The following is a 72089-nucleotide window of genomic DNA, read 5'->3' on the forward strand; positions in this document are numbered from 1 at the left end:
GGTCCTAAACATAGTCATGAAGAGGATTTGGCTATTTGTAACCGAGATGTTCATGGAATATATGCTCGTTTTTAAGCAATTAATCATGAAGACATGTGATTCCTTGCTCAGGTAAGGGAAATTGATCGAGAAAAATTTAACGGAGTAACTAAAGATGAGGTGATCCAAATAGATCTAGATATATGGCAGCAAACTAACGGCAAACCTTTTCTTTACGAATCTTGTTTCAACATCCTTAAAGATGGTTCATTTTAATCACATCTACACTACATCCAAATGGCTCTCCCTATCTTTACTATGGAAGAAGACGTTGTTCTTATTCGATGTTGGCTACACATTTTAATGAGAAATATGACCAGTCAGTATTATGGGGAAATGTGTGTCAAAGGTTTGTTGTGTTGCGTAATGAAATTTTAAGAACTAACAAGAGTTGTAAACTAAGATTTTCATTCATCGATAAGGATGTCAGACGTTATACATATGATTTGTGGGTGGATGGTTCACGATGACAGTCCTGGATTGTTCATCGAAAAACTAGTGAGTATCCTAATACCTTTGTCCTCATTTTGAACGGTTTCATCATAGTTTAATTAAAATCATATTAACTAACTTGTTGTTTATCTGTTTTACAGAAAACCATGGCTCAAGTGCAACTTGTCGAACAAAATGGAGGAGAGTTTAAGCATTTTTGAATACTACGAACTCTATAATATTTATATGCCTGGATTTGATATAATCTGATTTTGTCTTTATGAAATCAAGTTACTTCATATGGAAGTCTAATTTAAGGTCTAAATATTTTTTATTAATTAATGTCACTTCAACAATATTTACAATTATAAACTTAGACAATAATAAGAATTTCAATGATGACTTCAATAAAAATTTAGTACAATCTTTAGCCTCCTGGTTATCTTTATTTGACTTATCTTCCATTCAACGCGCTCGTGAACTGTTTTTCCTTTGGTTTTGTCCTTCGAGTGCCTTTATCATTTTTCTGGGTGCCTTACTACTTTTTTGAGCGAATTTTTCCAAAAATACTTACGCGCATAAAACACCATAATTAGTATAAAATCGAGCACTAACAATACAGGAAATAAAGAACAATTCAGACACACAAATATGTCTATCAGATACCGAAATACATTATTTGATTATACTTATAGGTGGGATAAAAACGAGACTGTCATATATCACCGACCACATAAAAAAAGTCGTCGAGAAAAATAGAGGCTTATTATAACATTATAGGCATATGTAGAGAATGAAGAAGATAGAGATAACTGAGTCGATAGACTCCACTATATTTTGGATTCTAATTAGACTAGGCTTGGCTTTATTGGAATTCATATATGTTAGGAGGTCGCATATGTGGGTTAAAAGTGAAATAAAATGTAATTTATTATATATAATCTCAGGAAAAACAATTTGTGCAATAATAAAAAACCAAGAAACTGTACATCGCGGTATAACAACATAGAACAACCGCAAGATCAGCAAAACAACTGGGTCAATGATAAAGACGTTGTCGTCCCGCTCATGATTGATCACTACACTGAGCAATGTACTGCACCAAATACATTGGTACATGAAGATTTGTTTGCATCAATCATTCTTGGGTTAATATCGTGACCGTGAACCATGCTTACAAAATAAGTAACTCCAACAGAAAACAAACAAGCTCTTTTTTCTATCGGTTTTGAATATGCATCAGGTCTGGAAGGTTATATTAGTAAGTTCTTCAAAGTTTTTTGGGAAACTACCCACATACATCTTATAGCTATGGCACGCCGTTTTTTTCAATTCACTTAACGTTCACCCCTCATGAACTGCATAATCTTACGTTAACACCAAAAGTGGATCATTCGTCAAAACCATTGCAATTTAGACGTATATGTATTTGCAAGGTCACTTATGAAATCATTGTCAAAATCCTGGTAAATCATATTCGGAAACCACTTTCTTTTCTGATAATCACATATCAAAGTGCATTGTACCTCGAATATGTATACATGATAACATAACAATTTATAGAGAGCTTTTCCATCATATAAAATTATTAACCCTCAGCAAGGACCTTAAAATAGCTCTTAAGTTAGATATTGAGAAGGCTTATAATAACGGCCTAGACTGGGACGGAAACGTCTAGTCCCATCCAGCGACTCTCATTCCACTCCCTATAAATTCAATCAATATCAACTCCGATATTACACCTTCTATACCCACAATTTCTTAGAATTTTATCTCAATCTTAATCTTTTATTATCAAACTTCTGTACAAAAACATCTCAAAAAAATGTTTGCCAAAGTTCGTGGTCCTAAACATAGTCATGAAGAGGATTTGGCTATTTGTAACCGATATGTTCATGGAATATATGCTCGTTTTTAAACAATTAATCATGCAGACATGTGATTCCTTGCTCAGGTAAGGGAAATTGATCGAGAAAAATTTAACGGAGTAACTGAAGATGAGGTGATCCAAATAGATATAGATATATGGCAGCAAACTAACGGCAAACCTTTTCTTTACGAATCTTGTTTCAACATCCTTAAAGATGGTTCATTTTAATCACATCTACACTACATCCAAATGGCTCTCCCTATCTTTACTATGGAAGAAGACGTTGTTCTTATTCGATGTTGGCTACACATTTTAATGAGAAATATGACCAGTCAGTATTATGGGGAAATGTGTGTCAAAGGTTTGTTGTGTTGCGTAATGAAATTTTAAGAACTAACAAGAGTTGTAAACTAAGATTTTCATTCATCGATAAGGATGTCAGACGTTATACATATGATTTGTGGGTGGATGGTTCACGATGACAGTCCTGGATTGTTCATCGAAAAACTAGTGAGTATCCTAATACCTTTGTCCTCATTTTGAACGGTTTCATCATAGTTTAATTAAAATCATATTAACTAACTTGTTGTTTATCTGTTTTACAGAAAACCATGGCTCAAGTGCAACTTGTCGAACAAAATGGAGGAGAGTTTAAGCATTTTTGAATGCTACGAACTCTATAATATTTATATGCCTGGATTTGATATAATCTGATTTTGTCTTTATGAAATCAAGTTACTTCATATGGAAGTCTAATTTAAGGTCTAAATATTTTTTATTAATTAATGTCACTTCAACAATATTTACAATTATAAACTTAGACAATAATAAGAATTTCAATGATGACTTCAATAAAAATTTAGTACAATCTTTAGCCTCCTGGTTATCTTTATTTGACTTATCTTCCATTCAACGCGCTCGTGAACTGTTTTTCCTTTGGTTTTGAAACTTCAATTGTTAACTTTTCAGAATTGGAGCTTTTTTTTGTCTTTTAACACAACATTTTCCTGGATTAACTTTTAAGACTTGCACCGCTCTTTTCTTTTTACCATTTTCATTTTTTTTTAATTACCACATATCTCATTACAGCAGTCTCAGCCTCATGAGACATTTCAAGAGAAGACTAAATTTTGGTGTGAGTCGAATGTTTGAAAGGATTGATTATTTATATGGGGAAAAAGTAACCATTGTAATTCAACCGTCCCATGTTGCTAATAGTCTGTCTCAAGAAAAAAAAATCCCACTACACAAAAATCAGTATGTTCATCCACCTACTGGCATGGCAAATGTGCAAATTTACAGTTGCCCACTGGAATTGCTCTAATGGGCTTATGCTTTGTGTATATGTCATACCGATTCCACCTCTCTCACGGGTACCAACTATGTTTGGTTTATCCTTTCAGAAACTGAAAAACTATGCTTGGTTTATGAGCAGTATTAAATAACCTGGCATTTTTAGGGGCGATCCAAAAGGAATTAGGGACGATTTTTTTATTCCCAACCTATACACTACGTTAAGGGATGTCCAAAAACACGGAGAATACGTTAATTCCCTTACATAATCGGAAGCTATACTGTACCCGATTGTAAATACCTAGTCGGAAGGTTATTAACTAGATTACACTACCGATTAAGTTCGTTTATGTGCCAAACTCGTATCTGGCTTCTATAACAATCGGGAGTAACAAGATCCTCAAGAGACTACCGATTGTTAAAGTATAGAAATTAGAAATCTTTAGATTTTTTCAATGGTGAAATTTGGGGCTCCTATATAATCGGACAAATTAAAACCTGTCTAAGCTAACGATTTGGGGCTTCCCATAATCGGAACGCTACGAGTAACAATACCTCCCGATTATGGTAGATTTCAAATTCATTTTGGGGCAACTTATAATCGGTAGGTTTTTTAATATATTTAACTCCCGATTAACGTTGCATCCAAAACACGAACCAAGTGGTTATGGCTGGCTGTGTACACTCAAAACCTATGGAATATGGCAAGGGTTAGATCAGTGGCTCCTTATAATCGGTAGGTTGTTAAGTTGTATTCCCTTCCGATTATAGCAGGTTTCAAAATTCAATAATGAAAGATTTTAGAAAAAACTCATTTTGGGGCAACTTATAATCGGTAGGTTTTTTAATATATTTAACTCCCGATTAACGCTGCATCCAAAACACGAGCCAAGTGGTTATGGCTGGCTTTGTACACTCAAAACCTATGGAATATGGCAAGGGTTCGATCAGTGGCTCCTTATAATCGGTAGGTTGTTAAGTTGTATTCCCTTTCGATTATAGCAGGTTTCAAAATTCAATACATGAAGGATTTTAGAAAAAACTCATTTTGGGGCAACTTATAATCGGTAGGTTTTGTAATATATTTAAATCCCGATTAACGTTGCATCCAAAACACGAACCAAGTGGTTATGGCTGGCTGTGTTCACTCAAAACCTATGGAATATGGTAAGGGTTCGATCAGTGGCTCCTTCTAATCGGTTGGTTGTTAAGTTGTATTCCCTTCCGATTATAGCAGGTTTCAAAATTCAATACATGAAGGATTTTAGAAAAAACTCATTTTGGGGCAACTTATAATCGGTAGGTTTTGTAATATATTTAAATCCCGATTAACGTTGCATCCAAAACACGAACCAAGTGATTATGGCTGGCTGTGTACACTCAAAACCTATGGAATATGGCAAGAGTTCGATCAGTGGCTCCTTATAATCTGTAGGTTGTTAAGTTGTATTCCCTTCCGATTATAGCAGGTTTCAAAATTCAATACATGAAGGATTTTAGAAAAAAACTCATTTTGGGGCAACTTATAATCGGTAGGTTTTGTAATATATTTAACTCCCGATTAACGCTGCATCCAAAACACGAACCAAGTGGTTATGGCTGGCTGTGTACACTCAAAACCTATGGAATATGGCAACGGTTCGATCTGGGACTCCTTATAATCGGTAGGTTGTTAAGTTGTATTCCCTTCCGATTATAGCAGGTTTTAAAATTCAATACACGAAGGATTTTAGAAAAAAACTCATTTTGGGGCAACTTATAATCGGTAGGTTTTGTAATATATTTAACTCCCGATTAACGGTGCATCCAAAACACGAACCAAGTGGTTATGGCTGGTTGTGTACACTCAAAACCTATGGAATATGGAAAGGGTTCGATCTGTGGCTCCTTATAATCGGTAGGTTGTTAAGTTGTATTCCCTTCCGATTATAGCAGGTTTAAAAATTCAATACATGAAGGATTTTAGAAAAAAACTCATTTTGGGGCAACTTATAATTGGTAGTCATATAAGTTGGATAACCTACCTATTATAAAAGGGATTATTAGCCGAAGTATCTACACTATAATCGGTAGGTACAGTTTCAATTTAACCTACCTATTCACCTCTAACCTACCGATTATGGTGTAGGCTCCCGATTATATAAGGGCATATTGGCCATTTCGAAAAATCAGAGATAAGGGGTAGCTTAGAATTACGTTTGGGTGACCTTTTTTGTTTTTTAGTGTCGTCCCTAATTCCTTTTGGGTCGCCCCTAAAAATGCCAGGTTAAATAAGGAACCCGCAATTGGGGATATTTAGATTAAATGGGGGATATGAACTGCTTTTCCCATCCTACCTATCATGCTAGGGGTGTCTTAGAAATTAAAAAAAAAACAAGTTACTCTTTTCAGATATTATTAAATTATTATATTGTTTTAATAATTGTATTGTTAGCTAGGATGTCACGCCTAAGGTAGTTTTGTTTTCATACATTAGGTGTATCTATTCAAAAAGGGGTCAATGCGCAGCTTATTACCAGGTTACCGGTCAATTTCAAAAAATTTATTGTGTAAAACCTACGTTTCAGAATATTTTTGGGACTATATAAAATTATTCTTATATAGAGGTAATTTTTACATAGATTAAGCCTAATTGGGACCAAGACTTTTTATTCATATATGGAGTTTATTCCCTTATAGAGTATTCTTATATAGAGGTTTTACGGGAAGGAGAAGAAAGGAAAAAAAAAAGATCCTCACAAACACGAGAAAGCCGCTCAGGATAACAAGTTTAGTTACTTGAGCTGTTAATAGGAGTTGCAAAAAATTATATGTTATTTTGTTTGGAATTATTATTTATTATTTTTATTCATCCAAATTTTCTTATTATTGGATAAAGAGTATTTTTACAAGAAACTAGTTTGGAATCTTTGGAAGCCTAACAAGCTGAGATCCAATAGCGTGCGACATTAATTGAACGGGCTATCGTGCTAGCCTACTAGCGAGCCTCATGGGGAACCAGTCAAGGGAGCCGAAGCGGATCGGGGTGCTGATTATGTCGCAATGGGGAAAACAAACTCTAACTTGTACTTTTATTTATTTTTTGTTAAAAAAATGTAAAATTAATTGTTTTTAAGTTTTTTTTTTAAAACACCATAAAAAGTAATTAAAATTATTTTAAATAAATACAAATTATTTAAAGTAAAAAGACAGTTTTTCCATTACAAAAAAATATGGATAAGGGGTTCTTCATTTTAATTTAAAATGACCCTATTTTGTTTTCTTCAATATCCTAATTATTTTCCAAATCCCTTAATATGGGTTCTAAATTTTTTTTTTTTTTTATAAATCTTATAAAATTTAATTCATGATAAAATAGATATTACATGGTGTTGATGGTGGATTTTAGTTCAGGGCTAAAATTGTAAAAAGCCAAATTTAATACGCTGACATCCTGCAGAGGATAAAGCTATCTGAGTGATGAATACTTATTCTCTTTATTAATTCACCCAGAATGGAGCATGTGGCAACAATCCCAAATATTATGTGAATTAAATACACAAAATTCAGGTTGGAGCATGTGGCAACAATCCCAAATACCCTGTGAATTTTTAGCATTATTAATTAATGCATGATTAGCCTTGTATTTCCTGTGATGTTCCCGCAGAACTCTCATTATTGGTGCGGCATGACGACTGAGTGTTGATCTTAGCAGAGCAACACGAATCTCCAAGTGTCGATAGTGAGGCATACACGAAATACCCGTACAGGCTACATCTCTCGGTGTGTTATACTAGCCTGATTGAGCATACATCTCTCGATGTGTTATACTATCCCGATTGAGCATATTTCCTAAGGGAAATCTGGACTTCCCATGTTAGTCTCAGAAAAAATCATGACCACGCAGGATGGCCGCATGATTTAACCAGCCTAGACGACCTCAGCATGAGCAGGCTATCACCGCAATGGCCACCAGCGGGCGTGTTTATGCCCTGACCGATCGAACACATGTAATGCCCCCAAATAGCCACCAAACGCCAACCTTGAAGAAGGATGGTCGAGCTGGTATGGAGTGGCTAGTATGCGCAAGACTGTCAACACAGTCTCAAAGAAGTCGCGACCGTCCAACTTCTTGCGAAGTTGGACGGATTGGATCGTCCCGCGATTGACTGGAGGATCGTTGACATGCACATTGGCGGGCCCACATTCCACCTACCTGATCAGTTCTCTCACGACCAAGCCACGGAGCAGTAAACGATTGCTCAAAACATGGCTGGCGTGATGCTTTAAAAACCGTGGAAGTCCACTAGTGTCTTAAATTGATCACGACCATCCAACTTCGCAAGCATGGTTGGATGGCTAAGATCACAATTAGGACCGTGGAACAAGTACACACATGCTCATTGTCGGCCCAACGTGGGCCCCACACGAACGACCTCCCCAAGGGAGGAGCATAGCTTGCAAAACCGATCGGCTAAAGTTGCATGCGCACGACTGATCCAAAACCCTAATTAGGGTTTGCGGCATGTTACATGTGTCGCTAATCGATCACGAGCGTCCATCTTCGCAATCTTGGATGGAGGGTGTAAATATAGACTTAAAAGGTCTCGAGCATGTCAACTTGATCATCGTGGGCCCATCTACATGCATGACCGATCAGCCAAGGCCAATCATGGCTTAATGCCTCGATTCGTGCGCCCAAACTAAGCATGTTGCGTGGTCTCCAATTCCTTTGCGGCAATGGATTTCTGCCGCAAACCGATCTCAACCACTCAACTTTGCCGGTCAAATTGAGTGGCTTAGATCACACTTCATGAGACAGTGAGGTACGAACGTGTACACCGGAAAGCCGTCTACACGCATTCCCGGTCGGTCCTGCCAAAAATGCCTCCCATGCTTGGTTTCGACCAAGCTGAAGAGTGACTCTTGCACACTTCTTCAAAACCCTAACATACTATCAACGGTCGCAGATGAGCGTCATAGATCATCTCGTCCGTCCAACTCTACCAGCTTGGTCGGACAACCCAAGATAGGAGTTAAGTGGACAATAAGGTGTCATGGTGATCATCATCCGTCACCCTACCACATGGAGTGATCGTCCAAGGGAGGGCTTGCCTGCGAAGCCTTCAAACGATCATTCGAAGATGGTCAGACATGATCCTATTCTAAGACGCTTAGTCCGCGACTTATCAAGACAGGCTTCGAAACGGTAATGCTTCATGCATGCTGATTATTTGCGATGCATTACATACATCAAATGTACATGATATTTCATAAATATCGATTTCCCAAATAACTTAGTTATTTAACCTATCACCGTATGCTACCTTATGTGGGTCCCACGATCCACACAATCGAGACATCAAGCATGTCACAAACTGGGGGATACTTACTGAGGTATGGTCTGGCGGTTTACAGTGTGCAACGCGCCAACACAAGAATGTGTCAGGAAGACATGGACGGTTAGTGATGATGGGAGAAGTGGGACAAGACTGATCGTGAGACACTAACACGACTCCACTACTCCATCACTTCACTTCTTCCACTTCCCACGAGAGACGAGGGTTAGGCTCAATGACTTGTATAAATAGGCTCTCCTCCCTATTTCCAGAAGGGACAGAAACCAAGTATTGATATAACGTATTCAAATACTCAGAGATGATTGCTTACATTTTTTGCAAGCCAGTTCATCTTTCTGATACAAGTCATAAACAACCAACACCTTCACAGTCTCAACACCTTCTTCGCTTCCCTCCCTAAGATCAACCCCATCTCCTTCACTTTGTGACCGAAGTAAGTCTGGAACGACCATTTCTTTGTTTGGGACAGAATTGTATAGATTGATCTCTCGAATCAGAAAGCACTCCCGTGCAGTGCATTTGTTTAGGGTTTAGATTCGTTTCTCATCCACGCACCCAAATTTACCAAAACCGCAGAAACAGCTTTCACCCATAAACAATTGGCGACCACAGTGGGAGATTAATATCTCGGTTGTAATCTCAAGATTCTCAAAAAGATGGTTGGCCTTAGGGATAATTCTACCGCGACGGATGTCAGCCATAATCCCTCAAATGGTAATGTTTCTTACACTCTTTCGAACAATTCTGTTTATAACGAATTTTCATATTTCAATACCCCCATCATCTCTGTCGCTTCAACCGATGGAGAAATCCCAACTCTGGCTGAACTAGCACGGAGGCAAGAAATTCTGGCAAGGAATGTGGACCGCATAAAAGGAGCGATTGACAACTTGTTCACCTGCTTGGTGCACATGAAGAGAATTTTAGGAGAAGAAATGGTGGAACGCACGGCGGACAATCCTCCTCAGGTCAATAGTTTCACTATGAACTGGCGACCAGTGGACCAGGAAGCAGCCTCTCTAGTGGAAAGTTTATACGAACTTTTACACCTCTCAAAGAATCAACGGGCAGAGACGTTTGCTGCAATCAACCAGATAGCCCTAGACGTACATTTAGCCCATTTGCGTCCAGAAATCTCGAAAACGCCAGAAATGTCTGTGAATAATGTCACATTTACAGAAGACGACATGATGGCGGAGGAAGGTCACAACCGGTCCCTACATGTTACTGCACGCATCAAGGATTCAGAGTTCAAGAAGGACCTCATGGACACGGGAGCGTCTTCGAATGTGATTACTCTCAAGACTCTCAGGACGGCCAACGTTCGCCCAGGAAAGATCGTACGACAGCCTACCACGATGACAGACTTTGAAGGAAATCACACCAACACGCCGGCTAGACAATCGCTGAGGTAGCTCAGACACGAGATCAGGTGCTGCGTGGATTTCAGAGACTTGAACATATGCTGCCCCAAATATGATTTTCTTATACCTAACATAGACATGTTAGTGGATGCCACCAGCAGACACGGCGTGTTCTCATTCGTGGATGGATATAGCAGCTACAATCAGATAAGGATGTACGAACATGACGCGAGTGACTGCTGAGGGGATCAAGGTGGACCCATCCAAGACCCAAGTTATCCTCACGACGCCGCCTCCACGAACGGTGAAGGATCTAGAAAGCTTCATGGGCAAGGTGAACCACATTCGACGTTTTATACCTGGTTTAGCCCAGCTCGTTGCTTCATTCACCTCGTTGCTGAAGAATGGAGCAAGCTTCGTATGGACCACACTACAATAGGAAGTGTTTCGGAAGATTGAATGAATATTGTCATATCCAAATCGTCATAAAGAGTTCGCATATTATGTCAGCCCGGACAAGAGCGAGCCCGGGACATCTTCAGATCTACTGGAGCCGACACCTCAAGGGAGCAGCCTCAAGAAGATAGTGATGCCTGCATCATCATGTCGAGAAAGAATCCGCATCTTGGGCGAATCACTCTATCAGGAAATGGTGCATGTCTATCGTGCTATGTTGGAGAATCTGCGCTTTTGGTCATCTTCTGGACTTCGTGAAGCTGTTGAACGCTCATCTACAACAGCATTTTCCCTGCTAGAAAGAACCAGGTTTTCCAGTAATTAAGAGCCTCATGATGTTCGTTACTCAACATACATCTCGCCAACATGCAATACAACCTTCAGCCTTCCGTAAGCAGTTTCTCTCAAGCAGTAAGAGGAAATCCACCGAGACACAACATCATGCGCGTCCAAAATTGCCAACTTCAACTCTAGTACCACATACACGACTGCCACAATGATGAAACAACGTCAAAGATATTCCATATCTGGATCGACGGTAACTACATCAATGAGAGACGCTTTCAGAATTTGTCTCCCGTGGAAGAAGTAGTTGTGTTACCAGAGGAGATTGCACCTGGGACTTAAAAGGAACTTCCCTACTCATCAAAGACACGATGATAATATCAAAGGAGTATGACTGGGGACTGTCTCCCTCTTCTCTATTCCATGAGGAAACATCAAGAAAGCCATCGGTTCCAGCTTCTCCCTCTAATAACGAGACGATATCTACCATTGTATGAAGGATGCCAAGTTCGTGCAAGTTGCCACCACGCCTATCCCTGCCAGTCTCTTCTGATCACAGCTGCTGCCAAGAACCCTCGTCGATTGATACCATCCAGAGCTTCACCATATCAACGACCACTACGTACAAAAGGTAATCTAAACTTCTGCATATTTTTACCCATGGAGAAGTAATATGATTACTAGTACGAAAGCTAGATGGCGACACATTTATTATGGTAGACCCATCGGGCATACAAGATGGAGCCACGTGGACCATGCTTAGGGACTGAGGCTCAACATGAAATTCCTTCGCCGTCAGTCAAGAACTTCTTCAACACAAGAGATATGGTCAATCAAGAAGGATGTAATTCGCAAGGGGAAACCAAAATGAAGAAGAGGCCGCTTCAACACCCTCTCCAGTAGAAGCTGCTTCAACGCTCTCCAGGACCTGCTCGCTCCAGAAGCTGCTTCAACGCTCTTCGGGACTTGCTCGCTCCAGAAGTTGCTTCAACGCTCTCCGGGACCTGATCGCTCCAGAAGCTGCTTCAACGCTCTTTGCAGGATCCACATTCACATTTGAGCACACAAGGTTCATTTTGAGCAAAGCAAGCACTCTGTGGGTCCCACGTTCGAGTGAAGCAGGCAGCAAGGCCGGTGTTTGGTCAAGGCAGCAAGGCCGGTGTTTGGTCAAGATAGCAGGGTCGGTGTTTGGTCGAAGTAGCAAGGATGACACTCGAGCAAGCACATCAACCGTACGGGCAAAGCAGGCACAGGACAGGGCCGACGTTTGAAACATGTACACGGTGGAGCCGTGTTTGTTCGAAGCATGCACAACTGCCCATGTTCGAAGCAAGCATGCTCACATCGGGTCCCACGTTCGACCGAAGCAGGAACGCAGTGGACCCACGTTTAACCGAAGCAGGCACAGAAAAGCCACGTTCGATCAAGCAGGCGCATGATGAGTCCCACGGTTGAGCGAAGTAGGCGGGCCCACATGCCTATCAAACAGGTGCGACAGGTGACGTTTGGTCGAAGCATATACATGGTGGGGTCCACATTCGTCCAGGGTTACGTGCACAGTTTTCTATGGGAATAGGAGCATACAAGTTCTATTCCCTTGTTTGCTCAAATACCCGAAGGAGGAAACCGGTCCCACCAAAGTCGTGGTCACACCTGGCGTACTCACACGGACGATTTCCAAACACGGCCGGCCAGAGTCCTTCAAAGTAAACTTCCTTTGTATTTTATTTTTACGTTGTATACGTCACCATCTCATGCCTACCCCACAATGATGCAACCATTATGAGCTAGGCATGGGACTTAATGTTGATGTGGATTTTAGTTCAGGGCTAAAATTGTAAAAATCCAATTTTAATATGCTGACATCCTGTAGAGGATAAAGCTATCTGAGTGATGAATACTTATTCGCTTTATTAATTCACCCAGAATGGAGCATGTGGCAACAATCCCAAATATTATGTGAATTAAATACACAAAATTCAGGTTGGAGCATGTGGCAACAATCCTAAATACCCTGTGAATTTTTAGCATTATTAATTAAAGCATGATTAGCCTTGTATTTCTTGTGTTGTTCCCGCGGAACTCTCATTATTGGTGCGGCATGACGACTGAGTATTGCTCTTAGTATAGCAACACGAATCTCCAAGTGTCGATAGTGAGGCATGCACGAAATACCCGTACATGCTACATCTCTCGGTGTGTTATACTAGCCCGATTGAGCATACATCTCTCGGTGTGTTATACCAGCCCGATTGAGCATATTTCCTAAGGGAAATCTGGACTGCCCATGTCAGTCTCAGAAACAATCACGACCATGCAGGATGGCCGCATGATTTAACCAGCCTAGACGATCCTCAGCAGGAGCAGGCTATCACCGCAATGACCACCAGCGGGCCTGTTTATGCCCTGGCAGGTCGAACACATGTTATGCCCCCAAATATCCACCAAACGCCAGCCCTGAAGATGGATGGACGAGCTGGTATGGAGTGGCTAGTATGCGCAAGACTGTCAAAACAGTCTCAAAGAAGTCGCTACCGTCCAACTTCGCAAGCCAAGTTGGACAGATTGGATCGTCCCGCGATTGATCAGAGAAGCGTTGACATGCACATTGGCGGGCCCACTTTCCACTTGCCTGATCGATTCTCTCACGACCAAGCCATGAAGCAATAAACGATTGCTCAAAACATGGCTGACGTGATGCTTTAAAAACCGTAGAAGTCCACTTGTGTCTTAAATTGATCACGACCATCTAACTTCGCAAGCATGGTTGGATGGTTTAGATCACACCTAGGACCGTGGAACAAGTACACACATTCTCACCGTCAGCCCAACGTGGGCCCCACACGATCGACCTCCACAAGGGAGGAGCATCAAAACCGATCGGATGAATTTGCATGCGCACGACCGATCCAAAACCCTAATTAGGGTTTGCGGCATGTTACATGTGTCGCTAATCGATCACGAGCGTCTATGTTCGCAAGCTTGGATGGAGGGTGTAGATATAGACTTAAAAGGTCCCCAAGCATGTCAACATGATCACCGTGGGCCCATATACACGCATGACCGATCGGCCAAGGCCAATCATGGCTGACTGCCTCGATTCGTGCGCCCAAACTAAGCATGTTGTGTGGTCTCCAATTCCTTTGCGGCAATGGATTTGTACCGCAAACCGATCTCAACCACTCAACTTTGCTTGTCAAATTGAGTGGCTTAGATCACACCTTCATGAGACAGTGAGGTACGGACGTGTACACCGGCAAGCCGTCTACACGCATGCACGGTCTGTCCTGCCAGAAACGCCTCCCATGCTTGGTTTCGACCAAGCTGAAGAGTGATGCTTGCGCACTTCTTCAAAACCCTAAAACACTATCAACGGTCGCAGATGAGCGTCATAGATCATCTCGTACGTCTAACTTTACCAGCTTGGTCGGACAGCCCAAGCTAGGAGTTAAGTGGCTAATAAGGTGTCATGGTGATCACCATCTGTCACCCTACCACATGGAGTGATCGGCCAAGGGAGGGCTTGCCTGCGCAGCCTTCAAACGATCACTCGAAGATGGTTGGACATGATCCTATTCTAAGACGCTTAGTCCGCGACTTATCCGGATAGGCTTCGAAACAGCAATGCTTCATGCATGCTGATTATTTGCGATGCATTACATACATCAAATGTACACGATATTTCATAAATATCGATTTCCCAAATAACTTAGTTATTTAACCTAGCATCGTATGTTACCTTCTGTGGGTCCCACGATCCACATAATCGAGACATCAAGCATGTCACAAACTGGGGGATACTTACTAGGGTACTGGTCTGGCGGTTTACAGCGTGCAGCGTGCAACGCGCCAACACAAGAACGTGTCAGGAAGACATGGACGGTTCGTGATGATGGGAGAAGTGGGCCAAGACTGATCGTGAGACACTAACACGACTCCACTACTCCATCATTCCACTTCCTCCACTTCCCACGAGAGACGAGGGTTAGGCTCAATGACTTGTATAAATAGGTTCTCCTCCCTATTTCCAGAAGGGACAGAAACCAAGTGTTGGTATAACGTATTCAAACACTAAGAGCTATTTTTTGCAAGCCAGTTCATCTTTCTGATACAAGTCATAAACAGCCAACACCTTCACACTTTCAACACATTCTTCGCTTCCTTCCCTAAGATCAACCCCATCTCCTTCACTTTGTGACCGAAGCAAGTCTGGAACGGCCATTTCTTGGTTTAGGCCAGAATAGTATAGATTGATCTCTCGAATCAGAAAGCACTCCCGTGCAGTGCATTTGTTTAGGGTTTAGATTCGTTTCTCATCCACACACCCAAATTCACCAAAAACTGCAGAAACAGTTTTCACCCATAAACACATGGACTTAAAGAACACCCGGATCAAAGATCGATATATAATTAAAAGGTACTAACAAAGAGTAATCCGTGAAGAGAAGTAACGAATTACCAACAAGAGTACCAAGCAATCAGAAAATTGAAAAAATGGTAATGAGATTATAATCCAACCATTTTGATAGAATTTTTTCTTCTTGGGAAACATATTTTCTCATTAAAAAAATGAGAGTGATATGCCCAAAATCTTGAATTTTAATGGATTCTAAATAAAACGAATGATAGTCAATTAAGTCGATGTTTTTACATATTATATTTGGAAACTGATGCAATACTCAAGCATCAAAAGTTGTTGCAACACACAATGACACGAACAAACTGGCACAACAGAGGTAAAGAGTAACTGCACATGAGGATTTTCTATTGGGTGCCGCTTTTTAGGAATTTCTTATTTGAATAGTACTCTACACGACTCCGTTCGAAATGTTCAACTACCAGATTGCCATGCATATTTGGCTAGCCTTGCCCGGCGTTCATTGGAGAGAACCTCGGCAAAACGAATTAGGGCGGCTCTGTTGGTGCCTGCCCCTTCAACCACCTCAGACATTCCAGTATCCAAGTTAACCCTGGACAAGCCTTTCTCCAGTTGAGCTTCGCCTATTTTAATCAAATTTCGCATATTCTCCTCAGTTGATATATCCACTGATGAGGTGTTTCCTTCCAAGTCATCTGTCTGATAATCATAATGTGAAAACATGAAATCATATTTTACACGACAAAACATTACCTAATCATAACAAGCTACTAAGAAGAATATATAATTAGGAAACTGTACAGTGAATCGGCACTCTTTACATTTTGGCGCTATTTTCGTGGCGCCTAAAGGCTAATTATTTTCATAGTATAGTGTGTTCTCTTTGTTGTGCACTACGCTCTCACCAAACATTAACACATTTGTCTGTGTAACTTACTGAGGGTTGAAAATTGAATTAAGAGACTATGAGATATGTTGAGATTATTAATCCTACATTTTGTGGGTTATATAAGATCCTGCAACTTATAAGTTTGGACAACCCTAATCTTGAAAGTCCTTTTTCGAGGTTAGTTAGGCTCATACTTCAATAGGCTAAATAGAATCCTAATTTTTTGAGAGTGTTATTGCGAAATGAAAAGATTTTTCCACGGGAAAAAATAGTGCTACAAGATAGTCTCGGTCTTAGCATGTTAAGGGATCCTACCCTGGTAGGTAAAATGTACCTCAATGCGTAGATAGTTTTTCTGGCTTTGGAATGCTTTGAAGAGAGTAGAAACATGAATATCGACCATATCTTCACTTGCTTGAGTAAAAACATCAATTAGAGGAACAATACCTCCATCATATAACCACCCTAAAACACCCCATTTTGAGACAACTGAGGCACTGTATTTCTGTTCATTCTTAGCATTTCCTGTCCCTAAAGATAAAATCAAGTATTTTTTGTAGTCCGCGGCTTTGACGGGTGCTAAATCTTCACGTTTCATTAATAAATCATTTGTGACCGTATTCATCGCCAGTAGCGTCTGCAGACATATTCAACCCAAACCCAAATCTTAATAAAACAAAAACCATTTTTAATTTATTTTTGGAAGAAATAAAAAACTTGTAATCCTTCATTCTAACTCGGATATGATTATGTATACTAACAGGGTTATTGGCTGCAACTCCACCATCTACGAGGTTAAAACTCCTGATGTTGCCTCGTGAATCTTGGGTTTCGAAGTAATGAGCCGGAAAATATGTGGGTGCAGCAGATGTACCAATGCACACATCTGCTAACAACGCATCCTTTGTAACGTCCCTTTTTGCCTGGGTGCCAATCGAAAAATGGAAGTTAATTAATTACTTCACTTCGTTTTCGTTTCTTGCTCAAAAAACCTCACAAAATTGAAATAAACAATATCTATAAGTGAACACGTACGTCAGTAGTGTGTTCACTGTGTTATCCTTGTATGTAGATTTATATGTATGTTTATGGACTTACCTCACCGGTTGAGAAAATAACAGGCTGAAGAAGCTTTATATCGAAGGCAGGTATAACAATGGAGGATAAGGTTTGCTGCATTTTGGTATCTCCAAGAAATTGTTTCAATAGGGAATGCAAGTATTTTCCGTCATACTTAGGTCCTGCCACTGTCCCGAAAAGGTTTACAACCGAACCAAGCAATCCCCCACTGCACATACAAATTATATAAAAATAAAAGTCATGCATCTTCCCCATAGATGTGCACGCATGTCTAATAATCTACGTGTACCATGGTGTCCTGCACAACCCATTATTCAGTTTGTAAAGAGGATATCCATAAGATTGTTTCAATACTAGTTTATAAATTTGGACCTTTTCTTTTTTTTCTCATAAGTCCATACGACCGCAAAAAGACAGGCAAGTGATGAGCTGTAGCTCGGGTTCTGTTTCGTTTTTCCTTGATCATCCATGATGAAGCAGGGTATTTAGTATTACCTGTTTTTATGAGGGAATATCTTGGGAGAATGCTTAAGGTAAAACGGAACGATGTCTTTGGCAGCATAGAGAGGACGGTTGTTGCCGTCAGGAGCAGTGATCATGGCGGTTATTAGGCCGCCAGTGCTCGTTCCTGCGATAACATCAAAGTAATCGGCCAATCTCACCTCCTTCCCATCCAGCTTCTATAAATACACAAAAATCATTTATACGCATATGAAAAAAAAAAGAAAAAAAAAATCATAACTCAAAAAAAGAATAAACCCTCATAACTCTATGCATAACAGCCCATTACATATATCGACTGGAACAATAATAAGTTAAAATGAATTAGTGAGGATCTCCATATTATTAACTGGTGCCTAAAATTTGCAAGTAATTTACTCGACCATAACATATGCGCATATACATATACCTGCAATTCAGCCTCAAGGAAAGCAAGCACGACTCCAGGGATTAAACCCTTAACTCCGCCACCATCAATACTCAAAACTGTTACCAACTCCCCTAAAGCACCTGAGGGACTCATCTCACTCTCCATCTCTGTCTTTCTCAAGAAATATTGGTCACATAAAAATGAAACTACAAAACTAATTGAATTGTTAAATACTCCAGCTATTAACCTAGTGGGTCTATAACAATGACATAAGAACTAGTGTTGATGGAAACCAACCAAAAAATAGAACACGCCATTGAAATTCTGATGGGGACGTCCCTTAGTGACATTTTATTTCGTTAAACCCTATTCAGCATTTAAGATCTAACATCACCCTATGCAATATTCTAATTCCAGTTCTAATTGTTGATATCATAAGAGTACGAATGGAGAAAGGAAATACGGTAAATTCGTAAATGGGTTTTAACCATTTCTTCCTACATTGAACATTATCTTATTGATCATTATTTAACTAAAATTGTCTTGTAAGGCAGTAAGGGCAATTCATATGCAGTTGCCAAATCGAACATTTGCCGAATTTAACTCCACTATAGAGCCGGCCGAATGGCCAAAACGGATTGGCTGGGTTCAGGCAGGGGCCTGGATCAGGCTTTCGCACATCAACGAAAAAAGTAAAATTGTTTATAGTGTTTGGGTCTATGAAAACATATTTTCAGGAACAAGAGAAAACGACTTCAACATAAATTCTGAAACAGAAAATGGGCTATATAACCAAAAATGTATGTTTCCTGGATCAAATGGACGGGTAAGCTTTCTGTCTGGGTCAAATGGCCAAAAGAATCTTTTAGTTGAAATGGACACAACTACCCTGCCACGTCTACCAAAACCTTAACACGTTCTCCTTCTCTCTTCAACAAAACCACCAACGCCTTCATCTTCATCTTCTCTCAAACCAGATGAGAACCAAATTCCTCCACCGTCTACCATCCCACCGGAACCATCATCAACAACATAATCTTCTTCCACCTCCGTTATCAACGCCATTAATCCCATCTCCACTACCAGAAACACCAATACCACCATCGATAGACATCAAGTTTCTCCACCACCAACATCGACACCACCACCATCTCTACTACCAGAAAACACCAACGTCGTCGAAAACATCGTGTTTATCCAACACTGTCCATAAAGAAATTTCTAATGCCCTAATTCAAATTTCTCAAATTCACAACTTGAGAATTGAAATATCCAAAAAAAGGGTTTTGTGTTAATTGAAATATATGCTCAAATTGGTAAGCTTCAGACCCTAATTGTCTTTGATTACATTGAAAATAATTTAATTCATCGTGTTTATATGTTTATCTTGATTGGTATTGGAAATGGGTTCATCATGTACTCAATTGGGGTGGATACGATTTCGTCTAGCTTTAAACTTGGATGAACTTGGTTTCACCCTATCTTAATTAATTGAATTTGGTTAGATGAAAGTGGTTAGATCTAGATTTAATCTCTGTAAAATCTAGTTTGAAGTTGATTGAATTTGGTTTGGATGAAATGGGTTTCATCTAGGTTTAAATTTTGTAAAATCTAGTGTGAAATTGATTGAATTTGGTTTGGATGAAACTGGTTTCATCCTGTTTTGGGTTGAACTGAAATTGTGTTGAAATTGTTTTGGTTTGGTGAAACTGTTTTCATCCTGTTTTGGGTTGAACTGAAATTGTTTTCATCCAAGTTTAAACAAGGATGAAACTGGTTTCATATACGTTTACCCTATGTAAAAACTAGTTTGAGATTAACTGAATTTTGTTTGGATGAAACTGGTTTCATCCTGTTTGGGTTGAACTGAAATTGTGTTGAAATTGTTTTGGTTTGGATGAAACTGGTTTCATCCTGTTTTGGGTTGAACTGAAATTGTTTTCATCCAAGTTTAAACAAAGATGAAACTGGTTTCATATACGTTTACCCTATGTAAAAACTAGTTTGAGTTTAACTGAATTTTGTTTGGATGAAACTGGTTTCATCTTGTTTTGAGTTGAGCTGAAATTGTTTTCATCTAAGTTTAAACAAGGATGAAACTAGTTTCATCATGTGTATTCATTGAAAGAAACCTTTTACATCCTATATTATTACACGTTGAAATCAGTTTCATCATGTATTATATAAACTTAGAGTTGTGGTTCTGTTATAAGTTCTAACAGTGGTCATTTCAGGTGCACAAAGACCACCAAACAAACCATTTTCGCTTATATTATAGATTGTTGCAAGAAGCAATAGCAAGCAGAGTGCTGAATTAAGAGCCAAGAATAGGCATGAAGTGAACGTGGATGGTGAATAAAGTAGAAGCATTATGCATGATGTGAACGTGGCTATCAAAAGTTGGAGAAAAAGGAAAATAAATGAAGTTTATAACGTATGCAATTGCTGGAAGTTGAATGATAACTAAAATCGTTGATGTCATTAGGTTGTTTAGCAAATAGGTCTCTACAAAAGCCTATCGATGTAGTTTAAACTTAAGTTTGTTGCTTGTAAAACTTTCTTTGCATTGATTTATAAATCAAGATTCATCTACGGATGCATGAATCTTAATTGCAAGTCAATTAAATATGTAATGTTGTTACTTAAACTAGCATATACTTCCAGTTGTAAATAATTTAAAATGATCTTTTCTCATAATATGCAGGTATTTTTTGCCAGAATATACATGATGAAATTGGTTGCATCTTGGCAAAAACAAAATTGTGAGTATGTGCAGGATGGGTATTTTTTTTTCTTCAGAATATACATGATGAAACTGGTTTCATCCTAGTCAAAAAATCTAGTTTTTTCAGAATATGCAGGATGAAACCAGTTTCATCCTAGTTTAATCTGTGTTGTTCCTGAACTCATTCAAGTTTTAGCATAAAAAAATGAAGAGTATCTGCAATTGAACATGAGTCGGTAGAATGCATAACCATAGAAAGAACTTGAAAATTCAAAGCATCTGCAAGAAGTATATGAATAGAGTTAATGTTATTATTCAGTTGAATACATAAAGAAAAACTGATACATATGCCGCTTACAACTTCAGTACAACTTTTTCAATAATAACAACACTCCAAGCATATTTTTATTTCACGTTCAATCATCACCTGCACCTCAACCTATCTGCTTCATCAAGCACAAACATCTACATTCCAACCAATTCAAAATGAACTCAGTTAATATAGAAAATCCCAGTTCCGTCTTAACCATTAAACCACTTCTCCCTTAACATCTTTGCATAACTACCAACTGCAATTTCTACTCTGACCATCTCATCACTGCTCCTCCCAGAACTGGCCACAAAACCAGTTACATTTCCTATTATCGGAAAACACCAACTCATCTGCAATGTCCTGAGTTACCTGCAACTTACAAGCACACACATAATCCATTCATTTAGTCTGCACTACCAGAACAACCAAAAGCCAACACAACTCAGGGTAAGATACAATAACTTTCATGCTTCAACCAATTCTTGCAATTCTGCATCTCCATACTCGGACCAAAACCAAATTTGAATGCAACCCATTCTCTTAATCTTTCTCAGCATCAGATCCCCTCGCTCCTCATCTCCATGATCGCTGCATCAGAGTACAGCTTCATTACAAGCTCATGGCATTTCAGCTGCATACCATCTTCTTTACTAGCCATTTGCTCAGCTTAACTGTAACTTCATCTCAGCTAGGCTACTTGAAGCACTACCAACACTAACATCATAGCTTCCTTTCCTTGGCACCAACATACCAACCACGCATTCTTCGTAACTCATCTCAGCTACAACAATATCAATCAGCAACAACACTTCTACCTTATCCATTTCCATACTAACCACCATATTCAGTTTTTATTCCAATGTAGTCGACTAATATTGCAGTAGGCATACTCTTCGCTAAGGTAATCCAAGAATTTCGAAACTAGTTTGCATCTGGTTAAATGTATAGTCACACAAAGAATTTGGAAATTGGGATCCATCTACAACATACATAAACAACAAAAATATGAAACTGGATATCATTCAGTGGAAATTGGGAGCCATCTACTACAACGTTTGATCAGTTAAATACAAAAACAGAACAAACACACAAAACATTGATGAGTAAATACAAGATAAACCTGAAATCAATTGAAACATGAAAAACTAACTCAATTCTTACCCAAAAATCAATCAAATGAAAATAACATTAAAAATAAATCTACAAATGATTCGAAATAAAAACAAGCTGAAAAGCATAAAAATCAAATTATTAATAACCCTAAAAAATCAAAATCAGATTATTAGTAACCCTAGAAAATCACCAACAAAACCCAAAATTACAAAAAATAAATTTAATATTACTGAATCAAAGAGTAAAACACGGATTTATGTGAATTCCTCTTATAATTAAACAAAAACAAAGCCAAAATCGGATTTATAAATCATAACCAGTTAAATAATTTGATTAAGTTGAGATTGAAAACTTACCGTTCGAAGATATGAAAATATTTTGATAGAATAAATAACTTAAACGTTGATTTCACAGCAGTTCATCACCATGATTGAGCTCTCAGATCTGGAAGAGAAGTTTTGTCTCTGTTGTATATCGTTTCTGCCGATATAAAGAGAAGGAAATACTTTTGTGCAATATCGTTTCTAAGTAATGGGTATTTTAGTCAAAAATATTTTCTTTATTCACTTGTTTCTGGGTGAAATATCTAAATTGGCTAATTGAACAGTATATTTTTGATTTTTGGCTATATAAATAGTATAAAAAGCTAGAAATCTATTTCACCCAGAAATTGTTTGTTTTGGTCTTTTTGACCAATTTTGTGATTCTGAAAGGAGATGAGTAAGAATATTTCACTTCGAGAAACTTATATTTCTCATTATTATTATCATGGTCATGGGTGCACGATTTTCCTCTTGGCTGTCTTGAATGGTCTTCTCAAGCAATACTCCGAATATATGTAGAAATTTCAAGATCAAGCGATATCTTTCATTGAACAGTATAGCAATGTTAGTCTATATGAAACGGTCTTACGAAGACCAAGTAATACTAAGCAATGAGGAACATGTGATGGCTGTGAATTTATTGATTAATTATCCTGTGAGGAGGTCCTCGTTTATGGAGAAAATGTCCTCCGGCTATTCAAGATAAGATTCATGTAGAACAACCGATGTAATTCTCTCTTCCTCTTCTATGAGGAATAAGGTTTATATATTAAACAAGAGGAAAAACAAACTTCTAGATTCTTTATAAAATATTCAATTACAAATAGAAGAGTTTCGATGAACAAAGCTTGACCGGTATGTGCATGCGTCTAAATATTTCATGATAGACTAGGAAGGTCTCACACTCGAGAAAAAATAGAAACATAAGAAAATTCTACATGAAAGGTTGAGAATAGTTTTTGAAACACCTCCTCTAGCTTAAGCTAATAAAGATACGGGACATTTTATGTCTTCGTAATTGCTTTTTAGTATTAATTCAAACTCGAGTAAAAGTCATACAAAGAGCTAGGAGTGACGTCATGTTCTTTTGTTAATCTGATTCGTCTAGATCGGACTGAAATCACCTGATTCATCTGGATCTAACCCAATATGTTTATTTTTGACTCAGATCTAACATAACTGATTCAAAAATATGAGTTAGTGGTTTGTTCCCATGAGTCAGGATTTTGACATCTGCTTCGTGCTGACTCTGGAATCGAATCAGATCTAAAGGAGTCAACAAAAACAAACACCATGTAAGTAATCCAATTGGGATTAGCCTAATAACGCGCGCGTTATAACACCATAGGGGTCCCTATCCATCTAAAATAGACCCAACAAAACAAAATCAACAAATAAACCCCATTTTACCTTAACTGTCTAAAACACCCTTCTGTTATTTCCCTATACCATCTATTTTCTTTCCTATTCGAGTAAACCGACACTCAGAAACTATCAAACCTTCTCTCCTCTTCCCTCAGAAACCAGATCTGAAACAATTTTCTTCTTGATTCAAACCATTTTCCAGTCTTCCAAATAGTTCATCGGACTCATAACAAAGAAATCTAACCTTCCTCGAAAGGAAATTAGGATTAATTTTCATTTTATTTTGACCTAATTTAATGTTCTTAAGAAATTAGGCGAAGAAGAAAATGGTGAAGAAGCAAGATAAAAAGAGGAAACCTATTAGGAAAGTGGTTGTAAAAAGATCTCCGAAAGGTAAATCATAACCGATTTTTGATTTTATTTAGTGGTTTCACCTAATTTTATTTTGTTCTTCAGATGTTCTTTACTGATTTCATTTTGATGTTGTTTCACCTAAATCGAGATTATGAATCTTAGGTTCTGTAGAAATTCGATTATGAATCTTAGGTTTCATCTGCTGATTTCATACTTAGGTTTCTGTAGTTTCATAGTAGATTTTTTTTCATTCAATGGTTTCTTTGATGAAACCAAATCTGGTTTCCATTATCTTCATCAACATATGGTTTTATAATCTTTTGATGGTTTTGTGCTACTGGTATTCCATATGAAGGCATTGATACATAATATAATCTGCTTTTTTTATGGAACCATTTTTGGTTTCATCATTTTCCAATTGTTAAATTGGTTCCACTATAATTGATAATGTTTGCTAAGGTATATTCTGGTCTTTCTGATGAAACCTTTTTTGGTTTCATCACTTTTCATTTTACAAACATCATCAAAAAATGAAAAGCGATGAAACCAAGAGTTTGTTTCATGTAACTATATTTGGTTACACCATTTGTACTTTAGTTTCATCAATAACCATATGTTTTTTTTTTTGTGTATTCTTTTCATAAAACATCAATAACCACAATACTTTTGTGAAACTGAAATTGGATTCGGAAGTATATGTATCATTGTTTCAGTGTTTTAGCTAAACATATATCACCATAGAATCCAAATGATTGGGAAGTGACCATTATCCATAATCCATGGTCTGTATGTAATAGAAATTGTAGTGTCTGGTTAGTTTGATGAAAAGCCGGCAGGTGCGAAACCCAGTTCTGGATTCAAGTAATAGAAATTTTCCTGATAAACCTACATATGCAGCATGCCTGTTTACTTTGAAAATCAAAATTTTCTGACATAACTAAGGTTCTAGGATTTGGTCATCTTTTGCTTTCTTACTGAGAATGATGCAGAATATAATCTGCTCTCTTTGATGAAACCATTTCTGGTTTCATCATTTTGCAATTGTTAAATTGGTTCCACCATAAATGATAATGGTTGCTAAGGTGTATTCTGGTCTTTTTGATGAAACCTTTTTTGGTTTCATCACTTTTCATTTTTTCAAATTGATTCCACCATAATTGTATTTGGTGATGTTTGTTGTATTCTGACATAATCATGAGTTTGTTTGATGTAACCATATTTGGATACACCATTTCTACTTTGGTTTCACCATAACCATGTGTTTGTTTTATGTATTCTTTACATAACTTCGGTGTGTTTCTTTCTAGTTTTTCTGATGAAACCAAATATGCTTACATCATTTTCAGCTAACGGTCAATCTAGATTTCATTTTTTGTTTGTTTGATGGTTTACTTTTGGTTTCACAATAGGTAAAAAAAAGAGAAACAAAGTCGTGCAGGTTCTCGTTGCATCATTTGTGCGTCGTAGCAGCTGAAATAAAGGCATTGATACAGAATGAAGAACTACATATGAAGGCTATTGTATCATGTCCATTATGGCGTTTCTTCGATCTCTTCTATGATAGTATATTGGAAGAAGACGAGCTCATCCATTATGATGGTTTTCAGTTCACTTGAACAAAGAAAAAATGGTATGCTCTCACATTGTTTCAGAGTAGCAATATCAAAGGAAATGACCAAAGTTTGCATGTAAGATACTCCTTGAAAACGGAGAATAATACTCACATGTGGTGCCCCATTTAGTGTACTGTAAACTAGCATGTAATATTGTTGTAAACTTGTAATACCCTGCTGCAAAATTATGTTTTCCTTCAAAAGATTTCAACAGATTCCAATGCTTATAATAGTTTAAAAATGTTTAAATGGTTTATGAATGGTTTCAATTATGATTGTCAACAATACTATGTTGTCAAAGATGCAGAAGAAAAGTGACATTAAAACAATGGTGAAACCGAAAAGGGTTCCATCAAAAATATGATGAAACCTATTTTGGTTTCACCAAATTATAAAACTAAAACTGAAAGTTACAAGATGCAATCCTGCATAAGATAATGCTTCCGATAGATCATTTGCTTTGAAGAAAGAAAAATCACGAAAAATTGCTTGCTTTGTGGGGATCCACTTGCCACTTCTAGCTTTAGTGTGTAAAACACGTACAACAAGATCACACACGGACATGTAGAGTTTCAGAACCATGGATCCCATGGCTCTACCATGCTTGCTACTGGAAAAAGTGAATAAATCACATAAACCTATCTCCGACCCTTCCTTTTCGAGCAACCGACCATAAGAAGGTATTCATTCCAGTATGAACGCACTTTTCCACCCCCTGGCATGTCATTTCAGAACCAAATATCCCTCATGTTCATTAACATATATTGGAAGACCGATATTAATTGGCAGAGGAAAAAAAAACAAAAGTCTCAACCATCGAAATTCCATGCCATGGGGTGGAAAAAAACAAAAGGCTCGACCTATCTCCGACCCTTCTTCATTTTCACCAACCAAAACTGTCAGAATTTGATGAAACCAATTTTAGTTTCAACATAAATCTGTCATTTTCCCAACACAACATTGATTTCGACGATGAAGATGTATCATCACAATTTTCTGAAGAAACCTGCTAATTTACAACCACCAAATTAAAAAACAAAAAATCCCAAAATTCCAGCCCAATTCAAAACAAATCAGAAACAAGAAATTCAACCTAATTTTCACTCAATGTCTCAACTAGAAACAAGAAATCCCCCAAAAATTTCATCGTAATTCAAAACAAATCAAATACGAGAAATCCCCAATTTCGACCTAATTCTTACTCAATCAAAAACCAAAACCAATTAAAAACAGAAAATCCCCCCAAATTTCAACCTAATCTCGAGAAACCACCTTATTCCATTTCGAAATCTCATAAATTCCCAAATTTTACCTAGACCGGCTTTCATATAACACGATCCCCTAACAAAATTACCTTTCCTCTCATAATTTTTCGTTGATCTACAACCAAGATCCAGATAATAAAAGGCATCAAAAAGACAAACTAAAAGAGACGAGAAAAAGAGAAGGAGATCCTGAGTGCGAAACTTCAAATCCTATATTTCCAGAAAGAGACGAGAGAAAGAGAAGGAGATGGAGGTGTTGTTGGCGGAGCTATTGTTGTTGTTGGTGGTGATGGTTGTAGGGAGAAGGAGGCGTAAGAAACAAGAAAAAATTAAGGAGAGAAGAAGAAGAAGAAATTAAGGTAAAAGGGTATGTTTGGCTTTTTTTAAAATAATAAAAACTAAATTTAAACATTTTAAATAGAAATTGGGTTTTTGTGCCATTTTTTAATCAAATGATTTTTATTTATTGAAAACAATATGGCTGGTGTTTGTGTAACTCAAAGAGTATCACCTTGGTTTTTATAGCTTAATATGTTAGCCTAATTGACAATGAGGCAATCTTTGTACTTTTTCTATTTATTTTTTGAAGTTTGAACTTGAATTCCCATAATTTGAAAGGAGATTGACACTTATGTTCAAAAATGGTATTCAAATGGGACCCACCACATCCCTAAGAATTCATCACGGCCCTTGGATGGGCATATAGTTTTGGTGTTGTTCAAAATCGCCGTTTGTGAAGAACTGCCCATAAATGTTTACCACCTCAGAGTACATGTGGATAGCTAAAAACTATTGAGAAATTAAATATCTTAGAACTCGTTCAAACAAGACATGGTAACCGGTGGGCTCAGTCATTCGAGCTCTTTGCTAGTTGACTAATCAGATTTATCAGAAGAAGAAAAATATGAGATTAATTTCCATGGTTTTGTTAAAAAAAATATTATCTATAAATATCAGTGACAGTATATAATATACAAACATGTCATGGTGGCCTTGATTGTTCGATATCATAATCAATCTGACTTATCAACAGAGTAGTTTGTTTGACAGAGTAGCTTGTTTGATGAGGAAGCAGAAGCATGCCATGGTCTCCCGAAATTTTAAAAGCTTTCACATTTGTACCATATAATACTTTCGAATTCCCTTGTGCATCACTACTGAAACAAAAAATAGATCGGAAGCGGGAAAAGGATGTATCAAAAAAAAAGGAAGTTTGTTTGATATTACCAATTAGAAAAGAGTTTGATCGAATATTTTATGCATTTACTGGAAGACGTGAAGACGTTAAACTGAAAGAGTAAAACTCAGAAATATCATTGAGACTAAGTAAAAAGAATTGGAAACTAAGTGTTTCACATGAAAATAAGAGAACTAGTTTGATTTATGATCACCGTAACAGTGTAAATAAATTCAACAAAATTCTCCAATGCTTCAAAAAAAAAAATAATCTCATTAAATTATATAAAATAATAAATGAATAATAGTAAATGCATAAGGGGAAGGAAGGAAGAAGACATGGTTTTCCCGTGGACTTTTGTTACCGGGAAAAGGTAAAACTTGTATGATACAAATTTTCCAAAGTTGAAAGCTTTCAAATTTTACAAATCTTGGTCATTTTCCCGCTTCCTATCTTATTTTTGTCTCAGTAGTGATGCAAAGGGGGAATGAAAGAATTATATGGTACAGATTTGAAGGCTTTAAAAAAAAAATTGACGGCTTCCTCTCTAAATTTGGTCTGGTCTCACAGTGATTTGACGATTCCTCACTGTCCGCCCCTCTCTTCTTTCTGATTTCTGCAGGAACCTTAAACCCATTTTACCCATGTCAGAAGTAAATAAATACCTTTGCATCAAACAAACAAACAAAAAGACATAGTGACTCGTATTTAAGAAGTAAGATCCACGATTCCTTTCTTTTTTTCTTCTTTTCTCAGCTCAATAGAGAGGCACAAGGACATCCCACTCAAAAAGCTTTTGACTAGAACGCAGATATAAGCAAACTAATAGTAATGCACCTTTTCTATCTTTCTTCACTTATGAATATGGAAAGCATGATAATGTCAAAAATGTGATTTTTAGTGATACTGATCCTGATCTCCTTACAATACAAAGATTGTGGTCATCCACGGGTCATAAATTCCAGAGGTTCATATAATGTCTGGAATAGAATAAGATGCAGAATAAAAAGAAGCTGGATTTCGAGCACAGGAATAATCTCCGAAGTTCAAATCAAGCACAGAAAAGGTAGAAGGTGTGTGGCTCACCTAGTAGTGTATATGATCTAATGACTCATTTCGAGCAGAGAATGTTCATGTTGTTGGTCGTGTCATTGTTGATCGACCACGGCTGCTGGGGAGAACTCCTGAATGTCCAATGTCTGATTCTTCCTCTTCTAACAGCTCTGAGCAGCAGTGAGAAGAGTAAATGAGAATTAAAAAAAAACATAGTTACTAAGAAAAGATGCGCAAAATGCATCTTCCAGGATTTAATCCAAACTCGGTGACATAAGTTCAGCAGAGTCCAGATTTTGAGAACCTCTATGTTTGCACTTGTTCCATAAAGAAATGCTTGGAAACTTTAATTTGTGAAATCAGTTCATTTATCTATTTTATTTTAGAAAGAAAACTTAATAAGCAACTAAGAATCCTCCATTATCCAGTTTGACCTTATATTAGAGAACTCTTACAGTAGTTCTAGGTAAATAACTTGATGCCAAAGCAAAACAGCTACACTCAGGTAAACGGTTGCACGAACACGGGTGACAGCAGCAGGGAAACTTTTTTAAGTACTCTCAAGTTGAGCATAGTTTTGGCTTTTAACTTAACCTTTTACTGCTATATTGAACCACACAAAATGCCTGATATGCTTAAGGCGTTTTTAGCTACAAGTGTCGTAAAGTCGCAAAAGTTCCTCCGTCATAAAAGCACTTGTTAACCCCACTAGTTTCACTTGCAACCTCCAATGTTTCCTAATGGCACTTTAAGTGACTTTGTGCTCCCTAGTTAAGCACATCTATTTTTCTTTAACAACTTATAATTTTATCATTTTATTAAGTACCTTTCGCAACATGTGTTTTCAGCAGCTAGAACTCCTGTCTAAATAGGAATTTGTTTACCTCGTGAAGTACTCGCCAGCATAGTTGTTGCTGAGGGTACCTTTAGTGACTATTTGCACCTGCATGCTACAGCTACCGCAGCCTATATGCCTAAAGAGCCTTTACACAAGTATTTGGGCCAATAATTGTTTCATAGCTATTTTACGTTCTTCAAGTAATTTAAACCCGATGGGATAAGTTATACAGGATACAGTATGCTTACAATTTCAACAGCAGCAAGGGCATGGAACACAAATAATCAACCATGCTAAGATGCTAACTTCTAGAAACCCTAAATGAATCAAACTAGAGCTACTCTAAATTGGTCAGTGGAGATGTATCTTACCATTGACATCTTTGCCCGCCTGCGACCCAGCAACTCCAATGCATGAAAATAATGAATCCTCGTCTATTCTCAGCTGATTATATGCCTCGTAAATATCCTCAATAGTAGCAGCTTCATACAGCAAAGTCAGGTCTTTAATGCATGAAATGTCCTGAAAATGATTGGAACACACGCTAATAAACATATCATCCACCACCACCATCACAAGATCATTTAAAATGCATTTGGATGAGATTTTAAAGTCAACAACATCTATGCCACTTGTAAGAAATCAGAATAACCCGTGATCATTTTCTATGGATCTTTCTTCTTTTTTTTTTTATCCGCATTTTCTATGGATCTTTCAAATGTTTCCTTTTAACAAGCCAGATTCCCAATAATGGTGCAAGGCGCAATAAAGAAGATTGCATACCGTCAAACAGCATAATGCAATTAGAAAAATGTTTAGGAGATGACCCAACAAACATCAAAGTTGAAAAACAGGGCAACTGCTACCTTTCTTGGAACAGAAGAGGCCTGCAAGTGCGCTAACAATCCCAGCCAATAAGCATTTTGTTTGGTCTCAGCTTCATGTCTCATCAAAAGTGTCCGTTTCGCCTGCCAGAGATTATCAATTAGTACCTCAAGGTGTTTAAAATTTATTTATAATATTATCGCATGTTATAGTCTTTGACTAAAAATGGATCAAATATGATACACAACATCGAAATCGAGAAAGTAACTAACCCTGTCTAGCTCCCTTAGGGCAATCTTGCTGCTGTGCAAACCTCTAAGAACATTCTTACATGCATCAACAGCTTTGTAAACCTTCAAGTATAATTAGACCATGAAGAATGAGGAACGGATATAAAATAGATGGTAATAGATCACATAAATGGACACAGTGATATTAAAAAAAGGGTCGATCTGCACCTTGCCAGGAGTCGATGTGACTGAGATCACATACCACCCGAGATTCAGCCTATCAAACAGGTTTAGTTCAAATGAGACATCATATGTTAACCCCAAAGAATCCCTCACCGTTGTAAATAACCTGCACCAAGAACCATACAATCTTAGGCAACACATTTGAAAGCAATATGACGTGGCTGTCGTTCCAGTACTGCGGACATCAACTAGATTTTTAACACGAAATGTAAAGGATAGCTTCAAGTCCTCAACTATGATACAACCGAGGAACTGTAGTTATACCGTCAAGGAAAGTGGTAAAGACTGCTCTGTTCAAGTTAAAATCACCTGAAGATGGTACCAAAGAATAGTGGATCACTGCGAAGTTTGGATAAATAAATAAATATACCTGGAATTTATTATCTCCGCCAAAAGCCCCAGTGTGATACCAAAGAATAGAGGATGACTGAGAAGATTCAGTGGATTCTCATCAACAGCTTCCTTATTTTCCAGAGAGGGCAACTCGTGATTTGACTGTGCAACTGAAAGCAACACCAGGCCTTTTATAACCCTCACATAATAAAACGCCATGATTTGGAAACTAATTATCAGCAACATAACTTATGAGTTATACTTATGAGCCAAATTCTCAGAACAGAGCATACACATTACGTGCCAGTAACTTACCTTCTGTGGGTAAGCTATTATCAATAGACCGGAAAAGATCTTGTCCATCAACAGTGAGTCCCCAGCGGTTTGGTGCAGGGCCAGCAATATACGCACATGCTCTCTCATCAGTGTCTTTCAAGAATACCTGCAAAAGAAACGTATTGAAGCACTACCAACAGGATATCTAGGAACCTAGTCATCAAAAGGGACATAGCTGTGGTTGATAATGCTGCACTTTAATGTGTTATACACCCAAGGCAAGAAACAACGGGGATATAGCTGCGGATATGGCATGAACTTAGTAAAAAAATACTACTCCGTAATAATTAGGTTGTGAAGTTTAAACTAGGTTCTATGTGTATAGTAATTTAGTGAACGAAGTTAGTAGAGTTACCTACACAAATTATGGTTGAAAGGTAAAACAGACATGGCTAGGAGGGATAATAAGTAACTTTAACGAATCCCCCTTCACTAGATAGGTATCAGTAAACTTATCCTCAGCACAACATCTAAGATCGAAATTCCAGTCAACAAACTGTGGTCCAAGTAACTGGACATGATAATACAAAATATCCTACAAGTACTTGCAGGTTTCAAACTCGATGAACAGAAGAAGATAATATAGGACCAATACCAATAATATCTCAGATGCATTGTGGAGAAGAAAAAATGATATGAATATATAGCAACAATATAGCGTCCAAGAATTGATTACTCACTTGTTGAAACATCAGATCAGATGGAGAACATCGAAACATGACAGGGTTGAAGCCGTTCACTAACCCATCCCTTTTTGTTGCTCCAACTGTCCCCAGATAATCAAGAATACAAGACTCGATATCATTTTCTGTGAAATCTCCAACAATACTTACCTGAAATTGTTTTAGCGATGGCAACGGGATGATGAAAAAAAATATATAATGAAAGAAGGTACATGAAAAAGTAATAAGATCTCATTATGAGTGCATCAACAAACTTCATGGGGAAAAAAACATTCACCTCCATGTTATCCCCAAAAAATTGACTCATTACGGCATCTTTGACTGTCTGCAGAGTTAACTTTTGCAGCGAATGGGGTGTAGGCTCAACAAAACGTTCATCTCCATTCAACATTGCCAACATGAGCTTGTGAGCAGTTGACCTCTCTAAGCTTTTAGGAATGGATCTATAATATGACAGATATAGCTGTTTTGCTCTATCAAATGCATCCTCTAACCAGACACTATGCTGCATTTCAGAGAATTTCATAAGCATCAGACAGGAAAAACAAATTAGAGTCATTGTGACACTGCTTCATTGATTGAAGTTCCTGAAAAACATATTAAAATTTTAAAACAGCCAACACCTGGAAATGCTGAAAATCGATTATACCAGAAATTGAGCAAGATGACTAGGTCTTCATCAAAATAAAACTAGGAGATTGGTTTGTATATTGTTAGCAATAAATCAGTACTTTTTTTAAAAAGAAAGGGGGGAAAAAGATTGGGGTGGTGACAAACAATGAAATGGGCAACATAGAAATATTATTGAAATCCTAAAAGATGTGTAGTCAGCCGTAACATTAAGTGGAAGCAGAAGTGACATCCTGCTCCACCAAGAAAACAATGAGACATTATGTACTGTCTTTTTCAGCTCAAAATTGAAGTTTTAATGCTAGCACCAGACGACAGTGTAAGAACTAATAGCTTATCGATAATCAAAAATTTGACTAAGAAATATATTTTTAGCACACATAACGATGCAGAATTTTGGAGGCTAATACAACTAAATAAGCTAAATAAACATAAAACAAAATGGAAAAAAAAAATGTTTGGACAAACTGAAATACCTCAAGCACCATATGAAGTAATTGGAACGCAGCACGCATTCCACCATCTCTGCGTGTGAATCGAAATTCCATACAAATAAATTCCTCTGTGGACTCCAAAGAGCAATTTATTAGGTGGTTCACACAGAAAAGTTCTACCTGGAAACAGGAGGCAAAAAGGAAAAGAAACCAAACACGTGAATAATATTGGAGATATACATACAGATGAAAATTGACAGAATAAGTTTTCAAAAAGAGCATTCAGAAGCATGTTAGAACTTGTTATTTGGACGCAATTTTCTAAAGAACATAAAAATAGAAGGCCTATTTTGCTATTTGGGCACAGCGGGATCCTTTCTACTAACGAGTGCAGAAGATTCATGTTGAATATGACTTAAAAATAGAATCTCAATGTAGATCGATAAGATCTTAACCATTCAGCTTTCTGAAAGCACAAAATGTTAGGCAAGCAGCTACATAGCATGCCTAGAAAGAGATATCCAAACAAAATGGATAACTTGGTACAGTACTACAGTTTAATATCATGCTGGTGAAAAAAGATATCTGCAATATTCGGTTGCCAAAAGCATACCTGCTCCCTCGAAAAGTTCCCAACACGACCTCCTTCACTAAGAGTTCGAACCCCGACTATTACAGCTCCTCCTGAATCAGAATCTTCTGTCGCTCTTCCACCACCAACTATCAGTCGCATGACACCAGCCTTAGATTCATGTTGTGTAATCTGCAACAATTTACATAGACACAAGCAAGGAAAAGTCAATTACTTTCATCAACACAAGATTACAAAACGCTCAACAATCACATCTAACAGAGGTAGGAGATGATGGCCACGCAACAATATGAGAAGTAGTGATTAGTGGTTAGGAGTCCCAGATATTCCAAGACAGACTCTCAATGAGGGTGTCTTAGCCAAGGTGTTTTGAAGAGAAGTGAAGTGGTGATAGGAAGGATTGTTGTGATGTTTCTCTTCACTCTAATTTATTTTGACATATAAGAAAAAAATCTCTTGATCTCAAGTCACAGCTCAATTCCTAAGGAACCATACTGATGATGGGATGATCCGAAATGAGAGGTAATGGTTAGAGTCCCGATTGTGGGATATATATGAAGGGTTGATGTAATATCCCTTTGTTTACATTAATATCATCATTGAATAATTCCATAAGAACAGATGTCAGAGTTCGTAAGATTACATAAAGGAGCTACATACTAGTAGATCTAATTCTGATTGAAAAGGGATGTGAACAGAACACATATCACACATATCAGTACATCAACAGGAAAACCCCAGAAGAGGTATGAACATCGATATAGAGGAGACATAAAGTACGCTGCACACTCTTTAGACTGCTAAGCTCAAATTATTTATTAAAAAGGAATGCCATGACATGTATGCATGTTGTTCTGGGACGAGAGTTATTTTATACTTTCTCCAAGACAGTTACAAACGTAGAGGCAACCGAATTCCAACACTTGTGACTAGAACCTCATCTATCTTCACGGCTGTGAAAGAGGCAACCACGTCTGGGGAGATAATGCGGATAAAGAACAGTTAAAAAGGAAAACCTTTCTCCGCTTTGGTATTTCCTAATCTGGGTTCTCTTCTTTTAGAGTGTTCTTTTATTCTTTTTCAATCGTGTTATTGTGGCTAATCTGTATCAGTTTTTGTCAACGATGAAAAGTATAGCCTTTTAATGAGACGGATAGAATAGTCTAAAACTCAAAATGGTCACCATAACATTACGACGGTACAGTATCTTTGTGAGGATGATGAGTGCCGCCTAAGTGAGCCAGAAGGACAATAAGGGCTTTGGTGACGTAAACAAACAAAGAGAGAATACAAAACAAAAACCTGAAGGAAGCTAATGAAAAAAGAAGCACCTAGTAAGCAAGTCACATCAACGAAAAACGAATGAAACATGACCTTGTAATTCACAGAAATCCCGTTTGAAAGGCAGCATTGTGTGATGCCTGTTTCTTTATCGTACACTATAGGGGTATCAACTCCTTGACTTAACGGAACAAAGGATGGTGCACGTTGTAACCTTAGTTCCTGCAACTGTGATGATGATATCAATTCTTTTGGCACCTCCAGCTGCACACACAAGCAAAACAGAGGAATTTCCCTTTCAGAAAAAAATTACATAAATAGTTGAATCGACCGATATCCGAACTATTTAAAAGCACGAAGAAGGCTGAATAAAAGAAACTACATGATTGCACTGTATAAATCATAACTTATGCCAAGTCACCTAGGTACCTCTTAAATCCTCCGTTCAGACATTGACAGTAAGAATAGAAAACATAGTAAGATAGATTCTCTAAAGAATTTAAGGAAATGACTACTGAAGCGGCAGCAATCAAGCATGGATCTAAATGTGTGTCAGAAAGCATACCTCTGGTTCAGCTTCGATGGGTACCTTCAAACCTTCTTTAATAGCCCCTGTAATTTCCATAGGTGAAATCTTAAATTCCATTTCACCAACCCCATCAATATGATTTTTTTTTGGAACACACGCGACAATTGCTGCAGGAAGTGGTGCAGTAGATTCTCCAAAGTCAGATATAAACTCAAGCACCTCTGCACCAATTGAGTTGACCTATAACAACGAAGACATTTAAGATTAAAATAACTAAGTAGTTACTTAAACCATGATTCGGGTAGATTGGAAACTCTACTAAGTAAACCAAGTCAAATTCGATGCGTGGTACGATAGGCTCAACAGAAGCAAGTACCATAGGATCAGGTATTCGATCTATATTTACCAAGATTTCAGTTTTAAAACGAGAAAGGGTCATAAAAGGTAGAAATTACTTCTTCGAGTGTAACTGTTTCAGCAACAGCAACCAGACATTCGTGTCCCTGTATTTGGTCCATAACTGTATGACCCACTGCATCACTCTCCATGACAAAATCCAGATTATCAACTGATTGGACATTATCAATCATCGCTGCTACATGTTCACTATCTTTTATTAGTGCATCCAAGTAACGAGCCAATTCACCTTTCGTCACCCCGAACTCTTTAAGCCGACGAACCTGCAGCAACATAAGAATGTAAGATGCTGGAATGCAGCTTACACTTCAATAAATACTTTACTGACCTTAGTTCCAAGATAATATTATGAAAATTAAAAGTCATAAGAGTTTATTCACTATATTTAAAAATGGAACCTAGAATCGTTTTTACTTTTATTCACTATATTTAAAAAAATGTGGTTTTTTTAGTTTGAAAGAAGCAAAATGTTGGATCTTTTTCCAATCGAGCATGTGTTGTTTTTCTACCTCATCTTGCATATGAGAACTTACCAACAACAACTTGGTAAAGTATCGACAATTAGCATCATGTGATGGTTGATCTCACAGAGAAACATCAATAACTTGAACCTAGTTAAATACAACTGTTTGGGTGACAAATGAAAAATATATAAGGCAAACCTCGTGTACTGCAACTTTGATCGCATTGTCCCAGTTCTTGGGTTCTGCAGTTACAGTGAGAGTAGTCACACTACAGCCTTCTCTTGCAGAATCACTATGATCCAATTCGATTGATGTGAAAGGAGGATTTGAACTCTGCGGGATTTACAAATCAAATTAATTCAAGACATGCCTATAATTTTCCACAATAAATAGGCAAATAGCACAGCGTAGGCTTACTGGCAAACAGGAACAAACAGATAATTAGTTGTATGAGAATATCCATTGCCAGCATCAACTAGACGTTACACTTAGTCCATTACCTTATATCTGGTGTTAATCCGGAAATGCAAAGCTGAGAGAAATATTCTCTTCATCAGAACATTTCGCAAGTCTCCATATGTTTGAACCTTGCTTATGGGAACCTGTACAAAAGAGAAAAAACAAATCAGGCATAGAGTAAACTGAAATGTTTTCCCAGAATAAACCAAACAGAAGTGTTCTTGAAAAGGATGCGAGCGTGGGAAGATTTCAAACTGACTCTAATGCCTTAACGGATTACTGTCTAAACACCCATGAGACACAACACCTTCAAAGAGGGAAAAATCCATATACCTTGCAGAACATATTGATTGAGAAATTTTGAAGCAACTCGTGTTGGAAAATCTCTGGTGGGTTAGCATCCATGCCGGCACCAGGAAGAGACCATTTATGCTTGACTGGAGGACGAACAGCATGCCTCTCTTTCTTCAAAACTTTTGATTTATCCATAGAAAGAGGTGATCTTTCATTTGATAAACTTGCAGCCAGTCCGCCTGGAAGTTTTGGGACAAGAAAGTTCGCCATAGCACCGAAAGCACTAGGAGCTGGAGCTGGAACCGAGGCTGTTTCATTTTCTATACCTGCTCGTCCAAACACAGCCTGTGTGATTCTAGAACTGTAAGTTAACCAGCACCTTAACATTCCGGGAGGACTATGGATTTGGTAACAATGCAACAATAAACATATTTAAAGACTTCAGATTTCCTTTCACGACCACAACAAGATATACCTCAATCTGATACTCTATCTTGGGAATGTTATCGATATCCCCGACTATGTATAAAGTGGCATTTGCTGGGAAGTACCAGCGCTCGTGAAATTTCCTAATTTTATCGGAATCCCACTTCTTAATCTGTTCCTCTAATCCAATTGGGAATCTTTCACTCAACTTGTTTTCTGAATGCAAATGCTGGAGCAACTGCAATTAGTTCAGAAAACCAATATCAGAACTTTTCAAATATAAGACACTATTAAGTTTCTACCCCATCAAAGAGAACAAGGTACTCACATTGCAATCCACGCGATACTCTATGGTATTCATCATCTGCAGTTCTGATAGGATTGCGCGTCTCTCTTTCTCAACCCGATTAGCAAGAAATTTAGGGTGAAAAGCTATCTGCACTCATGAAAGAAAGGTGGCAAAGAATAATTATTATTGAGCATCGTTTTCCCCCAGGTGGTTGCTAACAAATGGAACATCATTAACCCAGAAGATGATGATCTATCCGTATATACTCATTCATTCGAAAAATTATAGCAGACAAATCCATCAGAAGAGGAGTAGTGACCTAGTGAACAACTGAATATAAATCCTTCTTCCGATATCTATACAATCCAGCTTTAAAAACTACAAAAAACTGTGGTATGTCGGAAACACGCAGAAAACCTTTATAACTAAATAATCATGCATACCTCATTCAGAGCATCCAGTACAAATGGAAGTAGCTCCCCATCAGAGTCCTAGCAAGCAAGGTTAAAAATCAATATGGATAAAAAGTAACTTATACACTCAAAGGCAGCTTTTTAGACAATACATATAATCAGTAAAGCTTTTATGAGCATCAAATAATATATATATATATATATATATATATATATATAAGTGTGCCCCTGTGTCATTTTATCAAAATCCACACATGCAACGATTAATGCATGCAAATGACTAAACCTAGAGATACCACATAAACTCATCCGGAAGGCACTCAAACTGAATACAATTCTGCAACCCAATGCCATAATAAGCTAACAAATAAACATGTGATATTATAAGGGAAGGATAAAAAGCCAAAGCAAAGATTTGTCCACAAAAAGTAATAAGGTCCAGCTTTCATGTGACATGGAACAAAACATAGCAGACCTTTGTACTTGTAGGCGAATGAATATGAAACACTGTATGATGGAAATCTGTGTAAGCATTTGAGCGTGCTCCTGTCCCCAGTAGCTTTTCACGCTTCTTACTTCCCAGAAATGCTACATGTTCAATCATATGGGCGATTCCTTGCTCATCTTCTTCCTCGTCTATAGATCCAGCATGGATCTCCATGTGTGCTTCAAATCTGAAATCCAAAATTATAGACGAAAATATACAGCTGAAGCAACGCGTAAATTTATTTGGATGGTGAAAACAAAATTTAAAGATGATTTGCAGAGGAGGGCCAAAAATAAAGGGGTGTAGTTGGACTAAGATTTGGGTATATTATAGAAGAAGTCTGAATAAAGTGAAAATCAAAAACCACTTAGTATGATCATGATCATCATGTAGTACACTACTTTCATACGTAGAGATACATAGATGCACAAAGAGGGAAAATCAAAAAAGCTCCTAGGTGATCTACTGCACAATACGACAGTGGTAACATCCAGTTGTCAATGCACCATATCCACATTAAGTGTCTCAGCAAAGTGTTAAGCCGCAACACCCCTCTCTCCCAATGCTACCCAATTGTGTCCTGCTTTCATTCAAAAGACCTCAGGAAACAATGAAGAGTGTGTCCACACTTCAGTATGTTTGCCGCAACTCCTTACACAATGTGGAACCATAAAACCCACGCAAAACCAGCACTGATCCAACTCACGGATGTGGTGGAGGCCCAACCAAATACACCAGGTGAGCAGGCTGTTCCATTAACCTTTCTATTGAAATAAGCAAGAATCTGAAAAGGAAGTACCTTTCTCCCGGAAACTTGTTAGGTAGAATAATATAGCGAAGTCCATTTTCCAGTTGCCCTCGATGCAACTTTGGGTGAGATGGAAGTGGATATCTTAAAAATCCCTCTAAATCCGCTTTTGAAGCTTCAGGATCCAAGAAATCTACTCCTTGTTTATCCATGATGGCATCTGTCCAGGTTGGACTAGCAACATGTGGCTCATCCGGACCTGGAGTTGCATATGCTACATGAACTGGCTTCACATAAACAGACATCCAATCTAGTGTTAGCCAAACTAAACTGTAATGGTGAACAAAACTTCTGCCAAACAATAAGAGGCAGAAGAATGGGACAATTGAAGTTTAAACTAATATCATTGTCTCGCTAGAGTGAACACTTCAAATATTGAGCATTCAGATCTACAAAATTATTATTATTGTTTTGATTTGATTTATAGACTATTGGAGAAAGTCTAATAGTGTGCCTAGTTATCAAAAAAAAAAAGGAAGAAGAACAATAATGTGCCTCAATTCAAAATGGTGTGAACCTCTTGCAACTAGATTTATTAAGTTTATGCATCCATACCATGAAGAAAAAATCAGTGGTTTTATTCACTTTTTTTATCACTGGATACAGAATAACAGTCAGTTCAGTTATCCAATCACCCAGATGCACCTCTTTGGAGACGGATTTCTTGTTAATTATGAACATAAAAATGATTGTCACTTACAGATAGTTTGCTTGACGATAACTTTGACAAGTGGAAATTTGACTTGTCATGCAAGAATCCGCGCGAAAGTGACTTAGCATTGCATCTATGCCTGTGATGATCTGGGAAACAAGAAATGCACGTTGATCTTTCTTGCAAGCTTCTTGTACTGACTGGATCACCCAAAATAGAATTATACTGTTTCCGTACACTTTTCCTTCTCATATGAGATTGCAGCTTTCCAGTTCCACCTTCACGCAGACACCTCTGCCCAACAAAATTACTGGAGAAGGAGAAGAAGAAGAAAGAGAGAGAGAGGTTTAGTAGTATGATCAATAACTTACGATAATTTTAAAGCATGTTATGTGTGGCATGCTGTATGCCAATTGCACACACAAACATTTGAAAATTTACACTCTTACAACATTTATGCACATTTCTTATGTTTTGCATTATTGTTTGTATCAATCCTAACACCACAAAACAAGATAGTCTTTCCAAAGTGTATGAGCATGAAATAAACTGGGACTTCTTTGGAGGCTTTAGTTAATTCAGATTTCAAAAACTAGATAACTTTTGACCGAAAAATAAGATACTAATATGATCCGGAATATTGTTATCCTAGCTTCATAATTAGGTCAGAAAGAACTAACAAGACATACTTCAGTAACTAAATTGTACTCATAGACATGCAAACTCAAGAATAACACAAAACTAACATTATCCAAAATCTGCTTCACATACCAATTTAAACAAAATTAAGTTCCATCTTCAAGTATCTAATAAGGAATTAAGAAACACAAAACTACTAATTGGTCTCTGAGTGTTTCAGAAACAATGACTTCTTCCTAAAACCTCTTTAAACTTACAAAAATTTCTCTATGAATCCAGAAACAAAGCTCTACACTCAAAGAAAACAAAATTCAATTCCCTTCAGATTGTTTTCGGAAATTCCTATAAAAATCTGAAACATCTGAGTTTCCCATAGATAAGGCGAACTCAATAATAAAAAAGAAAATCAGACTAAAAGGACATGACGAAAACCCTAAAATTGATTTAAGGAGGAGCGCATGGAGAAGTTCACCTTTGGCGGAGAGATACAGATGGACGTCTTGGAGTGAATCTAGTAGAAGTTTTGGCACTAACAGAAGTACGAGGGAAAACAAGATTTGAGCGTGGTCTTGACGAAGAATCATTTCTAGTAGTAACAATGGAAGAAGATGAATGAGGAAGAGTCGCCATTAGAGATGACGATGAAGCCATCATTTTTTTTTACTCGGAACGAAGGTGGGCGAAAACGCGAAACAAGTGGCGAGGGATAAGTTAATGTACCACACAAAGACACCACTGTTTGCGAGTTTACTTCTTCCTTGTGGCTCCAAATTGAAGATAGGAACACCGGAATATAAGAAACAAATTAGAATTTTCTATCGAAATGGAATTTGGACGTTAGGTAGAGGTTGCAAACTTGCATTATTGTGTCTTGCTTGCGTACCGTATGTGGCACATTCAGTTTAGTACCATATGTATATGTAATTGAAGAATTGATCTTAGTTTTTGGATTTGGAACCAAGTGGTGATTTTGACCATAATGACAAAAGATCATAGGAAGATGGCTAGTTTATTTATTTTTTTAATAAGGCTAAATTTAATTATTTATTGGCATGGCGTTCAGTTGTGTGTAATTTTGAAAAGGCATTTGATAGAGTAAATTGAAATTAATTTGGAATTTATTTTTAATAAAAATGGTTTTAATTGCAAATGCTCGTAATTGCTTTATAGAATCCCCTGCGAGTTTATCGGGGTGATTTTGACCACTTGTTGGTATTCTCTCTGTCTCTACTCTCAATTGCTCTACAAAATCCATTTAATGTAGGAATAATATGCAAGTAAATGAGAACTTTCGAACCAAGGCACAATTAGTATCGCTATATTTAAGACAAGACAAAGTTGTCGCTCTTCCAATAACGATTGCGAGTGCAAAAAGAGTTAATGGAAATTTGTCCCCAAGATACAATGGACCCAAACTCACTTGATGTTGTTCTAAGGATTTGCAGTACCTAGGAACAACCTGAACTTTCAGATTCGTAGAAGAAGGAAACCACCAAATGTAAGAGATGATGAGAAGAGAAACTATAAGAAGTATATTCTGACTGCCCATCACAAGAATGAATTTATAGATTACTTGTTGAAAGAGATGTGCTCAATAGTCATGACTTCTCAAACAGTCACGACTGCAAATTCAAGTTACAAACTTTTCAGTTGTAACTGATTCGTAACTGCTCTAGTTTGAATTTCAAATGATTTTGTAATACAAAAACATTTCGTGACTTTCTCTGACATATACAGTTAATGTATATTTCAAAATACCAACAATTCTCCCTCATTTTAAGATATACATTTTGGGAATTCCAAAAACAAATACATAACCTTGTAAGTGTTTGTTAGACTTGAACTTCCAGTTAGCACCAATGCATCAAAATTTTGTCAATTTTATGGTAACCGTAGTTTTGAACCACAAAATTTATGTGACTAGACGACATACTGTACATATATGTTTCCAACATAAATCTGATGTTCTTAAGTCTGCACATTTATGGTCATGTGCGTATTCCCAATTTCATGAGTGTTTATGAGACCGGTTTGTATCTTAACGGAAGCAGCCAAACCTCTTTTCTCGTACAAGTAAGCTTATCAAAGATGTTCTTGTCTTCTACATATCTGCATAATATAATAATCTTATTAACAGTATAATATAAAACCTCCAAAATACTGACAAACACTCAAATTGCTAGACGCAAACACCCAAGAATTGAACTATCACTGTTCTAGCAATTTCCACCGTAATCACATGATCGACTTGTTTGTCCCATTGAATCCAGCCTATGTTTCAAAACCTATATTGGGTTTCCGTCGAATGTGATTGATTAGTAATAGACCTTAGTCCCATTCCTTTTAATATTTTTTTAATCATTTCTCGGCAAAGTCCCGTCAAAGGATCTGCCAAGTTTTTAACAGACTTAACATATGTTAAATTAATTACTCTGTCTCTTAAAAGTTGTTTAATGTGATTGTGTTTAAGACCAGTGTGTCTTGACTTTCCATTATAAATCTTACTCGTTGCGCGAGCAATAGTCGCTTGACTATCACAATAAATGTTAATCGACGGAGTAGGCTTTTTCCATAATGTGATATCCATTAATAAGCATCGAAGCCACTCAGCTTCCTTACATGCGGCACCATAAGCAATCAACTCGGATTCCATCGTCGAGTGAGATATGCATGTTTGTTTCTTGGATCCCCATGAGATAGCACCACCGTCAAGAGTGAAGATCCATCCAGTAGTTGATTTAGACTCCATATAGGTGTTCCAGCTAGCATCATTATACCCTTCTAATACAGAAGGGTAACCTTGATAATGTAGTCCATAATCAACTGTTCCTTTTAAATACCTAAGTGGTCGAGCAATACCATCCCAATGTTCTTGACTTGGATTACTAGTAAATCTACTTAGCATGCCAACAGCAAATGCAATGTCGGGTCTGATACAATGCATAAGATACATTAAACAACCAATTACTCTCGCGTATTGTAGTTGCGACTTGCATCTGTCATTATTTCTTACTAATTTAGCATTAGGATTGAAAAAGCGGGGGTATAACAACCACACCCAATAATTAGTTCGGCAATCTGGACTAACTCCAATATTATTCCGAGAGCACCAGCTTATAAAGCGAGCTCAACCAAGAAAGATATCAAAGTGTTATATATTTTTTTCTCAAACCAATCAGCAAATCAAACACATAGAAATCTATGAGTGTACGCTTCACGCTTCGGAGCGTACGCTTCACTTCAAATTTCAGCATTTCACTCTGAAGCGGTCATGTGAAGCGCATCTTTCATGAAGCGTATGCTTCACGCTTCGGAGCATACGCTTCGCTTCAAATTTCAGCATTTCGCTCCGAAGCGGTTATGTGAAGTGTGCTTTTTGACTTAGTCAACTCCTTTCCCGCCTAATTTTTAAAGCTTTTAAAAGAAAAATATGAATGTTTTAAGAGGGAATCATAAACCCCACCTCCCGGTCGCCTGAAAAAGGTTGAATTGATGTGCACACGCTTTGTTTTTTGATAATAATTAGACTTATATAAAATTTATATAAATATTATCTTCCTAATAAATTTATAATTACTAGTTACGACTAATTTATTTATAACAAAACATCCGCTTCAAACATCAATCATGAAGCGACGCTTCACGCTTCGATATACGCATAGCTTCCGTAAAATGAAAAATGCTTCACGCTTTCAATACCTTGGATGTGAGAAATACTTGGACGGTACTAAAGACCAATGTCTAAGTGTCAATCAATTTATACCCAACAAACAAAGGTCAGATTTACCAATTGATTGAACTACGCACAACCTGTGATATTTCAATTATATAAAGAAATATAATGCGGAAAAAAATAACACAAACACCAGAAATTTTGTTAACGAGGAAATTGCAAATGCAGAAAAACCCCGGGACCTAGTCCAGATTTGAACACCACAGTGTATTAAGCCGCTATAGACACTAGCCTACTACAAGTTAACTTCGGACTGGAATGTAGTTGAGCCCTAACAAAGTCTCACACCGATTAAGGTACAGTCGCGTTCTTTACGCCTCTAGTACCACGCCGGATTCTGCGCACTTGATTCCCTTAGCTGATCTCACCCACAACTAAGAGTTGATACGACCCAAAGTCGAAGTCTTATAAACAAATCTGTCTCCCACATATTAGTCTATTCTGATAGATAAATTTGTCTCCCACATAAGTACCTATGAAGGTTTGTTTCGTCTTATGATAAATCAAGGTGAACAGGAACCAACTGATAATACGATCTTATACTTCCTAAGAGCAACCTACAAATATCAATCACCTCACAATAACTTAACTATATGGTAGTAGAAGAAGTTACTGTGGGACCACAAAGTCTGAGACGAATAACTTTGTGATTACTTTTTATATCTTACCTATCGGAGATAAATCTCGAGAAAATATTAGAGAAGATAGTACTTAATACGATAAAACAAGTAAGATCTGAATACACAACTACAGAGAAAATAGTTGGATCTGGCTTCACGAATCCCAAATGAGGTCTTCAAGTCGTTAACCTAATATGGTTTTGGAAAAACCTAGGATAAAGGAGAATCGACTCTAGTATGCAACTAGGACACAAGAAAGTGTCGGGATTAGGTTTTCCAATTGTTAGAGTTCTCCCTTATATAGTCTTTCAAATCAGGGTTTGCTTTCAATAAAAGCTAAGAAAGCTTAGTAACAAAGCATTCAATATTCACCGTTAAATGAAATCCTGATTTAAGATTCAAGCTAAGTCTGCCTAGAAATAAAGCAATTAATCTCCACCGTCAGATGGTCTTAGCTTGTTACACATAAATGAAATATACCTTCATTTAGATATGGGTAACCGTCCCTGAACGTGTATATTGAGTTGGCTCAATAACAACTAACCGAAGTTAGCCATATGGACACTTTTGTCTTAACCATATTCATATAACACTTCTAGATCAAATATGATGATCAATCAATCATGAAAGATTATCAAATGAATCTAATTGTGTTTCAAATGTAGTTGTTTAATTGTTCACTATCTCATAGAAATATATATGACAAATTGAAAGAAAATTGGATTGATTCGTAATCGTACAAAGAACTTATACAAGAATCAATTCATGAATATTAAGCCACAATTTGCAAAGATTGCATTCCTTAATTCGTAAATGTATTTGTTCATGAGTATGAAAAACATACTTAACTGATTTTATAACTTAACCATTGTGTTCGCTAACCAGGTACGCAAATAACAGCTCCGGACCTTGGCCTTGTCCAGCCGTTCACATACTACGTACGCGATCAGCAGTCCCGGACCCAACGCAGGTATAACCGTTCGTATACTAGGTACGCAAACAAGGTTCTCGGACCTTAATAGTTAAAACCGTATGCATACTGGGTACGGAAACAAGGTTCCCGGACCTGAATCATTACAAAACAGTTCGCATACTAGGTATGCATATCGTGTTGTATCCAGACATGGTTAAATGTTCTAAACTCCCATTTCAATCATTGAAACATCCTTAGAAGACGGCAATAGTTGTCTCACACAAACTATTAGCTTCAAGTAATTTTCTAGTGATCGAATGATCAATACAAAAATTTCCAAGTCGACATCAAATGATTGTTTCACACAAATTATGTAAGATGTTTCAAGGCAATTTCCACATGATCATCTTTTGACTTATTACTTAGTTTCCAACAAATAAATTTTTTCCAACTAAACTCATCAAGAATAATGATGAACATAGTTAAGGCAAAAAGCTTCCAACACATATTTCGAGAAATATATAAGCGAGATAAACTCAGCTCGAAATATTAAATGTGTATAATGTAAAAGTCTATATAGCTATACGAATTAGTCTCGTTAGAAGATATAATAGAATAGACTTCTGAGTGATTTATAAGTTTTGGTCTCCATATACCTTTTTTTGATGAAGTTCCTCCAAGCTCTCCTCAGTAGATCTTCGTCTTCAATCTATGAACGATGTGAAGTATAAAGCTCAACTACACATTCTATCCTAATCTGAGACATAGCTATAAGTAGACTAGAAATAAAGACCATAGTTTTGATCAACTAAACTTGACAAACAAGCTTGAGATAGCAACGCTTGAGAGTTCGACCGAGCAGTGCTCTAACAAGGATCATAAGGAGTTCAAACAGGTATTTGATTGTAATGACCAAACTTTTTTAGGATGTTGTCTATGTAATGTGACTATGACAGTGCGATACTATCACCATCCCTTTTTATCTTGACACCCAATATCACGTCAGCTTCTCCCATATCCTTCATGTCAAATTTAGCAGAAAGAAACTTTTTAGTTCCATTCACATATTCCAAATTTGTTCCGAAAATTAACATATCATCTACGTATAGGAAAATGATAACACCACCATTAGTATCAAATTTGTTGTAGATGCATTTGTTTGCATTATTTATACAAAAGCCATTTGACAATATTATCTCGTCAAATTTCTCATGCCACTGCTTGGGGGCTTGTTTTATGACGTATAAAGATTTGTGAAGTTTATAAACTTTACTTTCATGACTTGATTTCGCAAACCCTTCCAGTTGTTCCACATAGATTTCTTCCTCTAATTCACCATTCAAATATGTTATTTTTACATCCATTAGATGAATCACTAGCCGGTGAATTGATGCAAGATAGATCAGTAAACGAATTGAACCAATTTGTGCTACTAGTGTATACGTATAAAAGAAATCAATGCCTTCCTTTTGTATAAAGCCCTTGGCTACTAGCCTGGACTTAAACCTATTGATTGAACCATCAATATTCAACTTCCTTTTAAAAACCCACTTGCAACCTATGGGTTTTGAGCCAGGAAGACAATCAACTAATTCCCATGTTCCATTGGAAATGATATAATCCAGTTCATCTTGAATGGCTTCTTTCCATAGAACTATATCTGGAGAATTCATTGCCTCTGTTAGAGCATAGCTCAGTTGAACCCACCAAGCGTTGGTATGTCAAGTTTGTTGTCATATTTTAGTGAGCCAAAATTCATTTAAAGAGTCGCTTGATTATGTACTAGAGTCAACTTCGTATAGGTTAGCTTGAAAGTATTAGGATATGAGACATTACAAGTATTGCAATGATTTGAAGAAGTGAAGAAGTAAGGAGCTACAACGACAACATCATCCTTCCACTTGAGGTTAGTGATATTTGACTTGAACTGTTTCATTCCCTGGCGTATCTTTCAAGTCGTGCATATTGAAAACAAAACTGCGAAGCATGAATGATTACACTCTAGTTAGACATAATATTAAGGAATACAATACGAGGTTTCTTGCTTAACCATTAAACTTTGTATATAAGACATCGACATAATCGTTTGAATGCTATTGTGATTATGTATGGGTATAAGGTGAAGATTTCATCCTAGGAAACAATGTTTTACATTTTTTTTAAGAAAGTAAATTCATGAACTTGTTTTGTAAATCGAAATGGAAATCGTCGGGCATTATTGGTATTGTTATTCATTGTATATCTTTTGAACTACCAATATGTGTGATTAGTATAACCGCTCATGACTTGTTTATGTTCTTGGTAAAACTATTCGCAAAGGCCCGACTTTTGTATTGGTATGACTTTTATTAGTGAAACCGATCTTAAGTAATCACCTGGGATGGTATGATCAATTTAGTGTTATTGGTATGACCGAATCTGGGTAAAGGGGAACTGATCCTAGTAAGAGGTGCAACCTATCACAAAGGGGAATCGATCCTTGTATGAGGTGCAACAAGTTTTTGTAGAAAGGGGAACCGATCCTATGGACATGTGCAACACGTTTTTAGGCAAAGGGGAACCCATCCTATGGACATGTGCAACAAGTACAAGTTAGATACAATATATATGTGGGGAACCCATCCTAGTACCTAGTCAACCGAATCTTGGTAACTAGCGTGACTATGCATAGTACTCACATGGAGGTGGAACCGAAACTTGTTTTGGTAGAACCGTGAAACCCATGTTTGATGATTGAGTGTTCTTGATCAATCACATAGTTCTTGAAAGTCAGATGAACCAATTCTAAACTTGTTTGGAAGTGTGGCAAATAGGTTTCAAGATTGTAAGTAGAACTTACAAAGTAAAGATGTCGACATACTTTGAACATGTGCAGTAACACTTATCTTTAATTGTTCAAAGATATTCCTTAATAGCTAAAGGAAGAAAATCCCAAATCGAAAAATAAGTTGAGAATATTTTAATTAAGGTTTTTAATTTTATTTTAGGAAAATGAAAATTAGTAATGTGCATTTACTAGTTGGAGATTTTCCAAGAGATTTTCGGTCAATATTTGGACAAAGCATTTCCAGGAATTATGGAAATCGAATTTGGAATATATTGCATATCTTGAGAATATTTTCGATTTTGGAAATTTCTTGGTGTCCAAACCTCCTTCTCTATAAATATCAAAGTTTGCATTTCGAGCAAACTAATCCTCATAGACAACAAAATTATCTCAGTTGTGATGCTACTGGTGAAGCCGCCTATTCGGAGAGAAGAGTAACCTAATTAGGCGAAATCTTTTACGGCCACTCAGTTTAAAGACTTCTTTGGGATTGAGAAGCTCTATTAGTACCGTTGGTGGGAAACTAAATAATTGCGGTTTATCTTTTGTTTTCGATTGATTTGATTGACTAACGGTGGTTGAACTTTAATTGCACCTAGTTTGTTTAAGCTTGAGAATCTTCTCTTATGATATAAGATTCATTAAAACTAGATCGAAGTTTCGATGGGGATCTTTAGACTGTTTGTAGATCTAAAGACGTCTTGTGATAATCCATTGTTAACAGACTTTGTTTTATGCGTGATTGATCACAAGAGATTCAAGTTGATTGTGTGTAGGTGTTTATTGAAGATCTAAGAAGATTTGAAGACAAAGAAGACTTTGAAGATTTCTGATTTGGGTTCATAATCTTTGTGTGCACAATACTCGTTTCGTAAAAGAGGATCCAACTATAAACGGTTTATCCTTGTGGTAGATTAGATTGATTAATTGTGTAGATCGGCATCAATACAATTATTTGTGATTAAAAGTATTGATTGCAAAATCTTAACAATTACTTTGGTTGTTGATAATAAGATAGATCTAAGAACCTGACAAAGGAGTTTATTGAGATAAACAAAAGAGCCTTTTTTCGAACTCACATCACTTGGTTGAAAAGAGTTGATACCAAACAGATTTGTTGTTCCTTTACTGTTGGAATACGAACCAAAGGAATTGTTCCAAGTACGTGACTTATTACAGGTCGGAGGCGTGGGAATACAGACAGAACTAGGTGAACTATAGGTTTAGTTGCTTGGTCTCAACTATACGAAGTTGGTTTGATTTTTTATAGCGGCTTAATCCTGAGAGTATTCAATTCTGGACAAGGTCCCAGGGTTTTTCTGCATTTGCGATTTCCTCGTTAACAAAATCTTGCTGTGTCATTTACTTTTATTTTTACACAAACATTAATTCCTATTTACTTGATAGTAATCCTATTGTGTGTTGGTTAAGTCCGAACCTTTTATCAAGTAATTGTATTGTCTCGATCTCGTATCCATAGACGATCACACGAGGTGTGAACCGATTTGTTGTATTGTCTCGACTCAGTCCATAGACAATCACTTTCGGAGAAAGGACTTATAGGTGGAAAAGTTTTAGTTTGAGGTATATTTGGGTACTCTCGTTTTTTCAGTTGGTATCAAAGCAGGCAAACACGAAAATATCTAACAATCTATGTTTGGTGCGATCCAACCTATAAGACTGGAATCTAAAAATGGTTTTTATAGAACCTGATAATGATATGGTTAACGTAAATCAAGACATCAAGAGTTTTGAATTAACACTTGATGATGGCATCTACGATTCAATATCTGAAGACCTTCATGAAAGGGAATCTACTAGACAAGTTCATCTTGTTAATGATGTAGAAACTGGTGATAACTAGGAATCATGCCTAGAAAATCAGTTGGATGAAATATCCAATGATGGTGACTCAGATATTGAGCGAGATGTGGATGATGAAATCTCAAAATACTCCAAGATACTGAAGCCTTTGGGAAAGAGTAAACTCAAAACTTCTGATGTCATTGATCTCTTAACTCCTTTATGTCGACAGGACAAGAAGTTGAGAGAACTTTTTCAAGGAAAATATTGTGGTTCTCGCACCACTGAATATCTTCTTAAAGATCGTACAAACGATCTAAATTCTAAGAAATTAGAATGTGAAAATCTTCGAAGAGAACTGTTTTTGTCGGAAAAGAAACGTGCTAAATCGGAAGCAATGTTTAATTCTCGACAAATACAGGGTCTTGAAGAAAAAGCTAGTGCTAGTCTCTCTCAAACAAAATTGTTAGAGAAAGAGCGTGATGTTGCTCTTGAAAAAATTCACTTGTTGGATGAGAAACTTGTTGAATCTGATGCAAGGATTAACTCTCAACAAAAGAGTTTTGAAGAGAAAGAAGATGTATATCTCTCACGAGAAAAACACCTTGAGGCTGATCTAGCTGGTGCTCTTGATAAAATCAAGATGTTGAAAGAAGAAAATTTGTACTTAAGAAAATCCAATGATAGCACAAACAATTTATCCTCATTGTTAGAAGCATGAAGATATCATGGCGATACATGGGGATTAGAATATAAGGAATCAGATGCTTCCAACGATAACAATGAGATAAAATTTGTTAAAGCTATAAATTCTTCTCAACCAGAGGCTTCCACTGATGACAAAGATGCTCATATTTCTTGTAAAGAAGAAAATTCTGTCAATCCTAAGAATAGTGTTCAACCAGCAGTAATCAAAGAAGGCATTTCTGCTAATGTCAAGAAAGCAACAACGTTGAATAAAGATAAGAAGAAGAAGAAGAAGAAGAAGAAGAAGAAAACTCGTCGAGCTCCAATGCAAGAGGATCCACAAATAGATAACATTAAAACTCATACTTCGTATATTTATACTAAGCATTGTTATTATTATGGTAATAAAGAACACTTGCAATGGGGATGCAAAGTTCGTAAGATGCAAGAAGCACTTTCTTTTGTATCAAACGAATTGGCTAAGTTTGCTCCTCATAAGAACTCATATCGTTATTGTCCTAAGTTTAAGAAAAAGAATTATTATGATGATAGTTCAAATTTTGCATATCACTCGACAAGGTCATCTCATAAAAAACCCAATTATAGAAAGAGAGATGACTTTTTAAATGCAAAGACAAGATCTGATGTTCCAAATTGGAGAAAGGATGTTTCGCAATGTATTCAAAAGGAAAATCGTCCTAATGATATGAAGGAGAAAGCTGCTCCTGCGAAACCCAACTCTAAATGGGTCCCGAAGTCCTCCATGGCCAAAAAGGGACCAAAAGTTAGTCACAAGAATGACTCTCAGCTTTTAATTGTTGGTGACAATAATTACAAGAGTTTTCTTGAAAGACTAAAGAGAGACATCATGTCTGAAATCTTTTGTACTAGTGAACGTTGTGATAATGACAATCTTCATCACAAGTCAAAGAATAAAAACAAGAGATGGAACAAGAGAAAACAAACCAAGCAAGAGGTCAAGAATGATGATTCGGTGTTAGTCACTCGTGACGAAAAAGACAAGGATCAACTCAACACAACCTAGTTATGTTGAATTGTGCATGCTCACCTTTGTGCTCAATCTTATGAAGAGCGAGGAAGCATGTCAAACCGAGCACATGATCTCTCGATTATTATATGACTAATTAACATCTTTAGGGAGATTTATTTTCTTCTATACTCATACTTTCTCTATCTATATTTGAGATTTTGATAGAAACGGTAATTTTGAGTTTCTGATGTTGATAACTACTGATCATATATGTGTAGCTTTTGTTTTTACGGTTAAAACGATCCAAAAATCACTAAATTCGGACATCATATGCAAAGTTATGTCAAAAAACAGTTTAGTATTGTGATCCTTCACTAGAAACACATGGGTACCGATCCTAGTGAGATGTGCAACACATGGGTACCGATACTAGTGATAGGTACAACACATGGGTACCGATCCTAGTGAGAGGTGCAATACGAAGGAGTGTAAAACTGTTTTGCCTATAACTTCTTCGTACGAATTCAGAATGACCTCATTCTTTTTGTGTTGGTTTCGCAATTCAATTCCCTACAAGATATAGGTAATTGAAATACTTTATTATTTGTTGAATTTTTGTGGTGTATTGCGTTTGAGTTTATGGGATGTTTGATTTCGGTTTTCACGACCTTAATATTCGATCTCATAATGTGTGAACCCTTATGGTTTGGGTGACTTTTTGATTTAGCAGGACTAAGTTCTATCCCATGTTGGTAGGCTTTATCAAAGGATCATGAGGTGTACTGATAGAAACAATATGTGAAAAAGTCACAATATGTTGAATCGTTTGGTTTAGCATAAAAGCATATCTGTTTCGGGGTTTTCAACTTTTGCTTGCAATAGTTAAAAGACCGGTTTTCAACCTTTCTCTAGTAAAGTTTGGTTGTTGTTATTCTTTTGTTTTGCATAAGGATGACAACATAATGATATTTCGATATCAATTCTCCCTGGAAGAAGATGCAAACATATTGGAGAAGTGGATGCGAAATTTGAGGTAACGAGTTTGTTAGTCAATCGTTTTCCTGTTTAAGAAAATCCTGATTTTATTGCATATTTTTATTGCTTTTGCTTAACAAAATTTCGGTACAATTGATGTTTTATTCCATTATTTTTTTATGGATGTGTGTGTGATTCAAATGTTTACGGTTAAGAAAAACTATTGTTATCTTCCTTTATTGTTTGATATCAATCGTTTAGGCTTACAAAATTTCGGTGCAATTGCAGTGCTTTAATGTCTATGTTGTTTCAATTGCTTCCGGTTGAGGTAAATAATTATGCAAGTTGATTTATTTGGTTTGTATGAATTGTTTATGGCTTAATGAAAGAAAAAAATTTCGACATGAATTGTTTAGTCCAATTCGATTCCGGATAAGAGAAACTAAGTTAATTCTGATCTTAGTTAGACTTATCAAAGTGGAGGTTTCGGTTATTCAAGTCTAATCGAATGCCTTAACAAGTGTTGATGGTGGATTTTCAACAAAGGACAAAACCGTAAAATCATGATACTGCATGTTTCTGAGTTGGCTTCAGGCATGTGACGATTTATATTTTATGAAGCCATGATGAATATGTTTCCTGAAAGGCCTCCACTAGCTGAGCGCTCGGTGCCACGCATTTCGTCATGTCCTCTATTTAGAGTAACGTAATTGGGAGATTCTCCGTAAGATTGAGAGCAACAACGCCTTCAGGACGTCGGTGATACTCACTGTTCCTTGACTACATGAGAGAGACCCGCATCTATATAGAAGAACGATTGGGCGGTTCTCCGTATATTGAGAGCAACAACCCCTTCAGGACGTCGGTGACACTCACTGTTCCCTGACTATGTAGAGAGACCGTGTATATATCCAGACGGTTCTTCGTATATTGAGAGCAATAACGTCTTCAGGACTTCGGTGACTCGCTGTCTCCTGACTATGCACCTTCAGAACGGATATGACGCTTTAACTGGCTAATATCCTTCTGCAATAGAATAATTCTGCCGTGACATTCACCACTGAATTCCCAGAATGATCTATTATTGCTCTTATTCCATGGTCGAATCCACGGCCTGATCCCATGGGATGGAAATAACAATTGCTCCTATCCCATGGTCGAATCCACGACCTGATCCCATGGAATGGCAATAATAATTGCTCCTATTCCATGGTCAAATCCACAACTTGATCCCATGGAATGACAATAACAATTGCTCCTATTCCATGGTCGAATCCAAGGACTGATCCCATGGAATGCCAATAACAATTGCTCCTATTCCATGGTTGAATCCACGGCCTGATCCCATGGAATGGCAACAACAATTGCTCCTATTCCATGGTTGAATCCACGTCATGATCCCATGGAATGGCAATAAACAATTGTATTATCTCATTACTCTGATTTCATGATCGAATCCACGGCTGATCTCATGGAATGGTAATAAATAACTTTATTATTCCGATTTCATGATCGAATCCATGACTGATCTCATGAAATGGTAATATTTAATTACTCTAATTCTATGGTCGAATCCATAATCCCATAGAATGGTAATACTTAACTTTATTATTCCGAATTCATGGTCGAATCCACGACTGATCCTATGAATTGATAATAGAACAACTGATCATTTTTATTGCTCAGTTTCATGAATTATTCTCCATTGAATTTCATAAATTAGTAATAAATACTCAACAATCGAGCATCTGGATCATCACCGAGTAAGCCCCACAAAAATGGTGCAAGTGTAATCGACAATGATGCACGACTGAGCACCCGGATGCACAAACGAGCATTCAAAAATATGGACAGATGAGGAATCCTACGCAAAACAGGAGAAAACAACAAATAATAATAAAATAATAAGAGGCGCTCTGGGGCCGGGCCCACCGGCTGGCCGGCCGTACCCTAGCTATGGCCGGTCTCATGCCTCTTCCATTATTTTTCCCTATTTTGTTATTTTCATGAACTCATGAAAACTCCTTGATTTTAGCAAATTTCCTTGTTTGAGCAAAACTCATGAATTCTCCATAACTTCATGGATTCGTGAAAAATAATATTATAAAATAGGGAAAGGTGTGCGGGACCGGGCAAACCTAGCCGGCCGGCCATGTCCAAGCCGTGGCCGGTCCCACACCTTGCAATCCCTAGCCTTTTATAATTATTATTTCCCAATTTCATGAAACTCCTCTGTTTCAACAAAACTCATGAATTTTCCATAACTTCATGGATTCGTGAAAATAATATAATAAAATAGGGAAAGGTGTGCGGGACCGGGCAACCTAGACGACCGGCCATGCCCAAGCCGTGGCCGGTCCCACACCTCACAATCCCTAGCTTTTTATAATTATTGTTCCCTAAACTCATGAAACTTCTATGTTTCAACGAAAACTCATGGATTCTCCATAATATCACGGTTTCATGAAAAATAATAATACAAAATTAGGAAAAGGCGTGCGGGAGTGGGCAACATAGCCGGACGGCTATGACCTAGCGTGGACGGTCCCACACCTTCCAATCCCTAGCCTTTTATAAATATTATTTTCCTCAATTCATGAAACTCCTTGGTTTGAGCAAAAATCATGATTACGTCATAATTTCTCAAATTTTGCTCGAATCATGAAAAACCAAAAGCCAAAATGGTCACATGACCTGCTAGCCTCTCACAACAATTTTAAATGTTAAAATGCCCTCGTTTTAATACTTATAAAATGTTGATCAATTGAGCATACATGCTCATTCCAACAAAAATCAAGAATTTCAGTCAAGATGAAACTCTTTTGAAAATTCATAATGTTGCCCGAACGCACATCAGAAAATACTGAAACTCTCAGTATGGAGACACGGACACCACAACAACACGTGCATGCATTCTTGACTGATTAGAGTCATCCCTAGGGCTTGCACAAAGCCGGTCCCACACGTTTTCATAATTCTGACCTAATTTGCTCAATTGCTCATATTGGGCCCAAACTCTCTCCAACCAACCTGGGGATTTCTCAAACGACCAACAGTTGGTCCCGTGATCACCAAGAGCCGGCCCCATGCCCTCTTGGTCGGTCTCCCATCTTTCATACTTAGGTTTCATCACCTAATGTTGAACCCAACAATATTTCAATAAATGATGAATCCGACATTTAATCATCGTTCTTTCACCAACTCTTCAACTGAGAACATGGTGCATGATCACTCGAGCACTGAGCACCACATGGACGCCATATCCCATGTGGTCGGTCCCTCTATCACTCATGACCTATTTTCAGTGATTCATCAGTTAACAAATAATTGATCTGAAATTAGGGTTTCGAATAAATGTTCTACGAATCATCATTCGGATCAAGATTCAAACACTAATGAATTTATGATGGATTCAACAACCAACATCTGAATTAATCATATAATTTTTCGTAATTTACCAATATTTTAATATTTTATAGGGTCACGCCACTAATAAATATTTCGTCGAATTGAGCAATACTTGCTCAGTTGCTCAAATACTGATCCAACTATCAATATTTAGTAATATTAGTGATTTGACGAATTGATCAATACTTGCTCAGTTGCACGTCAAATTATCAACATTCAATATTTTATCGAATTGAGCAATACTTGCTCAGTTGCACGTCAAAATTATCAGTTTGTAGAATTGAGCAATACTTGCTCAGTTGCTCGAATATTGATCCAATTATCAATATTCAGTAATTTATCAGTAATTCGTCGAATCGAGCAATACTTTCTCAGTTGCTCGAATAATCCATGTATATTCAGTAACTCATCAATATTCAACAACTCGTCGAATTTACAATATTTGCTCAGACGAGCAACATTAATACTCATGAATCACTGAGTATTCGTCAATCATGCTCGATTCAACAAAACTTAGACTCACTGTCTAATCAGTCAATAACTGACTAATTAAAACACATCTCCCTTGCAGACTCCACAATTCGTGAGACATCAATCACGTCAAATTGGGGGATATCAATTAGGGTTTTGGTCTGGCGGCCTACAACACGTGGATTCATCCACAACGAGAAATGTGAGTAAGTCATGTCAACGGTTGAAGGAGTTAGCAAAGTAGTGGGTGCACGATCAGTCAAGTCTACACATGACATGGAACTGACTTTACCACGATCTCCCACTTTCCCACTCTTTCACTCAAGAAACTGTCACACTTACAGGGATCAATGTGTTCACTACTCTGACAATATAAATAAGTCTCTGAATCCATGATTGAAAACAACGAATGATCACTAGCTATCAGCAATTGTCGAATTTCTCGAGTAACTACTCTCAAGAATTCATCAATCTATTAGAACTTATTCAAACTCATCAGTTCACCAAAAATTGCAGAAACCTTCAACACATCCACAATCCTTGATCATCACGGATCCCACACAATTCTCAGCTTCCCTCCTACGGATCAACCCATCTCCCTCTTTGCGACCGAATTGACTCTGGAACGGCCATTGACTTGGTTTAGGCCGGAGTCTTACAAATTGATCTCTCGAATCTAAGCACTCCCTTTGCAGTGCATCTGTGTGAGGTTCAGCAGTTTGCTCAGTCGAGGAATCTCGACAACACGCTCGATTCCTCACTTTCCTAAAAAACCAGCAAGTCGTTCTTCCCCATCTACATATTGGAGACCACAGTGGGAGATTAATCTCTCGGTTGCAATATCACATTTTCACAAAATGGTCGACCTTAGATCGGGTTCAGTTACAAATCCTAACACAAACAACGCTAGCACTAGCAACAATGATGGTACTCCAGAAACCATTCCTGCTTCCAACGATGGTGGTACCACTCCTCCTCAAACCAATGTTGAAAATCATCCTCTTTTCGGCCGGCATCCCGAAGAAGTCATAGAAAATACACCTACCATAGCCGATCTCATGAAGGTCCTGGAAGTTCTCGCTAAAAATCAGACTGACATGGCTGCAACACAAAAAGAGTTATGCAATTATCTCAAAACTCTCACTGACAAGATGTCATAGAAGATTCAGGAGAAAGGAAAAGCCAAGGAAACATCTTCAACTGCTGATCTTGAAGTTGTTCCAGTCCACATAGTTGACGATGATGAAGTCCACAAAGCTGCGGAAGACCCACCAACAAAGGAGCCTGTCGGTTTCCTCACTCGTGAAGATCTAGAGCGATTCATGGAGGATCGAGAAAGGGCAAGCACCATCTGTCCATCGTCATCAACCTCCCTATTCCTATGCTGTATAGAGGATTTCTCTCCCGAAGGGCTATACTTCTCTAACGTTCACACTTTACAATGGAACGGGGAACGCCCGAGAGCATATTTCTCGATTCCTGGAGGCATTAGGAGAACATGAACACTATGATGTTGTCTGGCTAAAGGAGTTCTCAAAATATCTGACAGGCCGGGTGTATACCTAGTACAACAACATCATACCAGGAAGCATCGCCAATTGGGGAGCAATGGTTAACGCTTTCTACAGGAAATACTTCTTCATCTCTGAGCATATTACTCTTTCTGACTTAGGAAGGATGGCACAGAAGGACGCTGAAAATCCCAATGACTATGTGAAGAGGTTCAGAATTCAGGCTTCGGATTGCCATGATCCCAACGTTACTGAACAACAACTGGTGGATTTGTGCATCAACGGGATGATCCCAGTCTACAGAGCTTTGCTGGAAAATTTCTGGTTCCATACTTTCTCAGAACTCCATGAAGCAGCCAAGCGATCAGCAACTACTGCACCTACTTTACTGGAAAGCGCAAAGTCTGCAAGGTCGAGGAATCTCGAAGCATCCGACGCCTAGTCAAAAATCAGTACAATCTCCAACCTTCCATGAACGTTGTTGCTGGACGTAGCAAAAGGAAAGCCGAGCCACCATAGCACAAGCATGCTTCTCAAACCTCTCAGGTTCCTCCGGAAGCGCAAAGAGAGGATGAACAATCCTGAAATGCACAAACTTCAACCCTAAATCAACAAATGGGGAAATGATCAGACAGACTCAAACTTCTCTCTTCTCACCGAAGAAGTGATCGAGTTAATGGAAGTCTAGATTCAAGATGATGCAAATAAATTTCCATTCACCAGGAGAGAGACGACCGAAGAAGAAATGGAGAATCATAGAACTTTAATATCTCCGAGCAACCTTCCGACGAAGCATTTCAGTCACTGATCGAGCACATCTGTGAATTGCTTTATCTGTTAAGAGCTTAAAAGAAAGACATGCTCACGGCTCTGAATCACATCGTGTCAGCAAATCCATTCTGGAAATACTTCATGAGCCTTTAGCCACAAACAAAGATATGTACGACTGGGGACTACTTACCGCAGTCAATCTCCAAGGAAATGAATTTGAGAGAACGTTGATCGATGATGTCACTTCTATCAACACTATTCCACTGAAAACCCTTAGAGTCGCAGGCATCACTTGAAAAGAAGCTACTCGTCATCCCATCATCAGAACACTTGGAGAAATTTCGAACTTTAACGAGGTTGAAGCAAGAACCTGCAAAAGATGCATAGACATTCATCAAGAGGTTCCTCACTCAGGCAAGTTTCATTCCTTCTGTGTCTATGTCATTTATTTCCTCCCATGTTATCCTAGCATGGGGACTCAATTCTGTTAGCAACTCTGCAATACGTCATGAATGGTAGCTTCACCACATTAGTATTTCTCCAAGTGGTTGAATACGACACCGCTTCGAATCGAGCATCTCACCGAGACATTCACTACTGAGAGAGATGACGGAAACATTGAAAAGAACACTTTGAGCATTTCTCCATAAACTTGTAGGAATGTCCACGAGTATCATAAATCTCTGATGTCTACACAAGTGTTGAATCCCTATATCACAGCGGAATGCCGAATCAACAGAAGATACACGGTCCGAGACGATCAAGCCTAAGACATTCGACACTTCAGCGCTCAAGCATATAAGAATCCTTCGAATTGTACTCCCAATCAAAGAGTACACCTTCGATAATGACGCCTCTAGCTTCAGCATAGTATCTCGACGTGACACACTGGTTCAACATCGACACAATCAAAGTATAAGTGAATTACAATCGATAAGCCTTCACTATCCCATGATAAGACTTATGAAGTAGATGCAACATCATTCATCAATGGATGCTACAAACTCCTTCAACTCTGCTAAGTGAATAAGGGATGCACTGGGGACTTGATTTTATTGGAAATATAAATTAAATATATTTCAATAAATGTTATCCACATAACAAGCCATTGCAACCTGATGTGATTCCATGAAACGTCGTCAAACGGAACGTCTCTACATCACAAGCCCCTGCACGATTGGGGAACTTCCTCTCTTCACCAATCATTTCCAGAATGAAGAATGATGTTGCTATCTACCGCGCAACAACATTGATTCCATGATGAAACCACTTCACAGTAAAGTCATATCAGGAGAATTTGGATTGAAATCCTAATACACCCTCACCTTAGGAATGCTCAACTCACCAATTAGTTCGTGCATGTAAATGGTCACTGGATGGAAGAGCAAAGACTATCATCTTCGGTCTCTATATCAACTCCAATCATAGTATCGACATCAGCATGTGGAGGAACTCTATTCATGGTCTCAACATCAACAAGGATTTCTGGAGAAAATTTAATTGTAATCTCAGCATCAGTCTCGGGCGCAACATCCGACTTCATCAACTATCCATTTTACTGAAGCGTTACTCTATGGATCGTACTTCTTCAAGCCCTAATAATTCATATCAATATGATTAGACCTGAAAACAAGGTAACATGAACGTTTTCTCAAAGCTTACGCGACAGACGGCCACAAACCAAAGTCTTCTACAAGATGTTCTCATCGCCTCCACAAAAGAGATACAACACATTTCATGCCATTGGTTTACAAAAACGGACCAATGGGTGAGGAATGGGACAATACTTCCTCAACAAAAGATGTTCTTCTATGTCTCTTCTACAACATACCAAAAGGGCACATTAATCGAACATACGAGCTGAAAGATATGGGCTTTACCATCAAGTCTATGAAATCTGAAAAAATTGTACGGAATTACAAATTACAAATGTGCACGCTTCGTTGGCTCTACAACTCCAAATTGAGTGATTCTTTTCTCATGTGATAAATCAGTCTCTTAGATTCAAAACTTGGGTTCAAGCATCGAATTCCGACGTCGTATGAGGTTCCTACAGTTTCCAGAGCATACAACATGCAAGCAGCAATTCTTAGACGAGATTCATAACTTCCACGGTCGATCGGTGTCCACCGGGTCATTCCGTTAAGTCCTTCATCAAGGTACCTACGAATTCGACTACCTAGGTCTTTACATCAATTTTTATACCTGGGTTCTCTATCTAGGTCTTGCCAGAAGAAGGGAAAACGAAAAGAGAGATTTAACAAAATATTGGGGACTGATGGTCCACTGATCATGGCGATAAGTCTCACAGTCCAAGACTCGTGACACCAGACTCTCATGTGCTGATCATTCATCATAAAATGAATGCTGCCACCGGGACATGCAATCATAGTCATTACATCACCTCCTCTTGAGAGCAATCTCAGTGATGGTCCTGTGACCAGGGTTTCGGAAGTGATGTTTCTACGACTAACAGAAAAAGATGGCGTTGCAAGCACCATGCTCATGTATCAATCAAGGGGTCCTGATCTCAAATGAATCAATGACTTCAAAATCCTTCATCAAACATTCAAGACACAAGCGAATGGTCTAAAGACACAACGAGAGTGTTTTACAACAAGCCCGTCTAAGATAATTTTACGTTGCCCTGTATAAGACGACGAACTGGGAGCAATTGGTGAAGAATCCAGGGATTGGTCATATATCATTCTCTTCGTATGGATGTCCTCTACAACATATCCAAAATTCACAGCAATCGGAGAAAAGAGCAAAGAGATGTGGCCAAAACATTGGACAACATACAATCTGAAAAAGTTCTGAAAGTCTCCTGGAAGTTTACTGTTTCGCATTTTTCAGGCCCTAGACATGCTCAAAACTCAAAAATATTCTTTGTTAAAGCTTGGAAATTTTATGGGCTTGAAGATACATATGCAGATCGCGAATATCCAACTCCGGACGAAGATTAGTGTTTTTACTAAAAGGCCGAAGTCTAAAATTTTCTGGTGACGTATTTCATCAAAATTACTCGTATACTCACATGGATTCTCATTCATTCATTCACAAATCAGAAAGTTCATACTTCTATAAAGAGATTACAGGATATATACTTACTAGGGGAGTCTCTAAATCATTTGAAGGCTTAGCAATGCCGAAGTCTCCATCGGCAACGCCGCTATCTCCATTCGGTTCGGGATTTCGGGAATCTTCCATATTCTCATGTCCCAAAGAAGAGCACGCTTCGTCAACATGTTGTTTATCTACAATGATTTCCTCCTGGTGCTGGATTCCTAAATTGTTTGTCCGGGAACAAGTTGAAGACCGTCACGGAGCAAAAGTCTGAAAATAAATAACAAACCTTGGTCTCGTGATCCTGATTGCACGGGCAGGGAAAATTCATGATACAAGGAGCGCTAACAACTCACCAAAGAAACGGATGGGGACTGCACGTCATCCTATAGTCCTTACTGATGGGTTCTCCGCTCCCGTAGACTTTCTTCCATTTCCGTGGAGTCTACATTGATTCGGGATCTCACTATTCGATCATCCTGTGGTAAAGCTAATGAAATAACCAGAAGTGCAACTCAGTATGAAGGATCTCTCACCATCACTCATAGGTCCCAGAAGTACCATTTCTTAAAGTTGCATCCGTAGAGATGTCATCTCTGGAAACACCATCTTTGGAATTATCATCATGGGAGTCAGTCATTCCTGCAAAGTGGCTACTTCGACACATCGTTCATACAAAGCGCAGGATTCAACAAAACAATGAATCATGGAATAAAGGTTCTCACAACAGCGTCTACAAAAATGGTAACCATCCAACTCTTACCTATTTACAATTTCATTAGTTGTAGTGGTTACAATCTCGAGAATTTGTTCGCTCCTTCAAACCTGCAAAGACGAACAAAATTTGTTATTCAGAACCATAACGTGATTTTCATAAAACTGTGAACAATTCACGAAACTTTCATCATGTGAATAATTCACATTATTTTCACCGTGTGAGCGACTCCCACCGAGTGAACACTCATTGGTTTTGTGCATACACTACCAGATCACAAAATCCATGCAAACAGTATTTCATCAAAAATTGTTTACTTATAGCAATTGCTGAAAATCAAAAACTTAATTTCACATAAGTTTTCACTGTGTGAACATTCACTGGTTTTTCAAAAATTGGACAAACGTCCATTCTACAATTGTGAAAACTCACATACGGACATTATTTCACTGTGAATAATTGTCTACTTTCAACAGTTGTTCAAAATCAAAACATTGATTTTACAAAATATATATTTTAACGTGAAACCCACGTAACTTTGAAAATATATGTATATATTTTTGCTCCCTCTCGCGAGCATCCGTCTTTGAAACAAGAAGTGTATTTTCAAAAATTTATGAAAGCTCACATATCGAAAATAAATATTTTCATGAAAGCTCATATACAAATTTTTTATTACTAACAGAGGCACGTCTATTCAAAAAAACAAAAAACTTTTCTCTCGTACGAGCATCCACCTTTGAAACGAGAGTTTATTCCCTTTTGTGAAATCTCACATATTTAAAAAATAAAATTTTGGCTTCCGTGAAAGCGCATAGACAAATTTTTTATCATTAGACTCAGGTCTATTTTGCTTGTTTCTTAAACTAACAAACGAACGAACGTCTGTTCTTAAAACAAAGATTTCTTTTTGGGATCGGACCCACAAACGCTAAACCAACCAGAACCGAGCCTCCTGGCGTCCAAATCAGCAGTGTCCCATCTCTCCGTGCTCATGATATGACACTTTATCTTGCTATCAGGATCCTTATCTATGCATTTGCTCGTACATGATACCATTGAGACAAGTCGAGGATTCTGAAACTACCTTTGTACGACTGAGTTCAACCACCAATCTCGTCGACTGAAAATCACCATTTAATGCTTACTGCGGAACATGACTGTCCCTCACTACGCAGGGGACTTAATGTTGATGGTGGATTTTCAACAAAGGAAAAAACCGTAAAATCATGATACTACATGTTCCTGAGTTGGCTTCAGGCATGTGACGATTCATATTTTATGAAGCCATGATGAATATGTTTCCTGAAGGGCCTCCACTAGTTGAGCGTTCGGTGCCACGCATTTCATCATGTCCTTTATGTAGAATAACGTAATTGGGCGGTTCTCCGTAAGATTGAGAGCAACAACTCCTTCAGGACGTCGGTGATACTCATTGTTCCCTGACTACATGAGAGAGACCCGCCTCTACATAGAAGAACGATTGGGCGGTTCTCTGTAGATTGAGAGCAACAACGCCTTCAGGACGTCGGTGACACTCCGATTCTATGGTCGAATCCACAACTTCATGGATTCGTGAGAAAAACTCATGAATTCTCCATAACTTCATGGATTCGTGAAAAATAATATTATAAAATAGGGAAAGGTGTGCGGGACCGGGCAACCTAGCCGGCCGGCCATGTCCAAGACGTGGCAGGTCCCACACCTTGCAATCCCTAGCCTTTTATAATTATTATTTCTCAATTTCATGAAACTCCTCCGTTTCAACAAAACTCATGAATTCTCCATAACTTCATGGATTCGTGAAAAATAATATTATAAAATAGGGAAAGGTGTGCGGGACCGGGCAACCTAGCTGGCCGGCCATGCCCAAGCCGTGGCCGGTCCCACACCTCACAATCTCTAGCCTTTTATAATTATTATTCCCTAAACTCATGAAACTTCTCTGTTTCAACGAAAACTCATGGATTCTCCATAATATCACGGTTTCATGAAAAATAATAATATAAAATTAGGGAAAGGTGTGCGGGACTGGGCAACACAGCCGGTCGGCCATGCCCTAGCGTGGCCGGTCCCACACCTTGCAATCCCTAGCCTTTTATAATTATTATTTTCCTCAATTCATGAAACTCCTTGGTTTGAGCAAAAATCATGATTTCGTCATAATTTCTCAAATTTTGCTCGAATCATGAAAAACCAAAAGCCAAAATGGTCACATGACCTGCTAGCCTCTCACAACAATTTTAAATGTTAAAATGCCCTCGTTTTAATACTTATAAAATGTTGATCAATTGAGCATACATGCTCATTCCAACAAAAATCAAGAATTTCAGTCAAGATGAAACTCTTTTGAAAATTCATAATGTTGCCCGAACGCACATCAGAAAATACTGAAACTCTCAGTATGGAGACACGGACACCACAACAACACGTGCATGCATTCTTGACTGATTAGAGTCATCCCTAGGGCTTGCACAAAGCCGGTCCCACACGTTTTCATAATTCTGACCTAATTTGCTCAATTGCTCATATTGGGCCCAAACTCTCTCCAACCAACCTGGGGATTTCTCAAACGACCAACAGTTGGTCCCGTGATCACCAAGAGCCGGCCCCATGCCCTCTTGGTCGGTCTCCCATCTTTCATACTTAGGTTTCATCACCTAATGTTGAACCCAACAATATTTCAATAAATGATGAATCCGACATTTAATCATCGTTCTTTCACCAACTCTTCAACTGAGAACATGGTGCATGATCACTCGAGCACTGAGCACCACATGGACGCCATATCCCATGTGGTAGGTCCCTCTATCACTCATGACCTATTTTCAGTGATTCATCAGTTAACAAATAATTGATCTGAAATTAGGGTTTCGAATAAATGTTCTACGAATCATCATTCGGATCAAGATTCAAACACTAATGAATTTATGATGGATTCAACAACCAACATCTGAATTAATCATATAATTTTTCGTAATTTACCAATATTTTAATATTTTATAGGGTCACGCCACTAATAAATATTTCGTCGAATTGAGCAATACTTGCTCAGTTGCTCAAATACTGATCCAACTATCAATATTTAGTAATATTAGTGATTTGACGAATTGATCAATACTTGCTCAGTTGCACGTCAAATTATCAACATTCAATATTTTATCGAATTGAGCAATACTTGCTCAGTTGCACGTCAAAATTATCAGTTTGTAGAATTGAGCAATACTTGCTCAGTTGCTCGAATATTGATCCAATTATCAATATTCAGTAATTTATCAGTAATTCGTCGAATCGAGCAATACTTTCTCAGTTGCTCGAATAATCCATGTATATTCAGTAACTCATCAATATTCAACAACTCGTCGAATTTACAATATTTGCTCAGACGAGCAACATTAATACTCATGAATCACTGAGTATTCGTCAATCATGCTCGATTCAACAAAACTTAGACTCACTGTCTAATCAGTCAATAACTGACTAATTAAAACACATCTCCCTTGCAGACTCCACAATTCGTGAGACATCAATCACGTCAAATTGGGGGATATCAATTAGGGTTTTGGTCTGGCGGCCTACAACACGTGGATTCATCCACAACGAGAAATGTGAGTAAGTCATGTCAACGGTTGAAGGAGTTAGCAAAGTAGTGGGTGCACGATCAGTCAAGTCTACACATGACATGGAACTGACTTTACCACGATCTCCCACTTTCCCACTCTTTCACTCAAGAAACTGTCACACTTACAGGGATCAATGTGTTCACTACTCTGACAATATAAATAAGTCTCTGAATCCATGATTGAAAACAACGAATGATCACTAGCTATCAGCAATTGTCGAATTTCTCGAGTAACTACTCTCAAGAATTCATCAATCTATTAGAACTTATTCAAACTCATCAGTTCACCAAAAATTGCAGAAACCTTCAACACATCCACAATCCTTGATCATCACGGATCCCACACAATTCTCAGCTTCCCTCCTACGGATCAACCCATCTCCCTCTTTGCGACCGAATTGACTCTGGTACGGCCATTGACTTGGTTTAGGCCGGAGTCCTACAGATTGATCACTCGAATCTAAGCACTCTCTTTGCAGTGCATCTGTGTGAGGTTCAGCAGTTTGCTTGGTCGAGCAGTCTCGACAACATGCTCAATTCCTCACTTTCCTAAAAAACCAGCAAACCGTTTTCCCTATCCACAACAAGAAATGCTAGTTAACTAACCTAGTATTTGTCTTGTTTAAAAGTTAAAGGTCTAAGTTATATGGATAATTAGAACCTAATGAGAAAAATAGAGTTATCTTTATTTTGGTCTTATCGAACAAGCGATTGTATTTGTACAATCGGTTAGCAAAGGAACTAAGGTGCTTAGTTGATTTTTTGTTTGCTAAACTATTAGGGAAAATTGCTTCGGGCAATTGTTCCCTTGGTACATATCAAAACAAAATTACTTTGTAGTTTCGGTTTTGATATTGGTTATCAAAAATGGTGTGTGGAACCCTCGTGCTTAACTCTATAGGTTGCAAGTCTTGTGAGATTTGTAAGATCCTTTCGGTTTGTCCTTTATTTTTTCGTTTCTATGTCATTTTGTGACAAAAAGGGGGAGAAATATATGGAGTAAATAAGTGATACTGGTATTGATTTATATTGATTGGTATCACTAAGAGAAAGGACATTGGTGCTTAAACGTTTATCTAACGAAAGAGTAAAAGCATAGACTAAGGGGGAGTAGCATATCATTTGATACTTGTAGTTATATGGACTACAAAGGGATTAACAAAGCTAATACTCTTTGTTATTATAATGTCAACAACGGCATTTATGGATTGAATGTATACAAGTTATTGTGTTATTGAATTCGGGAATCAAGCGTATGTGTAATGAATTCTTGTAATTTGTTTATCCATATGATGTAAGAGTTTTGTCACTAAAATTAACAAAGCGGGAGATTGTTAGAGCATAGCTCGGTTGAACCCACCAAACGTTGGTATGTCAAGTTTGGTTGTCATATTTGAGTGAGCTACAACTCATTTAAAGAGTCGCTTGATTATGTAATAGAGTCAACTTCGTATAGTTTAGCTTGAAAGTATTAGGATATGAGACATTACAAGTATTGCGAAGACTTGAAGAAGTGAAGAAGTAAGGAGCTACAACGACAACATCATCCTTCCACTTGAGGTTAGCGATATTTGACTTGAACTGTTTCATTCCCTAACGTATCTTTCAAGTCGTGCATATTGAAAGCAAAACTGGGAAGCATGAATGATTACACTCTAGTTAGACATAGTATTAAGGAATACAATACGAGGTTTATTGCTTAACCATTAAAATTTGTATATAATACATCGACATAATCGTTTGAATGCTATTGTGATTATGTATGGGTATAAGGTGAAGATTTCACATCCTAGGAAACAATGTTTTACATTTGTTTTAAGGAAGTAAATTCATGAACTTGTTTTGTGAAGCGAAAGGGAAATCGCGGGGCATTATTGGTATTGTTATTTATTGTATATATTTTGAACTACCAATATGTGTGATTAGTATAAACACTCATGACTTGTTTATGTTCTTGGTAAAACTATTCACAAAGGCCTGACTTTTGTATTGGTATGACTTTTATTAGTGAAACCGATCTTAAGTAATCACCTGAGATGGTATGATCGATTTAGTGTTATTGGTATGACCGACTCTGGGTAAAGGGGAACTGATCTCAGTAAGAGGTGCAAACTATCACAAAGGAGAATCGATCCTTGTATGAGGTGCAACAAGTTATAGTAGAAAGGGGAACCGATCCTATGGACATGTGCAACACGTTTTTAGGCAAAGGGGAACCAATCCTATGGACATATGCAGCAAGTACAAGTTAGATGCCGTATATATGTGGGGAACCGATCCTAGTACCTAGTCAACCGAATTTTGGTAACTAGCGTGACTATGCATAGTACTCACATAGACGTAGTACCGAAACTTGTATTGGTAGAACCGTGAAACCCATGTTTGGTGATTGAGTGTCCTTGATCAATCACATAGTTCTTGAAAGTCAGATGAACCAATTCTAAACTAGTTTGGAAGTTGGCAAATCGGTTTCAACATTGTAAGTAGAACTTACAAAATAAAGATGTCGACATACTTTGAACATGTGAAGTAACACTTATCTTTAATTGTTCAAAAATATTCTTTAATAGCTAAAGGAAGAAAATCCTGGATCGAAAAATAAGTTGAGAATCTTTTAATTAAGGTTTTTAATTTTATTTTAGGAAAATGAAAATTAGTAATGTGCATTTACTAGTTGGAGATTTTCCAAGAGATTTTCGGTCAATATTTGGACAAAGCATTTCCAGGAATTATGGAAACCGAATTTGGAATATATTGCATATCTTGAGAATATTTTCGGTTTTGCAAATTCCTTGGTGTCCAAACTTCCTTGTCTATAAATATCAAAGTTTGCATTTCGAGCAAACTAATCCTCAGAGACAACAAAACTATCTCAGTTGTGCTGCTACTGATGAAGCCGCCTATTCGGAGAGAAGAGTAACCTAATTAGGCGAAATCTCTTACGGTCGCTCAGTTTAAAGACTTATTTGGAATTGATAAGCTCTATTAGTACCGTTGGTGGGAAACTAAATAATTGCGGTTTATCTTTTGTTTTCGATTGATTTGATTGACTAACGGTGGTTGAACTTTTAATGCACCTAGTTGGTTTATGCTTGAGAATCTTCTCTTATGATATAAGATTTACTCAAACTAGATCGAAGTTTCGACAGGGATCTTTAGACTGTTTGTAGATCTAAAGACGTCTTGTGATAATCCACTGTTAACAGACTCCGTTCTGTGCGTGATTGATCACAAGAGATTCAAGTTGATTGTGTGCAGGTGTTTATTGAATATCTAAGAAGACTTTGAAGATTTATGATTTGGGTTCATAATCTTTGGTGTGCACAATACTTGTTTCGGTAAAAGAGGATCCAACTATAATCGGTTTATCCTTGTGGTAGATTAGATTGATTAGTTGTGTAGATCGGCATCAATACAATTCTTTGTGATTAAAAGTATTGATTGCAAAATCTTAACAATTACTTTGGTAGTTGATAATAAGATATATCTAAGAACCTGACAAAGGAGTTTATTGAGATAAAGAGAAGAGCCTTTTGTCGAACTCACATCACTTGGTTGAAAAGAGTCGATACCAAATATATTTGTTGTTTCTTTACTGTTTGGAATACGAACCCAAGGAATTGTTCCAAGTACTTGACTTATTACAGGTCGGAGGCGTGGGAATACATACGGAACTAGGTGAACTATAGGTTTAGTTGCTTGGTCTCAATTATACGAAGTTGGTTTGATTTTGTATAACGGCTTAATCCTTAGAGTATTCAATTCTGGACAAGGTCCCGGGGTTTTCTGCATTTGCGGTTTCCTCGTTAACAAAATCTTGATGTGTCATTTACTTTTATTTTCCTCAATTATAATTGTTGTTATTATAATTTAAAGTAAATTACACAAACGTTAATTCCTATTTACTCGATAGTAATCCTATTGTGTTTGGTTAAGTACGAACCTTTTATCAAGTAAACATACTTCATTGTTTTATTGTCTTGATCTCGTATCCTTAGACGATCACACGAGGTGTGAACCGATTTGTTGTATTGTCTCGACTCAGTCCATAGACAATCACTTTCAGAGAAAGGACTT

General features: G+C 37.6%; 2 protein-coding genes across 3 annotated transcripts; both read right to left on the reverse strand.

Annotated features, from left to right (window-relative positions):
* Window positions 1-15564: 15564 nt before the first annotated feature.
* On the reverse strand, window positions 15565-18479 carry LOC113361444 (patatin-like protein 5). 2 transcript variants are annotated; one of them, XM_026604690.1, is made up of 6 exons: window positions 18336-18479; window positions 17921-18105; window positions 17444-17633; window positions 17107-17268; window positions 16680-16982; window positions 15565-16155 (listed from the first exon to the last, which is right to left on the reverse strand). In XM_026604690.1, the coding sequence occupies exons 1-6, from the start codon at window positions 18459-18461 to the stop codon at window positions 15910-15912; spliced, it is 1212 nt and encodes a 403-aa protein (XP_026460475.1). In that variant the 5' UTR covers window positions 18462-18479; the 3' UTR covers window positions 15565-15909. The 2 variants fall into 2 exon arrangements, with proteins under 2 accessions (XP_026460475.1, XP_026460476.1); XM_026604691.1 differs by having other exon boundaries at window positions 16063-16155; window positions 16793-16982.
* A 10318-nt stretch (window positions 18480-28797) lies between these two features.
* LOC113356736 (stromal processing peptidase, chloroplastic-like) lies at window positions 28798-42684 on the reverse strand. Its single transcript, XM_026599943.1, has 25 exons — window positions 42372-42684; window positions 41309-41570; window positions 40600-40835; window positions 39789-39987; window positions 39344-39391; window positions 38940-39047; window positions 38661-38849; window positions 38225-38530; window positions 37933-38034; window positions 37631-37765; window positions 37007-37231; window positions 36588-36791; window positions 36116-36286; window positions 34763-34912; window positions 34192-34329; window positions 33363-33590; window positions 33083-33235; window positions 32382-32508; window positions 32104-32236; window positions 31719-31839; window positions 31533-31613; window positions 31302-31403; window positions 30807-30957; window positions 29631-29767; window positions 28798-29170 (listed from the first exon to the last, which is right to left on the reverse strand). Exons 1-24 carry the CDS (start codon window positions 42551-42553, stop codon window positions 29676-29678), a joined length of 3843 nt encoding a protein of 1280 aa, XP_026455728.1. The 5' UTR covers window positions 42554-42684; the 3' UTR covers window positions 28798-29170; window positions 29631-29675.
* Window positions 42685-72089: the final 29405 nt, after the last annotated feature.

This window comes from Papaver somniferum, chromosome 3, assembly GCF_003573695.1.
Source record: "Papaver somniferum cultivar HN1 chromosome 3, ASM357369v1, whole genome shotgun sequence".
NCBI lineage: Eukaryota > Viridiplantae > Streptophyta > Magnoliopsida > Ranunculales > Papaveraceae > Papaver > Papaver somniferum.

Excerpts from the sequence above, each read along its gene's own strand:
- LOC113356736 (XM_026599943.1), bottom strand. The coding sequence starts at position 42,553 with ATGATGGCTTCATCGTCATCTCTAATGGCGACTCTTCCTCATTCATCT. Across the intron at positions 39,392-39,788 it reads ATTCGCCTACAAGTACAAAG|GACTCTGATGGGGAGCTACT; the intron begins GTCTGCTATGTT and ends CTTGCTTGCTAG. Across the intron at positions 37,766-37,932 it reads GGATTAACACCAGATATAAG|AGTTCAAATCCTCCTTTCAC; the intron begins GTAATGGACTAA and ends TAAATCCCGCAG.
- LOC113361444 (XM_026604690.1), bottom strand. The coding sequence starts at position 18,461 with ATGGAGAGTGAGATGAGTCCCTCAGGTGCTTTAGGGGAGTTGGTAACA. Across the intron at positions 17,634-17,920 it reads ATATTCCCTCATAAAAACAG|TGGGGGATTGCTTGGTTCGG; the intron begins GTAATACTAAAT and ends TTGTATGTGCAG. Across the intron at positions 17,269-17,443 it reads TTATTTTCTCAACCGGTGAG|GCAAAAAGGGACGTTACAAA; the intron begins GTAAGTCCATAA and ends ATTGGCACCCAG.